We start from the raw sequence: 66,232 nt of genomic DNA, 5'->3' as shown, positions 1-66,232 counted from the left end.
TTCCTTTTAACTAACCAAGACATGCATTGAAGTAGTATTTAAATAACTAGTATATGTGGCAAACTCAAATGCTCGGCATAATAATTTTAAGTTTTAAACATTTATTATTACTTTGAAAATATATATATATATTAATTGGATTTAAAAATAGAAAAAGGTTGTGAGAAATATTGGGAAAAGAGAGAAAAAGGTGAAAAAAGGGAGATGTAGAAGTTGAAAAGAAAGAAAAACAAAGAGTAATAAAATAATGACAAAATAAAAAATGACGGATCAAAAAATTGAAAATATCAGAAGGTGCTCTTCAATTATATAGCTTAGTAATTTGTGGCACACGATGTGTGTAAAAATTTTAATATATTATTTAAAGTAAAACATTTATTATTAATGAAGTATATACAATGCAATATTAATATCAAATTAATAAAAAAATAATATAAAAAATGAAAAATAAATTACTAAAAGATAGTAGGAGAATGGGGAGTTAGAAGAGTGGGTGAGTGGAAAATTAATAAATAAGATAATATATTAATAAATAAAATTAATTATTAAAAATAAAAAATAATTGAGATACCAATCCACCCCTTTTCAATTATATATAATATAAATGTATAGGTATCAAGAACCAATCAAGAAGTTATGGGTCCAAGCCATATAAATGTGGGCATATAGTTTACTATTACAATAATTTCTGAACATATTTATTAATTTAAAAATTTTAATCTATTGAATTAATTATTAAATTTGAATATATTGAATTATGTAATAAATCGAATATTATAAAAAAAAAAATAAAGAAAAAGAGAGGGAGAACACCACGAAGGAATAGGCTATTCAATTTAGAGGGTTCCTATGAGAGAATCAACCCCGCATCAATATCATCTGATAACTTAGTTCTCTTCTTCTACTATTTCTATGTAGATAACAATAGTAATTAAAAGATGCGACAGTTCTATTCCAGTGTCGTTGGTGGATGGGTGATGCCCTAGAAAATTAGCCAACCAGGAGATGAAAGGTTTGGTAGAAAAAATAAAAGAGAGAAGTGAGGAGTAAAGTAAAAACGTTACTACTGCACTTTCCTTTAATCATGTATCAGTCCCGCCTTCTTGGAGGAAACTTCTCTATCACATGAACGGGTCAGGTAGGCTTCTGGACTTGTGCCTTCTTCTTGGTAGGTCTTCTGTCTAGTGCAGGTCTTCCCATTGGCTGGGCTTGTGGCACAATCTCTCTCCCTAGGTTTCTATCCTATTTTTAGTCAATTAGGTCTGGTCCAATTCCTAAGGTAATCCTTCTGCCTAATAAAGGTCATTGGTCCCAAGGCCAAATGCGCTTCTTCTTGTCTTGGGGCCTTATTCCCTGGGCTGCACGAGCCTATTTCTTTTTATGGGTATTATTCAATATACATATAAGAAATCAAAATTGAGATTAAATAGAATATAATTTCAAGATTTTGACAGATCAAACATTGAACTCTTTGACGAGTGAAGATGAATTGTGATCGGTGAATGCAGCAGAAACTCCACTTTGCCCAAGTAGAAAAACTCTCTATTTAGATAAGTTACACTTTGGATTTAAATCTAGTTTCAAGGAAGTAAGACAATAAATATTTTGTGAAGATTGCTTAGTTCTATTTTGATTTGTGTAGAGATTATAATATAAATCAATTAATATGATACGACATAGTTGATACGACATAGTTTTAGGGAAGTTGTTAGGTTGTTTACACTCATGATAAATCAAATTCTTCTCTAAAATTGTTAAGGGAGGCTGGAACTAAAACTTTTTCCCATATCAATTTTAATTTGAGTAACTTTTTCTTCTCACATTATACCCGTATAAATTCAGACGACTTATGTTTCTATTGTGATAAAAATATTATTTCTTCGTAATTGATACACACTATTGTGAGGAACGAAAGGTTGTCATGCACATCATTTACTTCATAGTGTGAGGAAAAAATATTTCATATCACATTTATTAATAGTACATGCGACAAAATTTAATATCCTTTCTTTTCATTTTGGTAGTTTTATCGAAGGTTGGATAAGTCCCCATCCAAACTCTAAGTACCAAAAGGTAGTACCATTTCACTAAATTTGATTTTTATTCAAAATATTTCAAATTTTAATAGTTTTATGTCGAGTGCCATCTTTTGTCTAATTTATAGCATCAACCTACTGCACAAAATGAAGATGTTGCATCAATTTCCACATCATCAGGTGAAAATCGTTAATAGCTTTGAGGTTTCTACCTAAGAATGTTAATCTATTTAGTGTTTTACTAAACTTAGGACCTGTTTACTAAATGTGATGAGAATATGATGTGATAAATAATGAGCGATAGTGTATGTGGTAAGTTTTGATAGATTTTATGTAATATCTTTCTTTACATGATTGGATATTTGTTGAAAAAATGTAGGATAATTTTATGCAGTGTTTATTAAGAATGTTATGAACTTGTGGTAGGATAGAAAAATATCCAAAATGCCCAAGAATAAGACAAAATTATTATCAATGAAGGAGTAATTTTTCACATAATTAGGGACAACAATGTAATTTGGTGCAAAAAACTTAGGACATTTTGCACCAACAAAACTTAATACCTACATTTGGGCCAAGCTTGATAATTATCCACTAGAGGAGGTGAGATAGTTCTCAGGCCACAATTTTTGTATCGGCTTTGAAAAGTTTGTATTGGGTTGGACTAAAACAAAGTAAACAAACCCTGAACAAGTCCTTAATAGGTTTAATATTTTTGTAGATGCCGCCACTAACCATATATTTTCTTACAAGGGCGATCCTAATAGTCTTTTGAATCAAGAAAATTTTTGTAAATCAACTTGTTTCAGGTGTATGTGATCCAGGATCGGATACGCGATCTCTTTTAATGTGGTAGCAGCAACTAGCGACAACCCTCTGATGTTTAAATCAGTTATTGTTCGAGATGCGAATAACGATCTCAAGTAGTAAATGATATCGTGAACAGTAAAAAATATCTTACCATGAATGTGGTAGCTTGAGGGTATTTATAGGACTATATGTCCATACATGCTTGGTCCATGTGGCGTTATCGTAAGGTCGAAATTGTCAAACATCCTGCGAGTCAAAATCTTGGGTTCTTGGCCGAGTTACTGAGCAAGTCGCCGGGTCAGATTGGGAAGATCTGTAGAGATATGGAACAACAACAAGCAACAGTACAAAGCAACAAAGCATCAAACTTTCTTCAGTCCTTAAGACGTTGTAGTCGTACTTTTTCTCTTTTGCGCTTTTATTAGTAATATGCGCTTTTATGCTACACGCTTTTGTATTAGGCGTTTTTTCCTTTTATGCTTTTAGTCATTCTTAAGCGCTTCTTCCTTTGGCTTCCAATTTAGTAAAGCAGACGTTAGGTTAGTTCTTGGAAGCAGCTGATTAACTGTCTTGAGTTCTTGTTGTAACTATTTGAGGGAACTTCTATTTAAAGGAGGTACCTTCTCTCTTGTTAGTATGATTGATGGTTAACAAACTTTTCTGTTGTTGAGTATTGATCTTTTACAAGAGCCACCGGACCCGGAGCCAGAGACACAGATCCTGTGGCTTGAATGTTAGCCCACTAAAAGGGGTATTTAGGTATTTTCATTAATGGGTGCGATACATCCATATCTGTATGTTATATATGTGGTCAATAATTTCATAAATAGAGGTATACTAGTATTGGATTTTATGTGAGTGTCGATACCTACTGATTTTTCACAAGCTAATAAAACTCACACATTTTTAAATTAACATCCTGAGGTAGACATTGAAATGGTGCTATTTTGTCAAATTAATAGCCTAAAAGAACTTAGCTAGTATCAATGATGTTGGAAATGTTTTGCCAATAACCATAGTTAATGAATTTCCCACGTTCTCCACAAATTTATCTAGTTTTGAGTTACCTAATGATGCACACAAAGGTTATAATATTTCATATGTTCTATAAATGTTATTATTTAAGAATGCATAGTGTTAAATAGTGATAATGTTTGTCATTTCTTGTCAGATGCCACATAGTTTACAGAACCTACAACATCTACTCAACCAGAGAGGTCTTTTCTGATGCCCCTACATCCTTTCAAGACCTTCACATTGTGCCTAATTAAGGATGTCAGATTCGTGATCTTCCATGAAGTGATGATCCACGATCCGTAATGAGTATTCCGAATGCTTGGTGGTCATTGAAAAGAGGAAAGCATATTAGGCTAACCGGGATGGTTTTCGATGAATACCCTCTAATGCCTAATTCAGCTCAAGTTTGAGATGATAAATGGCGAGCTCCAGTAGTAAATAAGGTAATGAGTAATAAATATGTCTTAGCATAAATGCCATTCGATGGGGATATTTATAAGGCTAAATGTGCCCACCTTATGATTCACGTGGCGTCATCTCAAATCATAAATTGTCAGATGATCTATGGTCTAGATCCCAGGTCATCGGAGGAGGTTGGATTGAGCGACTCGACTGGAGATAGAAAGACCCGACCGAATCCAAAATAAAAGGAGATGAATCTTGAGGCTCTAGTTGTATTTTAGTATTCTTGAAGGGTTACTTATATCTTTTTCAAGTAGGTATGATATAGCATGTCAGATGCATCTTTAGAGATTCATACATTAACACTTCTTTTGTTATTATTATTACAATGATGATGGTGGTGATATTTCCAACTTAATCATTGTTCTTTATGTAATGCAAATGCCTTCACAGCCTATTCAAAAAGCCCAATCCAACAACCACACAAAGATATATTTATAATCATTTGAAAAAGTTTTTATATTATGTGATGAATTTAAAGAATATTGATTCTACAGTTTTTATGTTGCAATTTATAAATGCCCCTCTTGTGTCTTATTAAAGAGCACCACAACATGGCTAAAGAGGAAGAACACAACAAAAGTAGTTTCAACATCAAGATTGACAAGATTATAATTAATTATAATCTTGTATATTAAATGGGATGGCGACCGTTGTTTTGTTAGTTAGGCACTGGAAATTTTGGTCATACAATTACGATTTTGTGACAATTTTAGGTATTTCCATCAGAAACCAAGCAAAATTCCATCAGAGCAATTAAGAATTTTACAAAAATTAGGCTTTTTTGGTCAATTGGACGCCAATTTTGGATGTGGAATCTTACGTGACATTAGGTGTGGACATTTTAGATGAAATTTTTGGACATTTTGTATGTAATCACTAATTTTGTTCATTCTATTGTGCACTAGAGAATGCAAATGGGCTATTAATCTCCCCCCCAAATGTCTAAACCTAATGCCACGTAACCTATCACATCCTAGATTGGTGTCCAATTGAAACAAATGCACCTTTTCCCCTCGAATCCTAATTGCTCTTGCTATTTATTTTGATTTTTGGAAGAACTAGATTTTTTATAAAAAAAAAAAAAAAAGAGTACGTAGAATTAAAATTTCCAATGCACATTATACCTATAGGACGACGATCGCCACTCCCCTTAACATATAGGACTAGATTGCAATTTTTCCAGTAAGATTCAAAAAAGAGAAGCCTCAACATCAATATTATCAAATTTTAAGATACCATGTTCTTGATCTACTAAGCTAACTCTCAAATCGATCATAACTAGGGAACATTTCTGCCTCACACAAGCTAGTAATGAGAGTTCAACATCCAAGCTAAACACTACCTTAGTTCTAATTGTTTGAGGGCATTAGATGCAACTCGTCATTGTTGAAGTATTATAACATTTATAGTTGTGATAAAGGAATTTAGTTGTTTTTATCTTGAATGGAATTCAATCATCATTATCTCTCTCTATTTTTTAGTTTAATGCACAAACTAAGCAATTATGGGGAAAGATTTTGCAGTTTTTGACACAGATCCCCTTATCTCTCCATTTTATTCTTTTTCTCTCAATCTCTCTTTTCTCTCACTGTTTAGTCATAGCTCTCTTGTCTCGCGCTGTCGCCACCTTGCATCTCCGCCACCTCACCCTTTATTGTTGTTTATCTCTTCTTTCATTTTCTTTATCCATTTAAAAAAAATCTGGGTCTATCGAGGCAAACCCGGCCCCACGGGATGGGGCAGGGTGGGAGAGGGCTGGACATAAGAAAATCTAGGACGGGGTGGTCTTGGGTCTATCTCGTCCGGTCAAACCCGCGTCGTACCTACTCCATTATCATCCTTAAATGATACCCATAGTAAATAAAATAGCATTTCCCATCATATAAGGTTAATATTTTGAAATCAAATAATAAAAATATTTTTATTTTCAGACAACAACATGGAATTATAAAGTCAGAAATGAATCTGAATTCAAACAGGCACATCATACCAAAGCAAGTAGCATTTAGACAAACGTAAGAGAGGGTATATATCATAATTACGACCCTTTCGGCTTGTACGACAGGATAGAAAACAACGTTTGAGTTACGGTGAAAATGAAGAGAAGAATGTTGTTGAGCACATCCCACCTCGCGTCATAGTAGTTCTGCACTAAGTACGCTCTCTGCGGACGCCAACCGGACCGGCAGTATCGATTAACCTTCTCTATAAGTGGCTCAAAATAGAAGTCTTTCTGACTGACAGTCGTTGACAAATCATTGAACAATGAAACCAGGCTCTTGATGTCATTTAGCCTGGACACCAAAATCTTGGAGTCTAAAAGCAGCTCGACATCCTTCTCTTTATTGATGAGGGTGTCCATTAGGACAACGTAAGACGTGAAGATTCGGGACTTGCAAGACGACATCTCAAAGATCAGGAAATTCCAGAACATTGCCTCTGTGGATTCTTGAATCACAAGTGGAGGAATTGTCAATACCCCGTTTTTGAATTCGACCTTCGTCAGGTTCTTACGGTCGCCAGGCTGGAACTGGATCCCGTACATTTCTAGCTCTGATGCACTTCTAGCCTCGGTCAGGGAGCTGTCATGGCTCACTTGGATCGAACGAGAATCTTGTTGGAGTGAAGAATCTTGGTTCTCATGGAATAAGGATTTCAAAGCAAGGTCCAACAGATGCCTGGGATTATCAATTGTGGTGTCTTTTAACTCCACGCCGAAAAAATCGAGAGCTAAACTGATTAATTTCTGTTTATTGCTTTTCGTGTTGCCTTGTGGTGGAGGCGGTTCCTGATGAGAATGCAACCAAGATTTGAGATTAGGTAGACAGAAAATTTTTGTCACAATAGGTGTGGCGAAATTAAATCAATCACAGAATAAGTATGGTACACTTGTTATATGATTGATCATTTTTTCTATACCGTACACTAATCACACGGCCAAGTATATCGAGTTTGTTATATAATTAATTCAAATTTAGCTGAATCAAGTCCGAACTAGAATTTAGACATAATTCCCTCCAAATTAAATATGTGACCTTAATTATTAGTTTTATTTTATTTTTTTACGTTCTATTATAAGGCTCTATTTTTCAAAAAGGTTATCTTTTCCCTAGAAAGTGCAATATGAAGTAGGGGCTATTTACAAGACCTGGTAATGGTAGATTGACTCTTCAATATACCCTTCTCTATGATTAGACGCTGAATAAGATTTGATAATTTATTCTTCACTATGAGTATCATATTATAACTCAGCCTTATCTATATTTTTGCTAATAGCGTAAATAGTTAAAGAAAAAAAAAATCTATGGGTCGACATCTTATTCAATTGGGCCCTAAAAGATCCCCAGAGGGGATTGTTGTGCTTGACTCCATATGAAATATATTAATAAGTGGGACAATGACACTTTTTGTTCATAACTTAGGTTTTTTTTTTCTTTTTTAATTTCATTGATTATGAAATTATCATTTTGGTTATGTAATTTTTTAAAAAAATAACACTTTTGTCCAATAATATATTTTTGTTAGATATTTAATGGAAAAAGCCACATGGTCGTTAAGTGTATAGGACCAAAAATACTATTTTTTTAAAGTTATAAGACCAAGAAAGTTATTTTTTAAAAGTTATTGAACCAAAAATGAAAATCTTGTAATATATTGGACCAAAAATATAAAAGCTCTAACAATCACCTGGTTAAAATATATAACGAAAATGTGACATGTGATCAAAAGTGCTATTTTTCAAAAGTTACTAAACCAAAAAGAAAAATCTCGTAATTAATAGAATAAGAAATAAAAAGACCTTAAATTACTGCAGAAAAATGACATTTTCCCTTAATAAGCAAATAATCCTCCTGATTAAAGAAAAGGATAATGTCATGACCCACGAACTTTTAGAAAGAAAACTAATTAATTACATATGGGACCTTGACCCCCCTCCAAATCAATTAGGTCCGACAGAACCACAAGACTTGATTTAAAAATTTTAAAATATTACTTAAAAATATATTTTTTTAATAAATAACACAATTATATAATTATAAATATGTTACAATAGTATTAATTACTAAAACATAAATACATCTTTTTTTAAAAAATTATATGTACATATCTTATTGCTCTAAGACTTTCCAGAAATATATTTTAGTTATATATACACCAAAGTTACAAACTACGCCTGGTCCAGATTTAAAACATTAAACCTAAGACTTGCTACAAAACTCAATTGTAGCATGAAAACCCACTCCAAATAAGGTGGGTTCAGGACCAATTGCCATACCTATTCTGAAATTATATTTTCCTTGTTGGAATTAGGTTTTTAATCGAATCAAATCAATCAATAGCAAGTGCAGCTGCACACCAATTATATAATAAGTGTATTATAAAATTTGACCGAATCGGATCCCAACTAGAATTTCCGACTTAACAAGAATGTAGCCTTCATAACTTAATTTCTTTTCTGAACTCTCACCTAAAACACCGATGTGATTAAAATGGGAGTCTTCCTCATGGGACACACAGAATATTAGCGAGAAAAGCAAACAAAGTTGTTCAAATATCCTTACCTGGTTAGTCCATGTCAAATCTGAAAGAGTTTCAAGAACGAAGAAAGGTATCTGGTTCTCAATTTTGAGGAGATCTTGCTGCAAAGTATGGACAGACACTTTCTCTGATCTTCCCACGAGACTGTCATTGGAGTCTTTAGACTCTTGGCTCAACAGCAGGTCCATGATGAAGCAGCCATCGAGCAGCATAATCTGCACTAACTTGTCCCTCGCCAGCTGTTCATCGATATCTCTGTAGCATTGGCGAATATGTGGTTCCAGGCTGCTCATCACTTCCGCAAGCTTATATTTATCGACACCAGCATCTTTGAGTCGATCCACGAAGTTTTTCAGGTACCATTTCTTGAATTCCTGGGCTGGACTCTTGTCGTCGTGGTGCAAAGGGCCTATGGAGATCGATATCGGCTCGAAGACTTTGGCGTGCCCTTGGCGAAGCTCTTTGGAAACTTTGTATATGTAGGGCGATGTGGTGGGAACATGCAGAGTTTCCACTTCTGATTCCATGAAGTTGATCAGCTTTTCCTTCACGTTTTCCTTCGCCTCCGAAGTTCCTCCTCCTTCCATTTTCTTGTACTTGCTATTTCTCAACGCTTCACTAAGTGTTTAGTACGTAGTTTCAGCTTACCCGGAGAGCAAATGGTTCCGTAACCCTACGCTAGCACAGTACATAAATATGATTTTTTGTTATGATTAAAACGTTCAAAATCGTATTAAATACTAATTAATTATGGTTAAACAATGGCTTATTAGTTATTGTTTTTAGAAGCAAGAATGGCCAAGATATTGTTCATAGTTAAATATCATAGCAAAATACTTTGGTCATAACTAAAATCAAGAGAAATATTAATTAATTATAGTCCAAACTTAAATATTTGCGTTTATTTTTTATGTTATGGTAATTTATAATATAAGAAAGAAACTATTATTATTTTTGTGCAGCACCATGTGATGAGCATTCGACAGACAAAAATCGGATGTTGATACAGAAAATATCTATTTATAATATTCTTTTTCCTTCTTTAACTTTATTTTTTATTAGTTTAGTTTTATAAATATATCTTTCATTTATTTAGTCACGAAAGTTATAAAAATGATGATAAATAATCCTCCGATTGCCGGAATTTTAGCTTTTTGCAGGAAAGATACATGGCAGTCGAGTTGGACGATTTTTGAGGTGTTCTTAAACTTATGTGGCTTTGCAGATGAGTTGAAAGATATGTTGGACTTGTTTTGTGGGAAGGAAAATTTAACAAATTTAAAATTATATTATGTATAATTATAACTTAAAAAAATATAGTATCGCCGCCACCGCCAACTCTCCCACAGCAAGAAAATAGTTTAATAGCAACAAAACAAATTAGCTTCGAGTTATTAGTAAGTATAATTTTCTTTGCTAGTCTATATTATTTAATACAAAAATTCATTTGCTAATGAATTTAACGAAGAAAATTTACTTGCTAACAAATGTAGTAACAAACCGTTTCAAGTATATATAAAATAATATAGATTGGCAACGGATATTTTTTCACTTTCTAATTAACTCGATACTTATTTTACCATCAAATTTTTTCATAGCTATTTGTAGCATCCTCGTGGCAACGATCGCCCCAAAAGGAGGGCGACATAGTCTCCTAGGGGTGAGGAGGGTGCGGTGCTGTCGCCTCCTCTATGCCGATGGCTGAGGGGCACCGCCTTCTTCACCCAATTTTAAAAAAAATGAAAAAAATAATTATATTCTAATTGAAAATTAATTTTTTTAAACTGAAAGTTAAAAAATATTTAAAAAATTTAAGAAAAGTTATTTACTTCTTTAAAATATATAAAATAATATTAAAAAGTATTTATCATTATTATTATAATAAATAATATGATTTATTAAAATATATTTGTCAATACATGTACCATAACACATGGACTTACAGGTGGATAAATTGTCGGACAAATCAGCAGCTGTCATCCATGCATGCAATTTTTGGCTCAAATTCAAAATGGTGCAAAAAAATTCAATACAAAATCTTAAATCAAACTTAATTTCATTCTTTTTCAAACTTACAAGACTAATTAAATAATTAATGACATACGTACAGGAGTAAAAATAATAAAGGGCAAAATTTCAGAACGAGAAAATAATTTTCCCTATGGTTTTATCATAAAAATATGTCTTACTAATGAAAAGGGCTCATATGCCCGACTACAAGAAATATGACCTTTAATTATAACAAACTGTCACGGTAAAAACTGAAAACTTATGTGAATAATAATTAATCACACCTACTCAATAATCATTATTGGCCATTAATCAACAAATGAGGCTACAATATTTATTATATTTAAAAGTCGTGACAAATATTTTAGTGATAACTAAATCACAATAAAATTGTTGTGAATAAGGTAAGTTCTCTCACATTCATTTTACTATAATTTATTGACATATATACTTATTACAATGTAAGAACTTATCCATCTTTCTGCAATGTATGGACTGATAATACAAACTTGTCAGAATTCGAACCCGATGCATACCTACTTACGCGGCCGTAACCAATCACGTAGTTCAACTAAATTTGAGATCGGGGTCGAGTGTGGCTACGTCTGGTACTGACAGCATTGCTGTCAAAAGAGACACAGAAGGAAACTGACATGTTACTCACAAAATCTTCAATAAGTTGAAGTAGATTAGATTCTTACAAGTGATAGTAAACTTTAATGATGCCTTGCTAAAATGGAAAGGTATAGAGACATGAATGTAATGCAACATTGCCCAAAAGAGAAATGTCTTGAAGAATACCTTAATGATGAGAGTGCAACAGTTGATATATACATCAACTATATTCTTGGAGCTGTCTGGCCATTATTATATATATAGAGAGACATGCGAATGCAAGGAATAAAATGGGTTGGAACCCCAATTGAAAAAAAGAAAAATAAAGATATTCCGTAAATCCGAGTGTGAGTGATGCTTAAGCAAAGTAGGATTCCGTAAACCGAGTGTTCTTTATTGTGATGAATAGTATTGACAAGTGAAATACAATTTTGGTGTACTAACTATATATACGATTAGTCGTGTTCGATTTGAAAGGTGAAATTGAGGATTTTAACTAAAAATAATGGTGAATTTAGCCCAAATTTCGCCAGAAATGCTGAATTAGTAAAAAATTATCATGTGTCTTGCATACAATCTAATTACTTTGTGATTTTTTAAAGTTTTCGACTGCTAATTTTGCGGACGATACACGTGGAAAGCAAGGAAAAAGGGAAAATTGCATAATATACCCTCTTGTAAAATCACTGGAAATTTTTTTTTGAAAAATATAGAAAGTTTCTTGACTATATTATTAAATAGGGTTTTTAGCTAAGGGGCTTTTACGCAACTTTACCAAGGGAAATAATATGATTTTTTAGGACAAAGTATTATTTTAGTCTGCTAAGTATGACTAATTTTAATTTTAGTTCGATAACTATGTCTATTTTTGTTTAGGTTCAGTAACTTATGAAATTGTTTACTTTTAGTCATCTGACAAATTTTCGAACAATTTTACCCCTATACAACTTTTGAAAGACAGTTTTAGTTTATATGCACTCATAGGGGTAAAATTGTCCGAAAATCTGCCAGATGACTAAAAGTAAGCAATTTCGTAAGTTACTGGACCTAAACAAAAATAGACATAGTTATCGGAATAAAATTAAAATTAGGAATACTTAACAGACTAAAATAATACTTTTCCCTAATTTTTATACTGTAACTTTATGAAGGTGGCACATTTAGTGAATATGTAATTAGAACATGCCGAAAAACTAAAACTCTGCAAATTAAAGGGGCACATGGCAAGCTATTTTTTCCTTAACGCATAGTTCTCAATAATCAATCGTAAATCCAAAATTGGAGACGTTAAAAAATGTCATTTCCTATAGCTATAAGATCAAAAATGATTTTTTTTCATAAAACTTAATTATTTTTTAATATATAAATGTCATTATAGAAGACATTAACTAAAAAAAATAGAAAAAAAATATCTTGACCGGGTCTTTTTAAATACTATAGACTATATAAATAGTAGGAAAAATATTCTTAATTCATAGCCATTTTAGTGTTTAGCTATATATAGTTATAGTTAAGTATCTAAATTATTCATTACTTTTAGAAAGTTGCATATTCCTATTTAATATTTTAAATTTCATCTCTTTTTCTAACTTTTGTTTTTTCTCTTGACGTGCTAATTTATGGGTTGACTCAACTGTAGATGGAAATAAATTTTCAATCAACTATACTAATTGATGATTTTGCTCTTATTATGGCGATGTTTTTCGACAAAAAATTTGATAAAAAATAGTTATTGTGCTAACTTATAAATTTTGCAAAGCGAAATAATAAATTGATAAAAAAAATTAAATAATAAAATATAAAATATGGCATAATTTATACAATAAAATATAACATACCCATTTAAGAGAGTTACGAAGGAGGGTTCGAGCTCATATTGGTCATGGGTATATGCACTTTCTTCTCCAGTTTAAAGCTACAGAGCTTCGCCACAGAATATCCGTCCTCGTAATTAATCATCATATGATCACTTAATTAATACTTCATTTTCATCTTCTCTCTCTCTATATATATATATATATACACTTAACATTAATCTTTTCCGCTTTTTGTGAATCACGTTGTCTACATTCTCTACATGTTTCATGCATTTGATTTTCGGACAGAACATATTGATCATGTTTCTCACTCAACCTGCAGATTCGATCAATTTCCTCAGTTGTAAGAAAGGTACTTGATTCATGCATGAATTCCCTTTACTCCACACATGAAAACGTGTAACAAGCCAACAGTCACCCTTATATAATTAAGACGACCACTGGGGAAAAAATAAAATAAATAACTCATATTCGAAGTAAACAAACATGCAGCCCGCTGCAAATGCAGTTGGCGTGGAAGATGATATCTTGTACTTGGACAAGCAGAAATTCATAAGCTTGGCGAATAAGACGTTGTCTCTGTCCGACAACGATGAGGCAGACTTGAAAGATCTTCTTAAGCTTGTTAGTGTTATCTTCGAACCTAATAAGGTATGACGATTTCTTCTCTACTACGTTGTTTTTAGGATTAGCTATTCGTCTGTTAGTAGTCATGGTTCAAAGTATCTGTCGATATATGCATCACGATTGAATCCTTTAACGATATGAGATGATCAGGAGATGCATATTACTCTCCGAGTTTATATACAAAAATAATCGCGAAAGGTGTGATTTGAGATTTTTTTTTGTTCCAAAACCACAATGGATACGACTTTTTGGAGTTAAAAATGCGTGATTATGATCATTATGAGATTAAAAGCAAACCAAAAATGAACTTATCCCCCTTATAACAATCACATCAATATTAAAATTGATAGTATGTAATAATAATGAATTATCTCCAAGTGTAGATAAAATCACACATCTTGCGTTATTTTATGTAGAATCCCTTTATTATATAGTATTTTCGAACAATGTATGATGCATTTTATTTAAGGATAAATTACATTGACACTCCTTGACACTAGCTCTAAATACACAAACAATTCCTACTTTTTGTAAAATTATAGGTACAGTCCCTCAAGATGTCACTGTAACGTACCTTAAGGGGTGTTTATATAAATTTTTGGCAAAAGGTGTACTGGTAACTACAACTGTATACAACACCCCCGGTCTAATTATAATTTGACAAAAATAAAAAGTATTTGTGTATTTAAATAAAATTTCAACGGGTGTCAATATAATTTAACCCGTTACTCGTGTCACCCAGAGTCTAATAAAGAAGTTGATATTTACAAAAACATGAAGTTGTTTATTTTGTGAAGTAAAAACGTGGAACTAATGGCTGAAAGCAGGAGGAAGCAAAGCTGGAAAGGACGACGCAGAGGACTGATTCTGCAAGTCGCGCTCGGGGGGCAATATTGCAACGTTATGCAAGTATCATAGGCCAAGAGGTATGTAAGAACTTAAAACTCTCCAACGTTAAATGTCTCGATCACTAAAAATCTTTCTTACATTTGCTTGCAAAATATGATCATTTTTTAACAGGATATAAATTATAGAAACCACTCATATCTTGTGTAATGATATTGATGTTTTTGAAAAATATATGCATAATTTTTCAAAAAAATAGGGGTGAGTTGCGTAGATGATGTTGACGTTTCTGATGGGTTTGGATATGATTATCCAAAGAATAGAGGTAGTTTGCGATAAATTGACCACATGTTAGCGGGCATAAATGTATTTATTTCTTGTTTAATTGGCCATAGCAATCTCTCACCACCTAATTCAATTTTTTGTTGCAACCCGATTCTATATTCTACTCAATTTTACATACATAAGCCACGTGTATAAGGATGTCGTCATGTATTTTATTTTAAATTTTTTTTATACACATGACGTATATATATTAAATAGAATAAAGATGAAAAAAACTTTATAACAGAAAATCTGATCCTCCACCAATACTCAATTTTTTTTTTATCTTTTTCAAGAACTGAGCTAGTTTCTTAAGGAACTAACAAATTTTCTTATAAGGATGATCTGATGTGTATATATTAAATGAAGGGAATTAATTGCATTTTTAATAATTTAGGCTATATATGTAAACTTATATATATATATATATATATATGAGATTAAAAATAGTCCAACAACTTTAAAAGCTCTCATTTTCAATTCTCCAACTTTTATTATCAAATTAGAGGAGAAAACTTTTATTACAACGTGAAAAGGATAAAAAATGTCAACAAATGACTAACTTTATTAAGAAAAAGACTAAATATGAAATATTCAGAACTAAAATCGTCAAAAAAAGACTAAATACATAAATAAAATAAATTACAAGGCCAAAATTACTAAAAATCTAAAGTTAGAGAACCAAATTAAAATGTAATTTTACCTTTTAACTTTTTGTGGTTAATATAGAAAAATACTCCATACAATATACTTGTTTGAGGTGTAATATTACATTTATGATGTGAAATGTGATAGATAGCAATTCAAGATGGGAAAAGTGACAGTGACAAGACGTTGAAAATACTAGACGCGCATCCAGAAATACCCTTGAAAACTAAGGCGATACTAGCCTTAGTTGCTTTTGGGACCATGTATGGCAAAGCGCGGCTTGCTGCCCTCTCTCGCAGCACAAATCAACTTGCGAGGTCGATTGCGCAGTTGAAACAACAGCCGGACGTACAAGGTGATGATCTTAAGAAATGGTTTGAGGCGCTCAGCAGAGTTATCAAGCTGACACTCGACATTGCTGGCCGGCTCATGGATTTGAAGGAGACACAGTCTCTCTCCGTAAACGACAGGTTGCTTTTATCCACAACGGTGTATAGAATCGTCAATATTGTTGTTATTTGTTGGTCACAAGTAATGACAATTTTGGTCAAGCATATCAGGTATGATCGCTTTCTTTGATCAATCCTATATATTTTATTGTCCGGTTAAATATATTTTTGGTCCCGTAATTTAGATTATTTGTGATTTTCATCGTTTAACTTTCTAGGTCAGCATTTTGATTTTATATCTTTTTAATTTTCACCATGATTGTAATCATTTTTCTTTTTTCACCTGAGTTCACCCTTCTTGCCGGTGGAGGTGAACTTTAGATGAAAAAGAGGACCAAAATCGTAAAGTTAAAAAAATGTAGGATCAAAATGCTACTTAAAAAGTTAAAGGATAAAACCGTCCAATAGCCTAAGTTTCGGGATAAAAAAAGTATTTAATCCTTTTATTGCATGTATTTACTTGATGGTTTGAATCCAATTTTTTTCATGTACCTTTTGCATTTTAGCATTTTATAGGACTTGTAACTTTTTAATTTTTTGATATATTTGTCCTTCAATTGTCATAATTGCAAATATTGTCAGAAAAAAGCATGTGCATAAGCGGACGTATCTTTTTTTAAGAAAATATGGGGCTTTTATTCCCATTGGTCAACTTAATGGACTAGAATAGCAAAATACTGAAAATTACAGCACCAAATTGTTACCCTAGAATGATAATGATTAAAATGCGAAACTGCAAAAAGTATTGGACAAGAATTGCATTTGAATCTTTACTTGATCATATAGAAAAAGATAAATTACATATGCTTTTTACAATATTATAAGTCAACTTTTAGAGGGTCTCAATGTAATTTACCTTAGGATGTGTATCTGTAAGTTCTTGTCCGTGAGGGTTTCTCGAGCATATTACAATTGCAATTCAAGAAGTATATATACTCGTTATTTTTCAATATATAAGGGTTATTTGTATAATTAGATCTAACTATAAGGATGCTTTTGTAATTTATCCTCTAAAAAAAATACAATGTAAATTTACTTTTGACGGGCAAGGATGGATAAAGAAAAGAGATTATTACATCTACACCCCTGATCTATGATTCTTTTATACAACGGCACATTGCTTTTGAAAACCTGCACATAAACGCATCAGACACACCAACATTATTTAACCAAACCATTTTTGTTTTTTTAAAAATTATACATACACCTTAAGAATCGTTAACATTATACAAACAACTCCTGCTTTTTGGCTGTTAAGAATAATTTCTATAATTATGCAAAAAATATAAATAATTTTGATAAATAAATCATAAATCAGGAAACGTAAATATAATTATTCTTTAAAAAATGTACGTGTTTGTTTTAAAGTAATTGTGTATCATTAGTGATTTAAAAGGTTGTACTAATTAAGACAGGAGCTTGTCTTTTGTTTCAGGAACGACATGTACTCATTTTTATGCCTCCTTGAAAGTTGGGAAAGGGAGCTAAGTAATAAACGTCATGAGATTGAAAGGAAATCATCCCGAAAAGATTTGTTAACTCAAGAAGGTACGAAGTGTTAATGATTTAATTTCTTGTTTATTAGTCAATATATTATAAGAAAATGACTCAATAGTAACAGAAATAAATTAGTATCGAGTTGATTAATAAGTAAATTTCTCGTTGCTAATTTATATTATTTAATACAAAAAAATTACTTTCTAATGAATTTAGGAACGATAATTTACTTGCAACGAATTGTTTAAAATATACATTAAAGAGTGTAGATTAGTAGCGAAAATATTACTTACTAATAACCTAAAAGCTGATTTCAGTATCAAATTTCGTTAGCCACTGACTCATTTTCTTGTAGTGATATTCTGATTGATGTACGTAGAGAGTATATTCAAGAGCTTTCTGGAAACAACTTTTACTTAAGTCAAGCTAAAAGAGACTAACGGATAATTTTGTCCTCCATAATCTTTAATAACCCTCGTCAAATTTAGTTTTGCCTTTCCATTAATTTTTAATCAGTAATTACATAATAAACACATATATGAAGTGTGCATATTCATTATATTGCTTGAAATATTTTCTAATTTGAATAGTACGTTCTAATAATTTGTTTTTAATACATGCATATATCAACTTGTGATATATTTGTGTATGCACGCTTGTAACGTTCATTTTTTACTTTGTAAACAAACTTTTACTTAAGTACATATACATGTAATTTCTAAACATACGAGAAAAAAGACAGGCAACTTTTATGTGGTATTGTAAATGAGCAAATTATCCCACTGTGAAAAAAACAATAACAATTTATTTTTCAGTGTTTTTTTAAAATGCAGTAATTTATTTTTCTGTGTTTTCTAAAAAATGAAATAATTTACCTCACTATTTAAGGAGGTAAGGTAAAATGCTTCATTTTAAAAACCACAGGAAAGTAAACTGCTATTTTTCATATGGGGTAATTTTTCATATGGGGTAAATTGCATTAAACCCTACAAATATATATATTAATTATATAGACATGCTAATTAGGCACATATATAGACATATATTTATATACATACATGGGGATGTATACGACACGATATATTTATGTATTATCCCTCTATTATAATTGTATTTGAAAGTGCCGTGCAAACACATATATATAAGTTAATATATATAGATTAAATTAAAAGAAGATATATTTATTTATGTGTTTTATTCACATATATATATTTCATAACACACTTACCTATATGATGTGTATATGAATGTATATAATACATATCCGGGTGCATTCATAATTTATATCTTCCTCATTTTTCACACATAAATATGCACATATCTTCATAAATTTATAAATATATATTGCATTTAAGTGCATAATACATACACACACAAATAAAAGCATATAGCTGTGTAGTATATCCTAATATGTGTGTGAATGTAGACTTCCTAAGATTTGACATTTAATATTTAATTTGTGATTGTATAGTCACTTGTGATTGAATTTATTCGACTAATTAAATCCTTCTTTCAATTTCTTATAGAAAATTTAAAAGCAAAATCGCCAAAATACAATATATATGTATAATAATTCTAAACTGATTTGTACATAAAATAAAACGGTTTAGGGAGATCAATTGTTTCATTTTAGAAAATCCTTATTTTTTTTATAGGAAAGTAATTTCCTCATTTATAATATTATATGGGGTTGCTTCCATTTTGTTCCAAGAAACAAATTATGTTAACGACGTAAGTGTCATTTCTTTGTCTCAGCAGTTTTACCTGAACAGTCCAGTCAGCTCATAAAACCGTCGAGCAGTACTAGTTGTTGGATGAAGCTGTGCCAATTGCTAACTCTCACATCTGTAAAATCAAACAATAAGTAACGATAAAATTCACCCCTTGTCTGATCATCGTCGTTCTGCCGAAGGTATGTTTGTCTGCACCTCAAAAGATTATCAACATTCGTGAATTAGGACTTACATAAAATCCTATAGATATTGTACTGCCGCAATTTGAGTAGAATTTGTTGAATTATATTATTATGGAGTTTGATATTGCAAATGAACAAATTACCACCCTATAAATTTTTCTAGCAATTTATCCCATGTAGTTTTTAAAATGCACCAATTTACTGCACTTCAAAAAATACATTGGATAAGTTGCTGAAGAAAAAAATTATATAATTTGTTCGTTTACAATATCAAAGGACGGTAAATTACATTAAACCCCTTGTATTTTTTAAAATAAAGCAATTTACATCCCTATTTAAGGAGGTAAATTGCTCTATTGTGAAAAATATAGGGAGGTAAATTTCTATTTTTTTTTCATAAGAGAATAATTTACTCGTTTGCAATATCACAAGGGGATTGTTTCCGTTGTTTCCCTTTCAATTTTCAACTTAAACTACCTGTAAATCAAAGTATGTTTGTATAAGTGGTTCTTGCACTTTGGCAGGTGCTTTACGAGGAGATGAAAAGCAATATTGGAGACAAAAGTCACGATGATAAACCAATTGTGAGATGATATTAAAATCTACTTATATTCTGTATTCTTTTAGCTTGATATACTGGAAATTGATGGATATACAATTTATTTTATATTATTTTGCAATAAAAATTAATTATTTTCAGCTTATGAGACACTACAAGAAAATAGGGTATCAGAAATGGAATTAAATCCATCGCTGATTCATTTGAGAGACGGAAATTATAGTTTTAGAGACGAAAATTTCCGTCTCTAATACCCAGTTTTCTTGTAGTGAGAAGTCATGGTACCAACAACAATTTCATTTATGTTGCTTTACATCAATCTCTATGTATCATGATCCTGTTTAGTCCAGCTTACAAAGCAAATAATGAATTATGTAAAATGCAGAAAAATTCAATTTTGTAATGGAATTGCAATGAATTGATGGCCCTGTCGGAATCACAAATTTTTGAGGAAAACAAAATTGGGTTTTTAGATTTCGGAGCACCAAGTGAGAGTTTTGCGGACTCCTACCTATATATTAAAGGCAAAAACAAAATTACAAGGAGTGCAGGTAATGTTCAATATGAAAAGTAAATCAGGAATACTACTCCCTCACACGTACAACAATAGAAAAAAAATAAATATAATCTGAATTCGTCGTTTTTGTCTTCATCATCTTTATTAGTTTGGTAATTCTTGAAACTATCTTCATCCTTGTATTTCTCATAATAATCAGATGCCACCTCTCGTGGTCGGGATGTCTCAGATCCCTTGTACATCACACAAGAAAAAGATTAATAAAAAGTTGGATATAATTATTTAGATCGTGTGGTGTCTGTGTATTGTCAATCACAATCACTTCCTAATTGATGACGGAAGGGAGGACAAAAAGGATTGAAAGAGAAGCGAGAAATTCACCAAACACTCTAAAGTCATGACCATCAAAATGGCTCCTGCAGAAATCTCTTCCAACGATAGAAAGAGCAAAAAGCCAAGAAGACCAACATGTACCGAATGACAAGTGTCGGCCTACATCAATTCATAAGAAAATTCCTTTTTTGTATTTTCAAAGTTTGAAAATATTCCCTACTATCATCATAACTTGAATTTTCGTTTGGTCTCGTACTTTGAAAAGTCTGCTCCGTTAATCATTAAAATATCTAGATGAAATATAAATACCTATTTTTTAAAATTGTCTGTGGGTCAAATCGCTGAAATTACGCATTTTTTTAAAGTTACAAGAGCAGAACTAAAAAAGATAAATTTAAAAAATTAAAATTACTAGCAGACAAATTTAACGGACTAAATAAATATTTTTTTCAAAGGAAAATAAAGTTAATTACTACTGCACTCTCGTATTTCCCACTAGTTTTTTTTGTTTCTTTTGTTTTTTTCCTTTTTCCCTTCTGTCCTTCTAACCTAGATTTGGTGCCAATGATACTTGAGCAAAATATCGACAATGTAGTCAAGCAAAAACGAGTTCTGTAGCTACTGGTAAAAATTGATGTGAAACAATGCAAATGATAGCTGAAAAACCAACTGAAAAGTGAAGAAGATAGGAAATGCGATTCCTCTAGACTAGGTAAATAAAAGGCTTAAAGGCAATTTTCGTCCTCTAACTTCAGACCATTCTTGTTTTAGTCTTCTAAGTTAATAGGGTTCTATTTCGGTCCCGTAAAACTGAAAAAAATTTCAATTTTGATACAAATTTTTTCCGAAAGTTGAGTCACTCGCTGGAAAAAGTCACATGCAAGGCATGTGACTTCTTAAATTGGGCTTGCACTGTGATTAAAGGCAATTTTCATCCTCTAACTTTAGGTCATTCTCGTTTTAGTCCCCTAACTTCAGGCCATATCTTCACCACATCATCTTTTTCAGCCAATCACAATGCAGGCCCCAATTTAAAAAGTCACATGCCTGGCATTTGACTTTTTCCGGCGAGTGACTCAACTTTCCGACCAAATTTGTAATAAAATTGAGATTTTTTCAGTTTTACGGGACGAAAATGGAACCCTAGTAACTTAGGGGACTAAAACGAGAATGACCTGAAGTTAGGAGACAAAAATTGCCTTTAATCCTAAATAAAATCATCAAACTGAATTTGATATAACGTATTTCCAAAAATATATTATTAATATAGTCCACAAGAATCTAAAAAAATATTCCTATAAATGCTTTCTTAACTTATTTCTCTACTATACATATGCGTGGACGTAGTTTTTACTAGTGGGAGCAAAAGGTTTCGATCTAAAATCATACAGATATTTTACCTATTTTATAATAATAATTGAGAAAAATATATTACTCGTCATATAATTTTGAAGGGGGCACTTTTGGTCCACTTTGATTTTAATTTTGCAATCAAGGACAATATTTTAAAAAATTGCAGCACATTTGGTCCAATTTTTACCTTGAAATGCCAATTTCACTGAAAATGGGGAATTATCACATGTCAAACATATGTTTTTTTCTTGCTGTTGGAAAACAATACAGAACAATAAATCTCGCATGAATAAATAATAGATCTATGGGCACACTAATTAATTAATTAACACGTAGGTACATAATCCTAGATTGGGTTAAATTGAAGCTGTGAAAGTATAGGATCCCACACGTTTGGATCAAGCTTGTCTAGAAGTTTATGTCTTAATTGGATCACGAACACTTCGTCTTTTTCATTGTATTGAAGATCACATTAAATATATTCAAGATCACTCCATATTTAATCGTGCTCCAAAGGTTGTGCAAACCACAAATACGCCTTGCTTATTTGCCTTGGTGCATTACTACTCGGTAACCCACTCGTCTACACATCTAAATTTAAGGAGTCTATGGTGATGCTCCAAAAAACAAATATAAAGAGAAATATATGGTGAGAGAGAGAGAGAGACTGTTTGGAGAGAGTACAAGAGTATTCAGTTGTGATCCACTCAATTGTATCACACTTGTGTTTATGACTTTTGATTACAACAGTGTACCCTATTATTTTATATAATGTTAAGGGAAAAATATTTTTTTCCTCTAATTTTACGCTCTATTAGTTTTTGTCCTATCAGTATGCATTTTGTCTATTTAGTCCTGTAAGTTTCAAAAATCATGAAAATAGTCCTTCGGTGATCGAAATTTTAATTTTTGGCCGAAAAAAATGACATTTGAGTTGGACAATTATTGAGCTTAATCTTAATTAATTTTGGATATGAGTTGGAAGATACGTTGGACATGCTTTAATTATACGTATAATTATAATATATAAAAATTATATTATTATTATTTTTTAAAAAAAATTAACTTCTTCCCCATCTTCCCCCCAACCCCCACTCCACCCCGTCCCCATCCCCGTCCCCATCTCCTCCGTCTTTCCTCCCCAATCCCCCTACATTCACATAGAGGGCGACGGCCCATAGCAGTGGCGACAGTGATTGTCCAAATTTAAAATAGATTTGGGCGATGTTGTCGCCCAGAGGTGAGGAGGGTACTCGCCCTCCTCTTCAGCCGCGGCAATCTAATCATCGTTGTTGCAAATTAAAAAAAATAAATATTAATTAAATTTATAAGTAATGTTAATATTAATTAAATTAAATATGAATTTATAAGTTTAGTTAATATTATTTATAGTAAATAATGCAATTATTCAAATAATTTATTTATATTATAATAATTTTTTTGTTTAAATTATAAAAATTCTAAATTTTTGCATAACTTGTTTGGAATTTTGGTATTTAAAATAATGCCCAATCAATGTTGATGGCCATGTGTCATGAGACATGACTGTACACGTGTTTAAATTACTGAAAATTCAACAAATTCCCTACTACGTGGCAATTTTCGGCTGATTTTCAAAATTTCGTCGGAAAATCGTGTAGAAAATCTTAATTCGAAATATTTGTCATCATTTCTTATAGCTTACAGGACTAAATAAAAGAAAGACATACTTATATGACTAAAACTAATAGAAAGTAAAATTAAAGGACCAAAAAAATAATTTTTGCTAATATTAAGATATATGAAAATTAGGTCACAAGCCTGTGGACTTTGTCCATGAGAAATGAATGCACGCATGAAAAATAAGCCAATAGTTTCATACATTATTTGATTTTTTTATCATAACCGTGCATTTTATTTATAAATGTAATTAATCATATCCGTAAGAGGAGTCCGTACTCGAATATACATTTGATAGACTACAAGCTCTATCCCAGATAAAGTTTATCACAGAAGACTAATTATCCTATATAGCATGTGTTAGAGAAACTATAACTCTATTAAATAGTATTTGTCGTAAAGGAGCCTTTATTCCGATATTATGGAAGACTTCAAACTCTATATCAAATATGGATGTATATTGAGTTGTGGGTCCAAACCAAACCCAACATCCAACACTTGCGAAATTAGCATTTTCACAAGAAATTAGACAAAATGTGCTATTTTTTCTTTGCTTTCAAAAACAAAAAGTTATTATCCATTATTATAAAATTAAAATCGATATGAACTAAAAAATCACCACCCCCACACCCACACACCCCATAACAAAAGACCTTCTTTAGGGTCCCGTGTTGTAGTTACATGGTATGGCTAACGCTTTTTAGAGGACAGATAAGCTTCCCTAGGCGGGAGCACCCAGGCTCTATGAATAGCTCCGGATCTTGGTCATAAAGGGAGTGAGTGCAAGCCCCCGTGGTTGTTAGTCCCATAGGTCTAGAGCACGATCACGCCAAGAAGAACATACCGTCGATTGATTCACTTGTCTGATTCAGTATGTAGGCACAGAGAAAGTGTTCCGGCTTGAGAAAAATGCATTTTTCCATTAGTTTTTATTAAACTCTTAAAGCATATTAAATGGATGAAAGGTTATGAAACCACTCGGTTTGTATCTTCATTTCCAATTTATCATCTACATCACAAACACACAATACATGTACAAATGTCTTCCCAAATGAAACGTCAATAAATTAGGCACTCCAAGCCACATACCCAAATACCAAAGATTATTGAATACTGCTGTACTCACAACTACTTGAACTACATTAGCCAAACCACGTCGCTCAAGTATGTCTAGCTACTACCACCCCCTAATCCCCGAAACAAACGAATCTAGTCGACATCTTCATCTGACCTCTGCATTCGAAGCAAATCATCTTCTCCGGAAGTCCTCTCGAAGTCTTCGACACCGCAAAGGTGTTGCAATATATACTAGTGCCGACATGAGTCATATACTCTCGCAGGGCTGGAACAAAGCCTCTACTCACCACAGACTCCTTCCACTTATCATACTCTAACAAAGCTTTCAACACTGTGTCCCCCATTCCAATAGCCATTTCCTTTGCGCCACTGCTTACTATTGCCCATCCCCTCCCACTCTGGTTTAAGCTAAACATCTTGAAGACGTTGCGTATGATCTCATCGCTCTCTGGGAACATTCCACTTTGCACTCGGGACTGCCAGATGCTGTGCAGCCTAGCCCAGAATGCCATAGTCTGCTTAAGGTCTAACGTTACATCATCGCTAGTTGCAATAGTGTTGTTCATCTTGACTCTCTGGTCCATGTGAATCATCTTCAGTTGGATTTGGGCATGTTGTGATACGCCTAAAAGTGTGCTTGTGAATTGCCGGATCCACTCAATATCCGTGCCTCCATACAAGCATATATGTTTCCCTTCCTTAACCTGTGATTACCCCCCACACAAACATGGGGTAAATTGTTAAATTACTCATTTGCAAATATCATACGGGGTAAATTGAATCAAATCCAATGCAAAATTACTCTTTAAGTCTAGTGCAAAAAATTAAAGGAAGCAAATCATACCCAGTCAATGGCTGAAGGTACAACGTAGTTCAACAGCAATTCAACTCCCCAAGTTTCGTTTGCCCAGAGCTCAGCTTCTCTTTTCGCAGTAAAGGGATCAGCTGAAGTCCCCCAGATGAAAAACATATGCACTGCATCATGGTTCCTCACGAGTCTTCCTTCTTTATCAAGCACCTTAATCATTGATAAGTGCCTCTTGAATTCCCATTCAACTTTTATGAACTCCAAGATTGCGGGATCAAGCAACGAAAGGTCGCGAATACACAACCATTTTATCTTGTTCCGAAGATCGTTGAACATCGACGTTTCCTTTTCGGTTACAGACGATCTTTCGACCATCGGAACCCACAATATTTCGTAGTTCTCGGGCTTCTTCTCCGTTGCAAGGTACATCTCCGATATAACTGAAAGTGCAGGAGACTTGTACATGTGCTTGAGTTCTGATAGGTATAGTAGCACTGTTTTTTTTCCCAACGACTCGATGGATACCTGTCCTTACAAAAATTAAGGTTCCTACTTCTGTAAGTAATACAAGATTTGCGACTGTACGTTCGACTCATGTAAAAATTCGTTCTGCTTGAATTGACCTTACCTATGATAAATGAGTTTGCTGTGGAAATTATAATTTTAGTTCTGTAAATTAGCAAGAGTGATATTTTGGGTCATGTATGAAGTGGTCTTTACAATTTGGCGGAAAGAATTGCATGTAAATTGTACATGATTCTATTTTAAATTGCAATTCTAGTCCTGTTCAATTTGTGTAGGATAAAAAATGCTAATTCTTCTAAATTGCAGGACTAAAATTACTAACGGCCTCTAAATTGCAGAACTAAAATCGCAATTTAATTCAGACATGTACAATAAGCTTACCAAGCTTTGGGTGCAACCATCATACAGTGGCTTATCCTCGTCTTCAGAAATCAATGCCTTGAGAACAATCACATTGTCTTTGTGACTGGTTGATTCTGTCAGCCTTTTTAACTTGTGAGAAACCTCATCTATCCTATTTTTCTCTGCAAATCATAGTCCAAAGTAGCGGTATCAACAATAGTATCTATAGACTATCTATAGATGCTGTTCGAAATTAAATTCAGCGTATTAAAATATTATCGAACGATACCAAAAATACTAAAAAATTCTTAAAATTCAGTAATATTACAAAATCAAATGAAATTAACATAAAATACAACTCATTGATATATTTTAAGAAGCTTTAGAATAAAATTTAATAAAACATTGTTTTCAAACTTAAAATTATATTAAAAAACAAAGTAGTGCATTAATTGGATTAAGAAAATATTTATTATATACATTAATTTAATATGTAGTGTACATTAAATTATTAGATTACACAAAATAACTCCAAAAAAAATCTAAAATGGATATAGCAATTGAAAAAATATGATGTTATCAGACACTATTACCCAAAAATTAATATCATGATACAACAATGAAGTCACACACACAAACAGATATATATATATATACATATATATATTCAAAGAATAACATATATCTATATGGATATTGGTTAATAATTTAAATTATGGAATAACAATAGTTTTGGTCTTCAAAAACAAATATTTATGTAATTTTGGTACTCAAATAGTTTGAGGTTGCAGCTTTGGTACTTAAACTATAAGTTTGTTGGTGTTTTTAGTCATTCCATTAATAAAATCGTTAAACGTAAGAGAGGTTTCACTGAAAGGGGAAAAATAGTCATTTTTCTCTTATTTTGTAGTATTTTTCAAATTTTGGTCCAATGCACCCATTTCTCTTTTAATGTTTAATTAACTGAAAAATGCCTATTTTTTAGTATGGATGTTTTTTTTTTTTTTACAATAAACATATGTTGCAGGTATTACATTATACACAACAAGTTATTGAAAAAGTTTTATTAAGATTATATAGAAAATTTGTTTCTTAAAAATTCATTTTTTTTCATGTTTTTTCTCTCTTGAAACTTGAAGAGAAATGGGATAAATGGGTCCATTGAACCAGAGCTTGAAAAATACATAAAAAATACGAGGAAAATTGTTATTTTTCTCGTTCAAATGAAACTTCGGATAACTTTTACGATTTTTTTATTAATGGGAGGCCGACTAAGAGGGTGTTTGGCTAACTTTATAAGCTTTTCAAAACATCTTATAAGATGTTTGAGAGTTTATAATCTCTAAATATTAGTTTGGCTAATTCTTTTTAAAGAGCTTAGAAGATGTCAAAATAAGATGTTTCGAATTTTATAAGTTCTTTAAAAAAATTAACTTTTCTAACTTTTTTTATAAAATCTTATGAGTTATATAAAATTAACATGCTATAAGACAAAACTATCCCTAATCATACACTTACACACACACTCTCTCTCTCTCACACACACCCACTCTCTCTCTCACACACACACCCACACACACTCTCCTCTCTCTCTCTCTCTCTCTCTATAGGATTTAAAACTTTTTTGCTATTTAATTTTTTAATATCAGAAAAAAAGAAAATACTTTATTATTTAATAATAAATTATTATAATTAAATAAAAATAAGACTGGTGTTGATATTATATTTACTGAAAAATATAAATTCAAGACTTATAAATTATATGACTAAAAACAATCATTGTATTAACAAAGAAAATATCAATTATATATCTATATAACATTCGACTAGCATGAATGTACATATATATTATTCTTATTCAAAAATTTAGGTAATAATTTATTATTTTTTTACTATTATTGTAAAAAAATTATCTATTAAATTTTTATTCAAAATTAAACTAATGTGTAATATTTATAAAGCATTTTAAAGATGTTTAAAACAAAATATGTCAAGAAAGAACAGCTTATTTGATTCTAAATTCCATTTTAATTATTTTATCAATTAAAGACGTTATTATGCCAAACACCCAAACATCTTACAAAATGTTTATACTATTTATGAGTTCTAATATTTTATTTTATCCAAACACTTTAGGAGCTTATTTTTAAAATAAAATCCAACAATATCTTATAAGCTCCTTAAACATTTTATAAGGTCTAGGAGCATGTAAGATGTTCTAAAAAAGCATCAAGCATCCTCTAAGAACAACAAAAAACTAATAGTTTGATGCTCGAAACAGAAATCTCAAATTGTCTAATGACAAAAACTACATGAATGTATATGTTCAAGGACCAAAATCACAATTCTCCGTTGGGGAAATTGGAAAATTATTCATGTAACTAGAGGGGGTGGCGTTTTTGGTCCTACAACTTATGGACTGGCAATTTTAGTCCCGTAAATTTAAAAAAAGGTAGCAATTTTAGTCCTCCACATGAATTTGGCCAATTTTTCAACAATTTTATCCTTTCCTAACTTGAAAATGAGCATTTTAGTCCATTTTCAGTTATTTAGCATTCTAATGCATTCTCTTGCACATGTCCAGCTAGAATGGTATCAAAGCCTAGGTTAGATATTTTTTCCACTAACAGATGAGACTCTTTAAGAGAATGAAACCGAACGAAAGTTCGAGTTACAAGAGGGAATACTTTCAGACTCTGAAAGATCGAAGATGGAATTTTTTTATGGAAATTCTAGGAAAGGGAGAAGATTATCTCCAAAATCCGAATGAGAGTTCGAGTGACAATCAAGAATATTTCCAGATCTTGAAAAAATAGAAAAAGAATTTCATCCTAGAAATTCTAAGGAAGGTCATAAAGTTGGATTCTGAACCTCTTACATAGGAGGAACAAGAATAATGGTGGAGAATTTCACTAAATCCAGAAGGTGCTACCAGAAAATATGGTGAAAACCATATACTCAATCGAAGTACATGGTAGATTACTAGCAAGGAGAAACGGAACGCGTAATTTCTTTCACTAATACAGTTTTACAAATAATAATTAAAGGAGCTGATTGGAAGGAACTTGAGCCGGATACCTTGAAGATCTAACAAGATCTGAGAGAAATTCAAAAGACAGTTGAAGACTATAGACATAGGTTATTTTATATACCTGTGAAAATAGAAACCTTGAGCTAAAAGGTGGACGAGATCCTTAAGATCCTTCTAGATCTATACAAGGATCTTACAAATCTAAAGTCAGAAATTGCGTATCTAAAGAGAAATCAAAGGGAGAGCCCTGAGACATCTAAACCCAAACAAGAGCGAATCAAGGATGTCCTTGGAACAAGAACCTCTTTGCATCAGAAGGGGAAGACCATGGAGATTCCAAATGCAAAGACCAGAGAAGATCTGACAATCGCATCTATCAAATCTATAAAGCAATGGAAGTAACAAGACAAGATCTATTAGATTCACAAGAATTGGCTAAATCCCTTTCCTATCTCGGGATTGTGGACATAGTTAATCCCAAAACAATGAGACCACTTTAGCACTACCACAATCGAAAGGAAGAACATGTTCCAATGATCCTCCACGGGATCATACAATGAGAGAGAGTGCGTTTTCCACACCAACGCCATTCCAACATTCGTGGGGACTAGGCTAAAAGAAAATTTAGGAAGAAATCCAAGAAAAGTGCCTAAAAATATAGCTTGGAAGAGAACCATGCTCCAACTCTTGCACCTATACGACACTATACTTAACATAGATGTTATTGATTTTATCGATAAAGATAGCAGCAACTACCTTAGAACTCGATAGAGAAAGCTTCATAAAATTAGTGGAGTTAAGTTTGGAAGGTTTTATGAAGATTGAAAGGGATAATACCCAGAAGATACCAAAGCGAGCATTCTTATCGGGGATTCAAAAGGCGCGAACAGATCGACTAGGAACGCTTATCAAGATACACTTCACCGAAATTGGTTACTTCAAAGGAAGTCAAGTAGAAAAGGCTAAAGAATATGCACAAGCTCTCTTTAGTCTTGCATTAAGGATTATTCTCATAGTAAATGAATATATCTATTGGTTTCACAAGTATTTCTTTCGGAGTTAGGTAGCAACAGAAGTAGCAGCTCCAATTCTTTGAAAAGATATGCAATTCATGGAGGAAAATGTTGATCTAATCAAACAAAGTATCTGAAGGACAATTAGATTTAGTTGCAAAAAGGATGCCTTTCCTTTAAGATAAACTGAAGGATTGGTGTTATTAAATATCCATCTAGAAAAAACATAAAGAGGCTGAGAGGTAAGATCAAACGAACCCCTCTCTATTGCGCTAATAATGAGTTTTCAAGTATTAGGAGAGTCATGCGAGCTAAGGAAGTGGAAGAAGCAAATAAATGACTCCTAACCAAGGAGTTCCAAAATAGCCTGTTTCAGGGGAAGATCATGGTGGTCCAAATCAAAGGCCAGGTCATACAAATTTGGACAGAAGACTGAACCAACAAGGGTTTCATCTGAAGGATCTAGACGAATAGATGCAAAATCCACAAGAAGAACCCCTACAAGGAGAACTTTTAAATGGACCCATACCCAAGCCAACGAAAGTTCGAAAGACTGCAATTGTTGGACCTGTGGAGCAAGAGGTCATATCTCTCTGGACTGCCTAAAGAAACGTGGTGAATTACAAAAATTTGAAGTCACGAATGACATCTTAGATGCAGTCTACTACGGCAATTTGATACCCATTTACCAATTCGAAGACCTTCCTTCAGACGAGCGCTTCTATGAGGAGAATATAGAGATTGATTTTGATGGATCTTCAACCGATTTAGAATAACTACAATGAGGGAGATAGGCTTCAAATCTCTGAAAGTCTGTCCGGATTCTTTTCTAGAATGACAATATCAAACAAAACTATGGAAAGAATCATGAGTCAAGATTCCGACCTCAACTCATACGATAGATTTAAGATTGGAGGAATCAGTAAAGTCCTCAACCAAATAGGGCTAAACCAGAGGAGATATCTCATAATTTGGAAATAAGTTTATGTGAGTTTGGTATACCTATGGAACTTATTGGTAATGTGACGGAGATGTAACTTTATTCCTAAAGAAGATATTCTTGAAGAATTGAGTAAGTTTAGGGAAGAAGTAGTTGTTACTAGAAATTGATCCACATAGAAACTATTGAAGCAGGAATAAAACCAACTTTTAAAGAAGGAATTGATTCAGAAATACATTTATCAATAATGGATACAAGAATCAATAATATGAGAGATGGTTGTCTCGGGACAACAATAGGTAATCTGTACGCAGAAAAAAGTTTGATATTCATCCTAGGATTGCAGACAACCTAACAGACCAGGATTTCAGCAAAGTCTTGACCCTTCATCAGGAATTTAAAAGAAAAGATCTAATGAAATAAGGTAATAGATCATATTCTATAACTTATAGAATAGCTTATGTCATTTTCAATACGCATCATTCAGATTTATTTATTACAAAATAGTATATTGATATTCCTAGTTTTCGAGGAATTTGTTAAGGTAATGACACCATAAGTGGTGTCAATATCGCCATAAAAGATCACCGATTTTAGACTGAACACTTAACTCTAGAACTGAGTTTGGTAGCAGAAAGTCTTTTTCATAAGATAGCATACAAAGGAAGGAGAAAAAATTATTAAAAGCTTTAGCTTAAGAGATTATGGTGGATAACGTAAAACTTAGATGCCTTATGGAAAGAAATACAAGTTATATATGACATCACTAAGAAAGAAATCTTTTTTCCTTATGACGACTTATATCATTTGCCACAATCTGTTGTTGGTGGATATGAAGGCATGCTAGAAATAGCAAACCATGAAATTCTAGTTGCAGGACGAGAAAATGGGAGTATGACATTGGGATTAAGTTTCCTCGAATATCATAAACTATGGGGAAGAAAAGGTAATTGAATTAAATTTAGTCTTGATGGAGATACCATAAGAATTAAATGATGAGTCCTTTTTCTATGGACACATCTATTGATGTGTTGTATGATCAATATAAGATATAATATTTTGCAGCTTATATTGATTCATGATTAGGAATTTGCAGAGCAAAGCCGGGGGTTTTCCATAAAGAAGCTATGGAAACCTACTTGTTATTGTAGGCAGAGATTTTTCATAGAAAATTCTAATACTCAATAAGGGTATACCAGAGGTAAAAATCATGATTGGAGCAATTGGAACACCTTGGTACAAGGTGAAAACACCTCCTATCTACTTTCATGATATAGGTGTCGATATCTTATTAGGTAATAATTTCCTTCAAACATTTGCAAGATATATGCAGGATATTCAAAGGAATCTATTAATCTTTACTACTGATTGTGGTAGTGAGATATAGGCTTTGTGAAGAGAAAAGGTTTTTAATAGAATAATGTCTTATAAATTTTCACAGCAAGCGTGATGAATTCGATGCCAGATTAACTCATCCAAAAATACAAGATAAGAAAAATTTTGGTAAAGTTTTTTTGTCTTTCAGTCAACAGGGACTCATCGATAATGATAGCTTCTACGAGGAACTTCAATGAAAATTCATTGGCATGGTGGAATAGGAACAAAACCGAAACTACTCTGAAAGTTAAAGAAGAATGCAAATAAGACTACGTTTGATACAAGCCTATCCAGATGAACTTCGAGGATCGAAATGATATGCAGGTAATTATCAAAGAGCATATAAATTTTGGACTCATCGAGCCTGGAGTTTCTACCTACAGTAGCCCTGGATTTCTGGTGAGAAACCATGGTGAGATAAAGAAAGATAAACCCAGGTTGGTAATTAACTATTAATGTATTAATAAAATATTAGAATTTGATGGTTAGTACATTCTCACTAGAGAGCATTTAATTGATTATATTAAAGGTGCAAAAGTATTTTCTAAATTCAATTACAAATCTGCTTTTTATCAGATTAAGATGGAGAGTGAATCAAAGAAATTTATTGCATTCTCCATACCACATGGACAATATATATGGAATGTGCTCCCAATGGGTTTAGCTAATGCACCCTAGATACTTCAAAGAAAAATGGATAATCTTTCTAGAGATTATTTTGAATTCATATTTGTCTAGATTGATGACATATTGATTGCATCTGAGAATATGAAAGTTTAGATTAAACATCTTGAAATATTTTCTGATGCATGCCATAAAGAAGGTTTACTGCTTTCTGAGAATAAAAGAAGCTACTATTGATGTCATTAATTTTGAATTTTCAAGAGTTCTTATTGACGAAGTAGGAATTGAGTTACAGGAACATATTGTGGAAAAAATTCGCAATTTTGAAAACGTACACAAAGATAAGAATCATTTGAAGAGCTTCTAAGGAGTTGTTAATTTTTCAGGTATCTTTATTAAGGATCTTGCAAGATACAGGAAGGATTTCCAACCACTTTTAAAGGAAAAAGAAAATTCAAAGTAGAAATGGGAAGAAATCCACATGAAAGTGGTTCGTTAGCTGAAACGGGTTTGCAGTAACCTACCAAAGCTTGCTATACCACAAGACGAGGACAAATTCGTGGTCTACATAGATGCCAATGACTACAGATGTGCATAATGCTCATGAAAAAGACAGCTACAGTGGAAGAACTTTATAGATATATCTTTGTGGTTTGGAAGGCTTTTAAGAAATGACCTTTATTTAACTAGCTAAAGAATTCATTTTAAAAGTTGATAATACAAATGTTAAGATTTTCTTAAGGAATAAATTAGAATCTAAAATAGAAAAAGCTCGTATTATCAGACGGGAAGCTGAGTGCTAATATTATTGTTATAATATTGTCGTTATAAAGTCTCAAGAGAATGTTGTTGCAGATTTTCTAACAAGAGATGGAGGCATCTGAAGAAAACTCCATCATGTTGAGGCTTAGGCACCCTAGAGAAAATCTTGAAGAGTTTGACAAGATGTTCGGACAGTTAACCGTGAATGCCATGTTGCCAGACAAATTCAAGGAGCTGATCTAAACACTGTCTAGATCGCAATAAGGAGTTCCTTATTAGCATTCACCTCTCTATGGAACAATCTATGAGAACCAATTTGGAAGGCATCACCTTTGGGGATGACTCACGAGTTGAGGGAGCATGACCCTGAACATTCCCTTTGAGTACAGGGCTCTAGGCCTGTAGTGTCGGATTCAAGTATCGATTGTACGAGACGATCACCAGACTCTGGTGAAACAACATTAATTGGATCACAGAAAGTGCGAACTCCTGATGATTCAAGTCAATCCAAAACCTTTAGGTAAAAGAGGGAGAGATTAGCCTTAGGCCGATGACAGGCACCTCTAAGGCTAATATTAATAAATTGACATCTTCTTTTTCTACTTGGCAGGAATACCAGCGCATGTGGGAAAAATTAATTTTTGCACAAAAGAGTAAATCCAAGCAAGACCATAATCAAAACATTCAAAAAATACAATAGGGTCTGGATGTTAGGAGGGTCCAAACCAGAAGATGTGTGAGAATGGTATGATTTTGGAGCCTTGGCTCCAGTTCATACTATGTTCCCAACAAGTCAAGTCCTCTATCATATGAGAGGCTAAATAATTGTCTCCTCCTACGGATATAATATCTATGTAATATTTATTGTATTTCTCCAATAAAAATAAGGCTTCTATTCAACTTGTTTGCCCAAAATCCATTAAGTCCCTATATCGGAGTGCTTTTTACGCCCTAAGGTAGAAAACAAAATAGAGTTGTGTTTTTGTTGTTGAAGGAGCCAAGTGCCGACGAACCATCTGTTACGGTACTGTGGTTAGAGTAAGTCCGTAAAATCGAGGACTTGGAATACCCGGAAACAAAATGGTCAGAACAAGGTATGAATATATGAGGGCTTAATTTATTTCGCAAGCATATTTGGCTTAACTTGGAGTATGTAGTGGACTAGGGTTAATTTTTCACTAGAAACGCAAAATGGTCATAAAATGGGTTGAATGACCAAAATCGCGAATATTTGAAACATATAGGACCAAAATTGCCATCGCGAAAGTTAGAGGACCAAATTTGCCAATACCTTGTACATAAAGGACGAAAATTGCAATATTGCCAAATTGTAAATACGTACTCACATAAATATGCATTGTTTTTTTTTTTAGTGAAACTAATTGTTTCTTTTTTGTTGTTTGTTCAGAAACAGAAAAAGAATTCATTATTTTTTCAAACATATTTGATGCATTCAGAAATGGTATAAGGGATTTCTCACCAGCTGTCCGGTAACATAAATCCAATTGGCTTCGCATGGCGGAATAAAGTTCGTTCACCTTCTCAACAAGCATAGAGAAATTTGATGCTTCAATATTGCTGGATGTTGTGTATCTACAATTGCTCAATTTCATTAGTTGTCTGAGTGAAGACATTGTCAAACACTACAAGAAAAGACAACATTAATGAAAAAGGAAATTAAGTGGCGGTATCAAAATTATGACTAAGTAATAGAATCGAGTGACAATTATATTTAACGTGAAATTATATTGAAACCCTGAAATTAGATTAAAATATAAAACATCTCTTGTCTTTAGTAACATTGTAGCTACACCTCTTAAAGGGTGGTAGTAGTTTACAGTGCAAAAAGTGCAACTTTTAACCATGACTAATTATCATGGTTAAAAACAAAACAGCTGTAGCAAGTAGTTACTGACTGTTGTCATACAACGGATAATAGCCGTGGCATCTGTGTGGGTAGTTAAAACATTTGCCATGACTCAAATATTTTTACCATGGCCATGGCAAAGAAGTTTTTCTTGATGAAAAATCTATGTTTTTGTATTGATTTTATTTAAGCGTGGTCAATAAAAATTATCTACTACGATTTTTAGTGCATAGCTATTAAAGTTGTAACCAATAGTCATTTTTTTTTCTAGTGCTAATATCTCTTAGAGGGTGCTCGTATAAGCTTGGCCTCGGAATAGAGTAAATAAGAACTATAATATCAAGGTATGTAGTTATAATTTTATAAAAGACAATGGATGCTTGTATATGCTAGCCTAAGTTAAAAACGTTGTCAATGTAATCTACCATAATAAATTTATTTTGTCATTAAAGTGACACTGTATATGTGGCATTAACTATTTACTAAGTGAAAATCTTCAAGTTGTAATTAAAATTAATTTATATTAAACGGCAATGATTTTAATAACATGAAAGAATTGTATTTATTATTTTCAATGTAAATAATTAGCGACGCTTTTACAATAATAGTATTCATACCCCTCCCATTACTCGTACATATCCAAAGTTTGAATCCAAAACCTCTTTTAAGAAGAAATTTTAAAGTCAAACCGACGGGTTGTCCCAATCTAACATGGTGATCATTATATTATTATTCGTATTCATTCTTTTCTCTAATATATATAATTTTTTTGCCGTAACCAGTAGCTACCATTTCTTGGGACTTCCAGCTAACCGTTATAAGTGCCGTCCGAAATAATTCCGTCATAAATCTGTCGCAAATAAGGTCTTTTTTTTGTAATGGGGTGAATAAACCGTCTCATTTTATAAAATGGAAATTGCAATTTTCGTAGAAAAAGCTTCAGTAAAAGAGGTGAAAAGCTACTAGAGTTGGATCAAAGTCTTTCAAAAGAGAAAATAGAACATACCCATACGCATTGAGGTTTGATTGACAAATCACAATGGTCCTGATGATCCAGTAGGTATACTCAGGGATCTGAGCCATCAACCTGATGTACATGGGCTCGTCGGGCCTAAAATACCTGTCTGATGGCAAGTTGTAGGACTCGCATATGCACTTTGCCAGCTTCAGAATCGCCTGGAACAATCGAGACATGTCTCGGAACATCGTTAGCTGCTCGTCTCTTGGCAGTGGCTCAAGAGATGCAAGTGATTGCGCTACCGGATTATTGCTGGAACGAAGCTGCTCCACGAGCCAGAACTCTCCATAATTCACAGCAAACGCCGCCAGGGCTATCACGCCCTTTCCTGCCCAGAAGAACGGCGAGAGCGCATTAAAAATGGCCAACACCGTCTCGTGCATATTTTCACCGCCCGAACAGTTGCCCAATATCTGAAAATATGGTTAGTCATGACTGGTTATTGTGTACAAGCGGATTCCGCACACTCCATGCGTATGGATATTTGTACTTATTTTTACACGAATTATTTAGTTATATCATCTTCTATATAGATATATTGAGTTTCTAATTATGGCTCTAAAACTTTTTCCGAAATTAAATTTCAAGCAATTATAAAATAGAAATATGTAAAATAAAAAAAAAAAGGGTAAAATGCAATTTCCAGCCGTGTTTAGTAAAAATATTGTAATACCCCATGTGAAATAATAAAAGGCAAAATTGCAAAATTAGTCCTGTAAGTATAGGGGGTGGCAAAATTAATCCTGCAACTACTGAACTGGCAATTTTAGTCCTATATGTTTTCATTTAGTGGCAATTTTGGTCCTTCCGGCCAAAATTAGCCGGAAAAATTGGGGCTTAGGGTTTCGGTTGCCAACTGGTCTCTACTTAAACACGTGACATCTTACATGGCTGCTGACTGGTAATTCTGGTCGGAAGGACCAAAATTGTTACTAAATTAAAACATATAGGACTAAAATTGCCACTAAAATAAAACATTAAGGAGAAGTCGTGGATGTAACGTTGACGGAAACTGATCGGAGGGATGTGTGCGCCATGGGGAGCGAACACAAAGGTGTTGGTCCGCCAACCAGATAATCGCTAGTGACGGAGATATGACGGAAAAATCAATGGTGGGCGCGGAGAAAAAGTGACGAAAATAAAAATGAAGAGAACCGACCGAATAGTTGATGAAAATGGATGGGCTTGGGTGCAATCAACTCGCCGGAGGATGGGGAGTTGATTGGTGGTGGTCTTGAACAGTGGGTAGGTCGGACGACAGTGAATCGAGAAGAGAAAGAAAATAAATCTAGGTTTTAGGATAAGACTATAATCAACAATTGGGGGCATGTTTGAACTCTGATTGAAACACATGCTATAGGGTTGGAATCAGCGTAGGATGGCGAGTTTAGTGGTGGTACGCGTGGCTGTAGTAATGTCCATTTGTCGCCGAAACCCTAATCCCCAATTTTATTTGTCAATTTCCGATCACTTTTGGCCAGAAGGACCAAAATTGCTACAAATTTTAAACATAAAGGACTAAAATTGCCAGTCTCATAGCTAGGGGATCAATTTTGCCACCCCCCATAATATACAGGACTAATTTTGCAATTTTGCCAAAATAAAATACTAAAAAATCCCTTGCGATATCCTTATTCATTATATATTTTAAACTATGAAATATTATTTATTATATGCATGGAATCGTCTGCACGCTTATAATAAAAATTATTTCATATTTTAAAATATATAATGAATAAGAAAATATATATAGAAATGATAACATTTTCAAATAAATAAATAAATTTAGGACTATTATCGACATAACAATAAAATTACTGTAACAGTATTATAACCACTATTTGTAAAAGTAAAAAGTCTTCTCCTATATATTAGTGTAGATGACATTTATATTACTTTGATTTATACACCATTAGATCTGATCTCATAGTTCAGATTTTGACAACATTGTTTAAAACTTTTTTTTTTAATACAATAAGATGATTTATATATTTACTTTTATTGAGGCAAAAAACAGAGTACCACGATGCTAATATTTTATATATATATATATATATATATATATACACGAGGCGGAGAGAATTAGTACCTCCCAAGAAATGGCGTTTATCTTAAGCACCAACCTTTTCTGCATGCTGTCATTGTCAAAATTTACATCTACCACAGATGTAACTCGAACGTCCTCAATTCCCTACATGAATATTATTAATTAAAACAAACATAGTCAACAACAACTTGCACCACTCACTTAGCATTCCGGCTCAATATTTTATTATAGAGATGTTGGATTCAAAACTTATTAATATTATATATAAACGGGTGCGTGCGTGAGTTTAAAAAAAAAATGTACATTAACATACACAATTAGTGACCGAAATACATTTGATATGTCTGCATAAATTATTTTTTTAATTAAATAAAATAGAAGAAAAGTTAAATAAACACTAATAAAAATTGACTAACCTATTAAGAGTTTTAAAATAAATTGGGAACTCATGAATTTTATCAAAGGAATTTGTAAGCAATTAACATCTTATCTTTAGCTCTTATAAGCTTTTTTTCTAAAAAAGAATTACCAAAACACTTCATATCATCTCATAAGTTTCAAAAATATTTTATAAAATTTATGAAAAATAGGAATAATTATATTTGCACCCTTAATCTATGGTTTATTTACACAAATCATCTATATCTTTTGCATAATTACAGAGACCACACACTCCTGGAAGCAAGAAATAGGATTAGTTTATGTGATGATGCTCACGTTTTTAAGGAGTAGATGTGTAAATTTTCAAAAACAGAGATACTATAGATTAAGAATGTTGAAGTTGGTGGATGTATGTGTAATTTTTAAAAGATAGAAACAATTTATATAAATTGACCTTAGAACAAGGAGTATACATGTAATTATAGAGGAAATAATATTTTTTGTCTTATAAGTTAGACCCATTTCACTTTTGGTCTCATTCATTATGATATTAGCACTTTTAATCCCGTAACTTATAAAAATTAGCAATTTTGGTCCTCATCCACTATTTTATCTATAATTTAACAGTGTAGAGCATGTGCCTAGAATGTGATTGTTAAGTATTTTATGGAAGCAACACAAATAATCATGTTTCTACAAGTGAATCAATTAGGCCAAATAAATCACTCAAATGCTATTATTAAAAAGGGCCAATTTTCCTCTAACAAAAGTACATAACAGAAACGTGTTAGGCACGTACTTATATCGTTAAATTGTAGATGAAAAAGCACATGTGGATTAAAAGTGCTAATTTTTGTAAATTATGGGACTCAAAGTGCTAGTCCCATAATGAATGGACCAAAAGTGATATTAACCTAACTTATGAGACTAAAAATGCTATTTTTCATAATTATGCCAATAAAACATCTAAATAAGTTAAGCCAAACAATGTAGAACCTGAGCATCTCTGTGGTGGTCGGCCGAAAGGCTCAAGATAGCTTGAATGACTGAGAGAAGAGGCCCTGTGGAGAACAAAAAGTTATCCATGCCATGAGTGGCTTCAATCTTTCTGATAACTGCCTCAGCCATTAAGAAGAGTTAGCTTGCGCGCGGCTGTTGTATGTATTTGTGTTAATTTGGGCAGATCGAGGGCTGTTTTCCAGTGTTGTTGATTGCTTGTGGATCGTCCACAGCTATATAATGAGAGTCGTTGCTAAGATGGAATAGGAACCAAGTACCATGCTTCAAGCCTGGTTTATCTCCAAAGTGAAAATTCTTCCACTTTCATCTTTTCATGATGCCAAAACAATAAGGTCATGAGAATTTCGTTTCTTGATTAAAATGTGTGTTGTGTGGGTCTCATTTACTCGCCTTTCAAGGCATCCATAGTTGCAGTAAATTAATAAAGGATGTGGAACAAGAGGTGACTGCAGTTTGGGTGCTTTAGGACAAACATAAATCCAAGTCATATTGCGTGAAGTGACTGGTTTGACCGTCGATCTTTAAATGCCTGTCACTTTTGATTATCTACTTATATATGGTATTCCAATGTTCGAAAATATAAAATTAAAAAAGGATACAGTAACCTGTTGCGTGTCCTACATGTTTTGAAGGTGTGTTTGGTATATTTTGGACACCTGTAAGAGTTGTATTTTTAGTAATTTTAAAAATTTTTTGGACTGTCTATACAAAAAGAGAGTTATTGTGCTTAATAACAAAGAAAAAGAATTAATTTACTCCGATGAGACTATAAGTCTTGGGGTGAGATTATTAAAAATTCGATAGATGGTCACCATGATTTAACTAATTGGAACAATTAGAATTTTTCACTACAAAAAAATTATTTTATTAGAACAACTTTTGTAACTATTTTTTTATTATTTTTTTGTATAAGCCTTTTTATTTGTAACGACTTTTCCAATGGAAAGGCCTGTTGGGGTTAAATGAGGCGTTACAAAATATTTGTAACTGCTTTACAAAAAGCTGTTACAATTTGTAACGGCCTCTAGTGGTCGTTACACACCTAGTGACATGGGAAAAGATAAATTTGAAATTGCTTTTGTAACTGCTCTGTTGAATTTGATTTAATTTTATTGTAACGCCTTTTGTCCACTACTTCTATAACGATTTTTGGAACAACTTTTTGCGAAATTTGTAATTATTTCTGGCATAATCTTTATAACGGTCTAACGATTTTATATGTTCTTGGTGTATTACAAAGTTGTTAAAAATGCAATTACAAAACTTATTATTTATTTAATATATTTTAATATTTATTTAATTTTATTTTATTTAATATTTATTTTTTTAAAATTAACGAAATGAATTTATACAAAACACATAATATAACAAAAAAATAATGATTTTTTACAAAAATAAAAATCTAATTACAAAATTGTATTTTTTGTAAAAATACAACAACAAAAAATCCTAATTTAAATTATTATCCCTAGCGGCAACATATTCATCGTTGTCGTCGTCGCCGTCAGGTGCGGGAGGATCAACTGCAGGTTGGTGTGCTAGATGATCAGGCTAGTTTGGACCAATGCTTCTAATGTACTGTTCGATCATTTGCACCCGATCACAAATGATTCACAGTCCCACCAGTACGACATCTGCAAATTCTATATATAAAAGATATAATTATTTGATAAAAAAATATTTTCATTCAGTTTTTGAAACCAGAATAGCTGGTGCTCTTGTGATATCTGCGAGATGGTGGCAGAGCACCAATAATTATTATCGACAATTTCAAAAAAAGTGAACATTAAAAACACATAATGCTAATTATTGATAAAATGATATTTTTTTTATAATTTATTAAAATTCTTATTTTCCTAAAATTACATTAAAGTCCTCTAATTTCCCAACAATTTCATTTAGGTGCATGATTTCCCTAAAAAGTGCATTGTAGTCCTTAATTTTATAATATTTTCATAAAATTTCTATTTTCCTAATATTACATTAGAGTCCTCTAATTTTCTAAAAGTTTCATTTAGGTGCATAATTTCCGTAAAATTGCATGAATACAGAAATTAAAAAAAATCAGAAATTATTGAAAATTTCTAAAAAAAATTAAAATTACAAAAATTAATTTTTTTTTTGGAAATTATGAAAAATTTCTAAATTAATTTAAAATCAATCTTTGTGGATCTGACCTTACTTACTATTTTCACAAGTTTTAATAAAAAAATATTTTTAATGGATTCGACGCTCATTAATGAATTACTTATGTGCCTTTAACAATTATTTGCGGTTAGTCTTATCTTGCCTAACACTCCAGCTACAGAGAATATTGATGGAAACAAAGAAAATCTGAAGAAATTACATGAACAAACAAAGGGGTAAAATTCATTTCCATGTCCAACTTTCCAAATCAATTTCAAAGTTATTCCTACCTTTTTGATTAATTCTAAATTAGTCCCTTCAATAATTTTTTAAACGATTTTTTCAACATTAATTTCAAGCCAAATTATATATATGATTTTTCGGAACTACCTTTTATGAGGTTTTACCTTATTGATAGAACTTATTTTTACCTTATTTTTTAGTAGAGACTTTTGTAGTGACATTTGGAACTCTTAAAATAGCCGTTGAAAACTAGCCATTAAAAAATAAAGCTGTTATTTTGTAACGGCCATTAGGGAAAAAAAAGCATCTCTAATGTTACGGTTTTTGTAGCATAGTCTTTCTGTATGTTTTCCCGAGGTTTTTCCACTATTATTGTAATGGCTCCTTATTTTATTAAATCGTTACAAAAGTATTGTGCCGTTACTAAACCATAACAAATTTGTAACGGCCTATAAATTGTAACGGTTTTAAGGACACATAAATTTTGTAATGGCTATTATAACGGCTCTCAACAATACAAACTAAATTCATTTGTACTACCCCTCGATGGCGTCAGCACGTCCAATCTGTTACAAAAATGTACAAAGGCCGAGGCCATTATAAAAAAGTCGTTATAAATCCAACTTTTCTTTGTAGTGATCTATTTGTATATGGCAAGTGTTGCCATGCATGGCCTACTCTCAGCGTGTATATATATATATATATATGTGTGTGTGTAAAAAAAAAAGAAAAAAATATATCTTTGAGCCAACAATTTCAGTTTAATAGGTACGACTTCACTCAAGCTAACATTTATATATGTTTCTTTGGCCTAATAAATGTTGTTTTTTTATAAATACCAGTTACTTAGTCCCACGTCGATATACAAATTTTAATGTCCTAATGCCTAATTTATCATAGTTAGATGGTTGACTACACCAAAGTAGGGCTAGCATGGATTTTTGTCCTATAATTTTGATACTTTTATTCTTTATCCTTTTTAGATTTAAAAAACAGTTCAGTAATATTTTGATGTTTTGTAATTTTGATACTTCCGATATTAAAATTTATATAAGTTGTCGAAGAATAAATTATGCACCCCTCACAATTTTAGCATTTTTGTTTTTTATCTTTCTAAGGGTTGCAACAGAGTCCTCTAACTTTCTGATATTTCACAATTTGATCCTTCTGGTGTCGAATTCTGCACAAGTGAACCAATAAAAACAAAAGGCCCAATTCAAATGAACCATATGAGGCGTACGTGATTTATTCAAACGACTTTTGCAAAATTCGGCATCGAAAGAATTAAAATTGAAAATTATTAAAAAATTATAAAACTCTTTTACAATCCTAAAAAAAATAGAGGACAAAAATACTAAAATATCTAAATTACAATACCAAAAAAGTCCTAATTCACATGTTTGACATCTACATGAATTAATTTCTTCTCACCAACTTTTTAAGCTATTCAAGTTCTATAAAGTCACTCACCAAAATCAAGACGATGACTAACTGCAATTCATCAAGAAAAGAATTCACCACAGAATGGCATTCGTCTTGCCCGTTCCACCCATGCAAGACCTTAAGCTCAAATTACAGCAATCAACCCTAGTTTCCCCAGCAAAACAAACTGAGAACCAAGCCTTTTTCTTGTCTAACATCGACCAATTTCTCAACTACGATATTCTCACTGTCCATTTCTTCAAAGCCAACCCTGATTTTCCTCCAGAAACTGTGGCCAAAAGGCTCAAAATGGCACTAGAAAGAGTTCTGGTGCCCTATGATTTCTTGGCTGGAAGATTAAAACTGAATCTGCACTCGGGCCGCCTCGAGATCGACTGCAATTCGGCGGGAGTTGGTTTCGTGGTGGCTTCTTCAGAGTGTTCGCTTGATGAGTTGGGTGACCTTGTTTGTCCCAACCTCGGATTCCGGCAGCTTTCGGTTCAAACCTTGGATAATCTGGGACCAGAAGTTGATCAGCTACTGTGTGTTTTCAAGGTTATAAAACTACTTTCTTGATCACTTAGGGAAAATTGCAATTTTAGTCCTCTAATTTAAGAGTGCCATATTTTATTCGGTACAAATTGATTTTTCCAACTTCATCGTGTAATTTTATGATTTTGACAGTTTTGCTCCTTTTTCGATCAATTTGATTGAAAAATTACATATGACTTGCATATAACCAATTAAATTACAATTTTAATCTTGTAACTCAATTCATGTAGGATCAAAACTGCCAACACCCTAAGTTATAAACTAAAAATACCAACATCCCCCAAGTTACAAGACTAAAATTACTATTTACTTGGAAATATTTTGACCAAATTCGTCCGAAAAGAATAAAAAATTGCCGAACTAAATTATGAAAATCAATTCATGCAAGATAAAAAAATGTCACCTTATAAATTATAATACTAAAATTGGATTTTTCCCTCACTCGTAAATCGTCCAACCAAATTTTATTCTATATATCGTGTTGGTGTTTGGCAGTAATGTTTTAATGTTTGTCGTTCACAGGTAACATCGTTCAAGTGTGGTGGTTTCTCCATCGGTATGTCTACGAATCACGTCTTGTTTGACGGCGTAAGCGCCCAAATCTTCATCGAAAATCTAGCCACCCAAGCATTCGACGACAAGCCTTTGGCCATTATCCCATGCAACGACCGCCACCTTCTTGCCGCCAGAGCTCCGCCCCACGTGGAGTTCCCACACCCCGAGTTTTTCAAACCCGATCTCCCTGCAGGTTTGGGGCCTCCAGTGTTCGACTGCGAAAGGGAGGAATTGGATTATACAGTCTTCAGCCTAACCTTAAACGCTGTCAATTATTTAAAGGACAAAGCAAGGGAGAGTATCAGTTCTACCAGCACGAAGATCACCAGCTTTATCGTCGTGGCAGCGCTCATATGGCGGTGCAAAGCGTTGTCAAATTATACCGAGTACAACAAAGATAGAGTTTCCACTCTGTTTAATATTGTGGACCTAAGATCAAGGCTGAATCCGTCGTTGCCAAATTCATACTGCGGCAACGCAGTGCTAGGTGCTTATTCGTCGGCAACATGTGACGATATTAAAAAATGGCCATTTTCAAAGCTGGTGGAGTTGGTGGCAGAAGAGCCAAAACGGATGACTGATGAGTACGCAAAATCTACAATAGATTGGTTGGAGATAAACAAAGGGCTGCCTCGTGGGGAGTATACGGTGAGCTCATGGCTGAGAATGAGGTTTGGTGAAGTGGTGTATCCATGGGGCAAGCCTATGCACAGTGGCCCAGTGGTGAGCTATAGGAAAGACATTTGCTGGATCTTTCCCGGTGTTGATAGAGTTAACGCCTTGGTTTCTCTGCCTGCTAAAGAGATGGAAAGATTTGTGGCCTGTTGTCGTGAGTTCTTCCCACAATCCATCATTAATTAGCTTAATCCATGTCATGGGAACTATTGCCTATCTATATATGTGGGTGTGCGTTTGTAGATGGTTATGGTTGGGAGCAGTAATTAATAATTGGGTTAATGCAATTTATTTATTTGATATTGCAATAAGAAAATTATCTTTCTATGAACAAAAAAATTAGCAAATTTATTCCACTATGTTTTTTAAAATGAACAGGAAAGTAAAATTGCTTCATCTTAAAAGGAAAAATTTCAAAATTAGTCCCGTAAGTATAAGGGTGGCAAAATTAATAGGACTAGCAATTTTAGTCCTATAAATTACCCAAAAAGACAAATTGGGGCTTAGGGTTCCGGTGGTCACGTCGTCCCAACTTAAACACCTGGAATCTCACGTGGCTGATGACATGGCGTAGGCGGAAAAAGATGCTCTCTTCCCTTTTTTTTCATCCCAACATAGGTGAAAACAGCTCTCTCTCTCTCTCTCTCTCTCTCTCTCCTCATCTCTGCAAATGAAGCTGAAGTGAAGAAAAAAAGCTGAAAACGTCTTCAATATTGTCGGACAATAACTCCACTATAGTAAACTTCTTTCGTGGCATTAGGACTCCATTGAGAACCTCTTGGACCAATGACAATCCTGAAAGTTATTCCTGTATTATAAGATAAGAATGTGAAGTTTTGTAGATATAGCTTTCTGAAAAAGTGAATTCTTGACTTATTTCTCGTTCGATTACAGAGTGGAGGATGTCGTTTTTTTACTTGGGATGACATTATATGTGTGCTATAGCTATGTGTGTCACTCCCGATTTACGACGCAAGCTCCAAGCAATGGAAACCAAAACAAATATGTTGAAGAAGAAGATTCTTTGACTTAAAGTCTGTTTCGAGGTATCATGATTTATGTTGGTCGCTTTTTGAATAAGTAAACGGATGGTGGTTGTTGGATGAATAATTCGAGGTTGTTAGATTAGTAGACACTTCTATTGTGTTGTTTAAATATAGGATAGGCGAATGTGTATGTTAGATATGCATATGCATATTATGTAAATTGTATTTTGTGGCTTTGTTAACGAAATTAAAAGCTTCAATTTTCAACTTTTGTGACTTGTGGTCTATTTTTAATTATGGAATTAAAATCTTGAATTAAGCAATTAACGGCTTGAATTTTCAGCTTTCGTATCATGTGGCAAGTTTTGTTTTTGTTTACAATTGATGCAAAACAAAAAGGTCAGACAAGGTAGCAATATGATGAAAATGAGAATATTCATTTCATCAAAACGTAGATTGTTTCAACAAAATTTGAATTTATCTCCACCACCCCCCCCCCCCCCCCCCGCAATTCATAGGATAAGCAATAAAAACTACTTCCTCAAGCTTCTAAAGTATGTTGCTAAAGTATGTTGAGATTACAAACAAAAATATTTCCATTCCAACACATTTTTCTTAAACAAATGGTGTTTTCCTCACATCTTTCTTCTTGTCCCTTCCACCTTGTCCTTGGATTGTGTGACATATCATTCAACCTTGATAATGCGACATAGTTTGTGTCATCCTTCTCCAAAAGAGTACATATTGACAGAAGAGATTTAGTCTCTAAATGCAAAGTTTGTTTTGGGGAAACCTCCTGGCTCTCATCCCATCTTGGTGGGGCTCTAATATTCACCTTTGGTGCTGGTCGTTGCAGATGGGTTAGTGAAAGAACCCTGAAAGTTAGACGTGTAGATTGTTGTTGGAGTGTGGAAGTCCTATATGAAGGCAACCATGGTTGCTCGTATGCAGGTTTTTTTATAACAAAGTAGTTTAAATGGGGTTGTTTTAGTGGTTTCAAGTTTGGGTCCTATTTATGTTAAAGCTGGGTTGTCGCAGCTTACCTATAAAAAAATGTATATGTTTGATAAAGTTGTATGACTATTTTGTTTAGGCAAAAATTACTTACTGAAGCTATACTTTCTTGGCTTGCATAGGGACTGCAGATGTTGAGAAGTGTCCTTGTATCCTCTGAAAAACAGTCATAAAGGATTAGTGAAGTTATAATTAAAATAAATACACTACAAAAAAATTATTTTATTGGAACGCCTTTTGTAATGATTTTTTTATTTTTTTTGTAACGGCTTGTGTAACGGAAAGACCTATTGCGGCTAAACGAGGCGTTACAAAATATTTGCAATGGCTATACAAAAAGCCGTTACAATTTATAATGGTCTATGGAATGGCCTCAGGTGGTCGTTACAAACCTGGTGCATGAAAAAAAATAAATTTGAAATTACTTTTGTGATGACTCTATTGAATTTGATTTAATTGTTATTATAACGACCTTTGCCACTGTTTTTGTAACCGCCTTTTTTCACTACTTTTGTAATGGTTTTTAGAACGGCTTTTTACAAAATTTGTGACTTTATTGAAGCAGTCTTTGTAACTTCCTGATGATTTTATATTTTCTTGGTGTATTACAAAAGCCGTTAAAAATTCATTTACAAAAACTATTATTTATTTAATATATTTTAATATTTATTTTATTTAATATATTTTAATATATTTTAATATTTATTTTTCTAAAATTATCTAAATGAATTTATATAAAAAACACATAATATAACAAATTTAATTACAAAAATAAAAATATTATCACAAAATTATATTTTTACAAAATAAAAAAAATTAATCTAAATTATTATCTCTAGAGGCCGCATGTCCATTGTTTTCATCAGGTGCGGGGAATCAGCTATAGGTTGGGCCGCTAGATAATCGGGCCAATTCGAATCAATCCTTCTGATGTACCGCTCGATCATCTGCATCCAACCATAAATGGAGTCACAATCCCACAAGTACATCTGCAAAACCAACAAATAAAAAATATATAATTATTTGATAAGAAAAAATATAAATTTCAATTAAAATTAAATAATATTATACTAACCTTCAGCTTCTTGAACTAGAATAGCTGGTGCCCTTGTGGGATCTACGAGATGATGGCGGATCACCAATAGTCATTATTAACAATTTCAAAAAAATTTAACATTAAAAACACATTATGTTAATTATTTATAAAATGATATTTTTTATAATTTCTTAAAATTCTTATTTTTCTAAAATTGCATTAAAATCCCCTAATTTCCTAAAAATTCATTTAGGTGCATAATTTTCCTAAAATATTGCATTGTAGTCCTTAATTTTATAATAATATCATAAAATTTCTATTTTCTAAAATTACATTTAAGTCCTCTATTTTCCTAAAAATTGCATTTAGGTGCATAATTTTTCTAAAAGTGCAGAAATTACAAAAATTAAAAAAATCAGAAATTATTGAAAGTTTCTAAAAAACGTTTAAAATTATAGAAATTAAAAATAATTTCAGAAATTATGAAAAAGTTCTTAATTTTTTTAAAATAATAGAAATAAAAAATTTCAAGAAATAATTAAAGTTTCTGAAATTCTTTTAAAATTACAGAAATTCTAAAAAAAATTTAAAAATTTTGAAAAATTCTGAATTTTTTTTCAAATTACAGAAAATCCCAAAAATAATTCAGAAATTTCCGAGCATCATCATCATCATAAATTACAGAATTTAAAAAAATTGGCAAATGTTTTTAAAATTTTCAGAAATTCAAAAAAAAATTAATTATGCAGAATTTTTTTTAATATTACTAAAATATAAATCTGTTTAAAATTTTTTGTAAAATTTCTCACATTTAACAAAAACAATTACACCTTTGTAATATAAGAGAGATTGCTTGCATTTTTTTCCATAAATGACAGTGGGTCATGTGTAACAGTGCAAGCAATTTCATGCATTTGCATCGTGTTCTAATTTGTTGCACCAGCAGGATTCCCCCTCCGCCCATCTATGAATGTGTGTATGTATGTTTTCAATATCATCAAAGTATGTGAATTTGTCATGACCATATATAATCAAATTTGGGAAAAAAATAATTTTAGTCTTGTAATTTAATTAAGAGGATGGTATTATTGGTCCTGCACAAATTGATTTTGTAATTTAATCCTATAACTTTAAAATTTTTATAATTTTAGTTATTTTTCTGAATTTTCAATTTAATCGAATAATGTGAAAATAACATGCAATTTTCCGACCAAATTGGGGATTTCGGCCAAAAAAAGGACTAAAAATGAGTTTACTGCGAAAATTATAATTTTAGTTGTGTAAATTAGCAAGAGTGATATTTTTGGTCATGTAGGAATTGGTCATTAAGATTTAGTCATGCAACTTTATAATTTAGATAATTTTAGTTATTACATGTAAGTTGCACATGACTCTATTAAATTACAATTCTACTCCTGCTCAACTTGTGCAGGATAAAAAATGGTAACTCTCTTAAATTGTAGGACTGAAAAAGCTAACGGCCTCTAAATTGCAGAACTAAAGTCGCAATTTAATTCAATCATGTACAATAAGCTTACCAAGCTTTGGGTGTAACCATCATACAATGGCTTATCCTCGTCTTCAGAAAATCAATGCCTTGAGAACAATCACATATTTTAAGAGGCTTTAGAATAAAATTTAATAAAACATTGTTTTCAAACATAAAATTATAGTAAAAAACAAAGTAGTGCATTAATTGGAAAGCTATTAAGAAAATATTTTTTATATACATTAATTTAATATATAGTACATTAAATAATTATATTATACAAAATAACTCTAAAAAAAATATCTAAATGGATATAGCAATTGCGAAAATATGATGTTATCAGACACTATCGCCCAAAAATTAAATATGAAGTCACACACATACATAAATATATATATATATATATATATATATTCAAAGAATAATATATATCTATATGGATATTGGTTAATAATTTAAATTATGGAATAACAATAGTTTTCGTCCTCAAATTCAACTATTTATGTAATTTTGGTACTCAAAAAATTTGAGGTTGCAGTTTTGGTACTTAAACTTATAAGTTTGTTGGTGTTTTTAGTCATTCCATTAATAAAATTGTTAAATGTAAGAGAGGTTTCACTGAAAGCCGAAAAATAGTCATTTTCCTCTTATTTGTAGTATTTTCAAATTTTGGTCCAATGCACCCATTTCTTTTTTTCATGTTTAATTAACTGAAGGATGTCTATTTTTTAGTACGGATTTTTTTTTTTACTACATACATATGTTGCAGGTATTGCATTATACAAAAAACAAGTTATTGGAAAAGTTGCCACAAAAATACGAGGAAGATTGCTATTTTTTCTCGTTCAAATGAAACTTCAGATAACTTTTACGATTTTTTTTATTAATGGGAGGTCGACTAAGAGGGTGTTTGGCTAAGCTTATAAGTTTTTCAAAATATTTTATAAGATGTTTGAGAGTTTATAACTTCTAAATATTTGTTTGGTTAATTCTTTTTAAAGAGCTTAGATGTCAAAATAAGATGTTTCGGATTTTATAAGTTCTTTAATAAAAATTAACTTTTCTAATTTTTTTTTTATAAAATCTTATAAGTTATGTAAAATTAACATGCCATAACACAAAACTATCCATAATCATACACTTACACACACTCTCTCTCTCACACACACCCACACGCACTCTCCTCACTCTCTCTCTTTCTCTATAGGATTAAATTTTTTTTTTGCTATTTAATTTTTCAATATTAAAAAAAACTTCATTATTTAATAATAAATTACTATAGTTAAATAAAAATAAGACTGGTGTTGATATTATATTTAATGAAAAATATAAATTCAATACTTATAAATTATATGACTAAAAATAATCATTGCATTAACAAAGAAAATATCAATTATATATCTATATAATATTTGACTAGCATGAGTGCACATATATACTATTCTTATTCAAAAAATTATGTAATAATCATTATTTTTTTTACTATTATTGTAAAAAGAATACCTATTAAATTTTTATTCAAAATTAAACTAATGTGTAATATTTATAAAAGTATTTTAAAAATATTTAAAATAAAATATGTCAGGAAATAAGGGTAAATTATATTTTTGGTCCCATAAGTGGACCTATTTTAGATTTTAGCCCCACACACAGGTCAATTCGCACATTTAGTCTCATATGTGCTTTTTTTTTTTTTTTTCTATTTGAGGACCAAAGAGAGGATTCCGTCCAAAACTTAATGCCATATTGAAGTTTTAAACATTTTGTTTTTGTTGTAATTTATAGTATAATTCTTGATCTTTGGAAAAATTAGAATAAGTTTTGGATAAAAAAACAAAGACCGAATTTAAAAATAATTGCCGAAAATAATATCATTGAATGAAAATAAGTTGAATTGTAAGTACATAAATCAAAGTCCAGAGTTGAACCAAAAATAGGGTTAATTATATTTTGTCATCCAAATTATGACAGTTTTTACACTTTGACATTTAAAATTTTCTTTGTGTCAACTTATCATCTCAACTTTATATAGAATTTTCAAAACTAATAACGGGTAAATTAAATTTTTGGTCACATAAGTGGACCTGTTTCTAGTTTTAGTCCCACACTCAGGCCAAATCACACATTTAGTCCCATATGTGGTTTTTTTTTTTTTTTTTCCAATTTGAGGACCAAAGAGGGGATTCCGTCCAAAACTTCAAGCTGGTGCATGTGGCAATATTATACTATTTTCTTAAGGAATAAATTAGAAACCATATTGTCGGACAAATTCAAGAAGCTAATCTAGACACTGTCTAGGTAGCAATAAGAAGTTCCTTATTAGTATCCACTTCTCTATGGAACGACCTACGAGAACCAACTTGGAAAGCATCACCTTCGAGGATGACTCACGAGTTGAGGGAGTATGACCCTAAACATGCCCTAGAGTACAGGGCTGTAGATCTGTAGCATCGGATTCAAGTATCGATTGCACGAGACCATCACTAAACTCTGGTGAAACGGCATTAATTGGATCACAGAAAGTGCAAACTCCTGATGATTCAAGTCAATCCAACACCTTTAGATAAAAGAGGGAGAGATTAGCCTTAGGCCGATGACAGACACCTCTAAGGCTAATACTAATGAATTGACATCTTCTTCTTTTGCTTGGCAGGAATACTAGCGCTTGTGGAAAAAATTAATTTTTGCACAAAAGAGTAATTCAAGCAAGACCATCATCGAAACATCCAAAAAATACAACAGAGCCTGGATGTTAGAATGGTCCAAACCAGAAGATGTGCGAAAATGGTATGATTTTGGAGCCTTGGCTCTAGTTCATACTATGTTCCCAACAAGTCAAGTCCTCTATTATATGAGAGGCTAAATAATACTATGTAATATTTATTATATTTATCCAATAAAAATAATATTTTTATTCAACTTGTTTGTCCAAAATTCTATTAAGTCCTTATATCAGAGTGTTTTTTACGTCCTAAAGTAGGAAACAAACTAGGATTGTTGTTTGTTGTTGAAGGAGCCAAGCGCCTACGAACCATCTGTTGCGGCACTGTGGTTGGAGGAAGTCCATAAAATCAAGGACTTGAAATACCTGAAAACAAAGCTGTCAGAACAAGGTATAAATATATGACGACTTAATTTATTTCGCAAGCATGTTGGCCTAACTTGGAGTATGTAGTGGACTAGGGTTAATTTTTCGTTAGAAGCGCAAAATGGTCATAAAATGGGTTGAAAGACCAAAATCGCAAATATTTGAAAGATATAGGACCAAAATTGCCGCCGCGAAAGTTAGAGGACCAAATTTGTCAATGCCTTGTACATAAAGGACGAAAATTGCAATATTGCCAAATTGTAAATACGTACTCACATAAACATGCATTGTTTTTTTTTTAGTTAAACTAATTATTTCTTTTTTGTTGTTTGTTCACAAAACAGAAAAAGAGTTAATTTTTTTTTCAAACATATTTGATGCATTCAGAAATGGTATAAGGGATTTCTCACCAGCTGTCTGGTAACATAAATCCAATTGGCTTCGCATGGGGGAAAAAAGTTCGTCCACCTTCTCAACAATCATAGAGAAATTTGATGCTTCAATATTGCCGGATGTTGTGTATCTACAATGGCTCCATTTCATTAGTTGTCTGAGTGAAGACATTGTCAAACACTACAACAAAAGATAATATTAATGAAAAAGGAAATTAAGTGGCGGTATCAAAATTATTACTGAGTAATAGAATCGAGTGACAATAATATTTAATGTAACATTATATTGAAACCCTGAAATTAGATTAAAATATAAAACATCTCTTGTCTTTAGTAACATTATAGCTACACCTTCTAAAGGGTGGTAGTAGTTTACACTCCAAAAAGTGCAACATTTAAACATGACTAATTATCATGGTTAAAAACAAAACAGCTATAGCAAGTAGTTACTGTCCGCGGTCATACAACGGATATTAGCCGTGGTATTTATGTGGGTGACTAAAACATTTGTCATGGCTCAAATATTTTTACCATGACTCTTAGCAATGGCAAATAAGTTTTTCTTGATGGAAAATCTATGTTTTTGTATTGGTTTTATTTAAGCGTGGTCAATAAAAATTATTTACTATGGTTTTCAGTGCATAGCTATTAAAATTGTAACCAATAGTCATTTTTTTTCTAGTGGTAATATTAGAGGGTGCTCGTGTAAGCTTTGCCTCTAAATAGAGTAAATAACAACTATAATATCAAGGTATGTAGTTGTAATTTTATAAAAGCAATGGATGCTTTTGTATGTTGGCCTAAGTTAAAAAAGTTATCAATTTAATCTACCATAATAAATTTATTTTGTCAATAAAAGTGACTATGCATATGTGGCATTAACTATTTACCAAGTGAAAATCTTCAATTTGTAATTAAAATTAATTTATGTTAAACGCAATGATTTTAATAACATGAAAGAATTGTATATATAATAGTTAATGAAAACAATCAGTGACATTTTTATAGTGATAGTATTCATACCCCCAAACAGTCGTACAGACGCAAAGTTTGAATCCAAAACCTCCTCTAAAAAAAAAATCTTAAAGCTAAAATCGAGGTTGTCCCTATCTAACATAGTGATCATTATATTATTATTCGTATTCATTCTTTTTTCTAATATATATATATCTTTTTTGTTGTGACCATTACGAAAAAATTTATCTGCGATGAATATTTTAGACAGAAAACTCAGTAGCTACGATCTCTTGGGACTTCCTGCTAGCCGTTATAAGTGCCGTCCAAAATAATTCTGTCATAAAACTGTCGCAAATAGGGTCTTCTTTTTGTAATGGGGTGAATAAACCGTCTCATTTTATAAAATGGAAATTGCAATTTTCGTAGAAAAAGCGTCAGTAAAAGAGGTGAAAGCTACTAGAGTTGGATCACAGTTTTTCAAAGGAGCAAAGAGAACATACCCATACGCATTGAGGTTTGATTGACAAATCACAATGGTCCTGATGATCCAGTAGGTATACTCAGGGATCTGAGCCATCAACCTGTTGTACATGGGCTCGTCGCTTGAAGTGACTTGAAGTGCAGTTTGGGTGACTGCAGTTTGGGTGCTTTAGGACAAACATAAATCCGAATCATACTGCTTGAAGTGACTTGTTTGACAGTGGAACTTTAAATGTTTGTCGTTTTTTATTATTTACCTATATACAGTATTTGTATGTTTGAAAATATAAAATAAAAAAAGGGTATAATAACCTGTTGCGTGTCAGACGCATTCTGAAGATGTGTCTGATATATTTTGGATACCTGTAAAGATTATTTTTTCTGTTTATACAAAAAACAGAGTTGTTTTGCTTAATAACAAAGAAAAAGAATCAATTTACTCCTATGAGACTATAAGTCTTGGGGTGAGATTATTAAAAATTCCATAGATGGTCACCATGATTTAACTAATTGGAACAATTAGAATTTTACAAAAAAATTATTTTATTGGAACGACTTTTGTAATATATATATATTTTTTTTTGTATAGGTTTTTTATTTGTAACGACTTTTTCAATGAAAAGGCCTACCGCGGCTAAATAAGGCATTGTAAAATATTTGTAACTGTTTTACAAAAAGCCGTTACAATTTGTAACGGCCATTTGGACAGCCTCTAGTGGCCGTTACAAACCTGGTGACATGGGAAAAGATAAATTTGGAATTGCTTTTGTAGTGGCTCTGTTCAATTTGATTTAATTTTATTGTAACGCCCTAATGCCACTGCTTTTGTAACGATTTTTGGAACGGCTTTTTGCGAAATTTATAGCTATTTTTGGCATCGTCTTTATAATGGTCTAACGATTTTATATGTTCTTGGTGTATTACAAAGCTGTTACAAATGCAATTACAAAAATTATTATTTATTTAATATATTTTAATATTTATTTTATTTAATGTATTTTAATATTTATTTTTTTAAAACTAACTAAATGAATTTATACAAAAAACACATAATAGAATAAAAAATAATAATTTATTTACAAAAATAAAAATCTTATTACAAAATTGTATTTTTTGTAAAAATACAATAACAAAAAATCCTAATTTAAATTATTATCCCTAGCGGCAGCATGTTCGTCGTTGTCGTCGTCGCCGTCAGGTGTGGGAGGATCAACTACAGGTTGGGGTGCTAGATGATCAGGCCAGTTTGGACCAATGATTCTCATGTACCGCTCGATCATCTGCACCCGATCGTAAATGACTCACAGTCCCACCGTACGACATTTGCAAATTCTACAAATAAGAAAAATTAATTATTTGATAAAAAATATTTTCATTAATATTAAATAACAATACTCACCTTCAGTTTTTGAAACCAAAATAGTTGGTGCTCTTGTGGGATCTGCGAGATGGTGGCAGAGCACCAAGAGTCATTATCAACAATTTCAACGAAAATTAATATTAAAAACACATAATGCTAATTATTAATAAAATGATATTTTTTTATAATTTATTAAAATTCTTATTTTCCTAAAATTACATTAAAGTCCTCTAATTTCCCAACAATTCCATTTTGCTTAATTTCCCTAAAAAGTGCATTGTAGTCTTTAATTTTCTAATATTTTCATAAAATTCCTATTTTTTCTGAAATTACATTAGAGTCCTCTTATTTTCTAAAGATTTCATTTAGGTGCAAAATTTCCCTAAAATTGCATGAATTACAGAAATTAAAAAAAATAAAAAATTATTGAAATTTTCTAACATAAAATTAAAATTAAAAAAATTATTTTTTTTTTAGAAATTATGAAAAATTTCTGAATTAATTTAAAACCAATCTTTATGGATCTGGCCTTACTACTTTCACAAGTTTAGTAGAAAAGTATTTTTAGTGGATTTGACACTCATTAATAGTTTCAGTAATTCTTTTCGTTGGAGTTCATCTTTCTCACCGAGGGAGGTAAACTCCAATGAAATAAGAAATTGAAATCACAAAAATTAATAAATACAAAATCAAAATATTATTCTAAAAAATTAAGAAAAAAAAATACTAAGTGACCTTGGTTATGGACCATGATTCCTAATTAAACTTAACCCTTTAATTTGGATAAAGAAATCATTTTATCGATGAATAGTGGTCAAAGTGACGTATTACTAAATCATGCTTCTATTGTTGTAGTTGTAGGTATAGGGGTTTTGGAAATATGGCTTATAGATCAATGGGCAACGATGGCTTTGATGGGTGATTTTTCTATAATAGACAATAATGAGATCACTGTTTTAGTAAATGATACAGAAAAAGGTAGTGAAATTGATGCACAAAAAGCTCGGCAAACTCTTAAAATAGCATAAGCTAATTTGAGAAAAGTTGAAAGAAAAAAACAAACAATTGAGGCAAATTTAGCTCTCCGAATAGAACAAGAGTATCTAGAGGGTGTCAATGAGATGTCATAACTAGTTGATGTGTTAGAATAATTGAAAGAAGTTGTGTTTTCAAACCCTATTTTGATTGAATTCTGTTGAGTGAATCCAATTTTGATACAATGCAATTTTTACCACATTGGGGTAGGTTATGTTTATCGTTTAGCAAATAGATTTAGCATTTTGAGATAAGTCAATTAATGAATTACTTGCGGCTAGTCTTATCTTGCCTAACACTCCAGCTACAGAGCATATTGATGGAAACAAGGAAAATCTGAAGAAATTACATGAACAAACAAAGGGGTATAATTCATTTCCATGTCCGACTTTCCAAATCAATTTTTCAAAGTTATTCCTACCTTTATCATTAATTCTAAATCAGTCCCTTCAATAATCTTTTAAGCGATTTTTTCAACATTAATTTCAAGCCAAATTATATATATGATTTTTCGGAACTACCTTTTATGAGGTTTTACCTTATTGATAGAAAGGCAAAATTGCAAAATTAGTCCTGTATATTAGGGGGGTGGCAAAATTGGTCCCCTAGCTATGAGACTGGCAATTTTAGTCCTTTATGTTTAAAATTTGTAGCAATTTTGGTCCTTCTGGCCAAAAGTGATCGAAAATTGACAAATCAAATTGGGGATTAGGGTTTCGGCGACAAATGGACATTACTACACAGGTAGCATCCTACGTGGATGCTGACGTGATAAAAAAAAAGGTTAACCATCACCCACCACCACCAAGCCGATCGCCGGAATTTTTTTTCCGGTGCGTCTTCGGCCACGCGTACCACCACTAAACTCACCATCCTACGCTGATTCCAACCCTATAGCATGTGTTTCAATCAGAGTTCAAACATGCCCTCAATTGTTGATTATAGTCTTATCCTAAAACCTAGATTTATTTTCTTTCTCTTCTCGATTCACTGCCGTCCGACCTACCCACCGTTCGAGACCACCACCAATCAACTCCCCATCCTCCGACGAGTTGATTGCACCCAAGCCCATCCATTGTCATCAACTATTCGGTCGGTTCTCTTCATTTTTATTTTCGTCACTTTTTCTTCGCGCCCACCATTGATTTCTCCGTCATATCTCCGTCACCAGCGATTATCTGGTTGGCGGACCAACACCTTTGTGTTCGCTCCCCATGGCGCACACATCCCTCCGATCAGTTTTCGTCAACGTTACATCCACGACTTCTTCTTAATGTTTTATTTTAGTGGCAATTTTAGTCCTATATGTTTTAATTTAGTAGCAATTTTGGTCCTTCCGACCAGAATTACCAGTCAGCAGCCATGTAAGATGTCACGTGTTTAAGTAGAGACCAGTTGGCAACCGAAACCCTAAACCCCAATTTTTCCGGCTAATTTTTGGGTAATTTTGGCCGGAAGGACCAAAATTGCCACTAAATAAAAACATATAGGACTAAAATTGCCAGTTCAGTAGTTGCAGGATTAATTTTGCCACCCCCCTATACTTACAGGACTAATTTTGCAATTTTGCCTTGATAGAAATTATTTTTAAACCTTATTTTTTAGTAGCGAATTTTATAGCGACATTTGGAACTTCTAAGATAGCCGTCGAAAACTAACCATTAGAAAATAAAGCCATTATTTTGTAACAGCCATTACAAAAAAAAAAAAAAAAATGTCTCTAGTGTCACGATTTTTGTAGCATAGTCTTTCTGTATGTTATCCCGAGATTTTTTCCACTACCATTGTAACGGCTCCTTATTTCACCAAAAAACTGTTACAAAATTATTGTGTCGATACTAAACCATAGCAAATTAGTAACGGCCTATAAATTTTAACGGTTTTAGGCACACATAAATTTTATAATAGCTATTGTAACGGGTCTGGACATTACAAACTAAATACATTTCTACTATTCCTCAATGACGTCTGTACGTCCAATCTGTTACAAAAATGTTACAAAGACTGAGGCCGTTATAAAAAAGTTGTTTATAAATCCGGTCTTTTTTTTGTAGTGATCTATTTATATATGCCAAGTGCTGGCGTGCATGGCCTACTCTCGATGAATATATATATATATATATATGTGTGTGTGTAACTCCAAAAAAAAAATATATATATCTTTGAGCCAACAATTTCAGTTTAATAGGTTCGACTTCACTCAAGCTAACATTTATATATATGTTTCTTTGGCCTAACAAATGTTGTTCTTTTAATAAATACCAGTTACTTAGTCCCACGTTGATATACAAATTTTAATGTCCTAATGCCTAATTTATCATAGTTAGATGGTTGACTACACCAAAGTATAGTGCTAGCACATTTATGGATTTTAATCCTATAATTTTGATACTTTTATTCTTTATCCTTTTAGAATTACAAAACAGTTTAGTAATATTTTGATGTTTCGTAATTTTGATTCTTCCGGTATTAAAATTTGTCTAAGTTGTTGACATAAATCATGCACCCCTCACAATTTTAGTATTTTTATTTTTTATCTTTTTAAGAATTACAAAAAAGTTCTCTAACTTTATGATATTTCACAATTTGGTCATTTAGGTGTTGAATTTCGCTAAAGGGAACCAATAAAAACAAAAGCCCGAATTCAAATGAACCATGTGAGGCGTAAGTGATTCATTCAAACGACTTTTGCAAAATTCAAAATCGAAAGGATTAAAATTAGAAAATATTAAAAAGTTATAGAACTCTTTTAGGATCTTTAAAAAAGGTAGAGGATAAAAATACTAAAATGTCTAAATTATAAGACCAAAAAAGTCCTAATTTCACATGTTTGACATCTACGTGAATTAATTTCTTCTCACCAGCTTTTTAAGCTATTCAAGTTCTATAAATTAACTCAACAAAATCAAGACGATGACTAACTACATTTCATCAAGAAAAGAATTCACCACAAAATGGCCTTCGTCTTGCCCGTTCCATCCATGCAAGACCTTAAGCTCAAATTACAGCAATCAACCCTAGTTTCCCCAGCAAAACAAACTGAGAACAAAGTCTTTTTCTTGTCTAACATCGACCAGTTTCTCAACTTCGATGTTGTCACTGTCCATTTCTTCAAAGCCAACCCTGATTTTCCTCCAGAAACTGTGGCCAAAAGGCTCAAGATGGCACTAGAAAGAGTTCTGGTGCCCTATGATTTCTTGGCTGGAAGGTTAAAACTGAATCTGCACTCGGGCCGCCTCGAGATCGACTGCAATTCGGCTGGAGTTGGTTTCGTGGTGGCTTCTTCAGAGTGTTCGCTTGCTGAGGTGGGTGACCTTGTTTCTCCCAACCTCGGATTCCGGCAGCTTGCGATTCAAACCTTGGATAATTTGGGACCAGAAGTTGATCAGCTACTGTGTGTTTTCCAGGTTATAGAACTACTTTCTTGACCACTTTGGGAAATCGCAATTTTAGTCGTCTAACTTAAGCGTGTTATTTTTTATCCTGTACAAATTGATTTTCTCAATTGAATAATGTAATTTTATGATTTTGGCAGTTTTGCACCTTTTCTGATCAATTTGATTGAAAAAATAAATGTAACTTATGCCCAATTAAATTACAAATTTAATCCTATAAATCGATTTTTTTAGGATCAAAACTGCCAACATCTTAAGTTATAAAATTAAAAATTCCAACACCCCCTAAGTTACAAGACTAAAATTACTATTTACTTGGCAATTTTTGACCAAATTCGTTCAAAAAGGATGAAAAATTGCCAAACTAAATTATGAAAATCAATTCATGTAAGATAAAAAATGTCACCTCATAAATTATAACACTAAAATTGGATTTTTCCCTCACTCGTAAATCGTCCAACCAAATTTTATTCTATATATCGTGTTGGTATTTGGCAGTAATGTTTTAATGTTTGTCGTTCACAGGTAACATCGTTCAAGTGTGGTGGTTTCTCCATTGGTATGTCTACGAATCATGTCTTGTTTGACGGTGCAAGCGCCCAAATCTTCATTGAAAATCTAGCCACCCAAGCATTCGACGACAAGCCTTTGGCCATTATCCCATGCAACGACCGCCACATTCTAGCCGCCAGATCTCCGCCCCACGCGGAGTTCCCACACCCTGAATTTTTCAAACCCGATCTCCCTGCAGGTTTGGGGCCTCCAGCGTTCGACTGCGAAAGGGAGGAATTGGATTATACAGTCTTCAGCCTAACCTTAAACGCTATCAATTATTTAAAGGACAAAGCAAGGGAGAGTATCAGTTCTACCAGCACGAAGATCACCAGCTTTATCGTCGTGGCAGCGCTCATATGGCGGTGCAAAGCGTTGTCAAATTATACCGAGTACAACAAAGATACAGTTTCCACTCTGTTTAATATTGTGGACATAAGATCAAGGCTGAATCCGCCGTTGCCAAATTCATACTGCGGCAACGCAGTGCTAGCTGCTTATTCGTCGGCAACATGTGACGATATTGAAAAATGGCCATTTTCAAAGCTGGTGGAGTTGGTGGCAGAAGGGCCAAAACGGATGACTGATGAGTACGTAAAATCTACGATAGACTGGTTGGAGATAAACAAAGGGCGGCCTCGTGGGGAGTATACGGTGAGCTCATGGCTGAGAATGAGGTTTGGTGAAGTGGTGTATCCATGGGGCAAGCCTATGCACAGTGGCCCAGTGGTGAGCTATAGGAAAGACATTTGCTGGATCTTTCCCGGTTTTGATAGAGTTAACGCCTTGGTTTCTCTGCCTGCTAAAGAGATGGAAAGATTTGTGGCCTGTTTTCGTGAGTTCTTCCCACAATCCATCATTAATTAGCTTAATCCATGTCATGGGAACTATTGCCTATCTATATATGTGGGTGTGCGTTTGTAGATGGTTATGGTTGGGAGTAGTAATTAATAATTGGGTTTAATGCAATTTATTTATTTGATATTACAATAAGCAAATTATCTTACTATGAAAAAAAAAATTAGCAATTTATTTCACTATGTTTTTTAAAATGAACAGGAAGGTAAAATTGCATCATCTTAAAAGGAAAAATTACAAAATTAGTCCCGTAAGTATAGGGTGGCAAATTAACAGGACTAGCAATTTTAGTCCTATAAATTATCCAAAAAGACAAATTGGGGCTTAGGGTTCCGATTCTCACGTCGTCCCAACTTAAATACCTGGCACCTCGCGTGGCTGATGACATGGCGTAGGCGGAAAAAGATGCTCTCTTCCCATTTTTTTCATCCCAACACAAGTGAAAACACCTCTCTCTCTCTCTCTCTCTCTCTCTCTCTCTCCTCATCTCTGCAAATGAAGCTGAAGTGAAGAAAAAAAGTTGAAAATGTCTTCAATATTGTCAGACAATAACTCAACTATAGTAAACTGCTTTTGTGGCATTAGGACTTCATTGAAAACCTCTTGGACCAATGACAATCCTGAAAGTTATTCCTTCCAAAATTATAAGGTTAAATATGAGGTTTTGTAGATATAACTTTCTGAAAAAGTGAATTCTTGACTTATTTCTCGTTTGATTACTGAGTGGGGGATGTCGTTTTTTTACCTGGGATGACATCATATGTGTGCTAGAGCTATGTGTGTCACACCCGATTTACGATGCAAGCTCCAAGCAATGGAAACCAAAGCAATATGTTGAAGATGAAAATTCTTTGGCATAAAGTCTATTTGGGGTATCATAATTTGTGTTGGTCGCTTTTTGAATAGGTAAATGGATGGTGGTTGTTGGATGAACAATTCGAGGTTGTTTATTAGTAGACACTTCCATTGTGCTTTTTATATGTAGGATAGGCGAATGTGTATGTTAGATATGCATATGCATATTATGTAAAGTTGGTGACATAGTATGAACTGAAGCAAGAGCTCCAAAATCATACCATTAACGAACATCTTCGGGTTTATAGTCCTCTAACATCCAGATTCTGTTATATTTTTCGGATGTTTCGATGATGGTTTTGCCTGGATTTACTCCATTGTGAGAAATTAATTTTTCCCACATACGCTGGTAATCCTGCCAAGCAAAATAACATATTAACTCGTTCGTATTAACCTTAGAGGTGCCTGTCATCGGCCTAATGCTAATCTCTCCCGCTTTAACCTCGGAGGTGTTGGGTTGACTTGAATCAAGAGGAGTTTGCACTTTCTTTGACTCAATTGTTGCCGTTTCACTAGAGTCTGGTGATGGCCTTGTGCAATTCGGTACTTGAATCCGACGCTACAGGTCTAGAGCCCTGTACTCTAAAGGCATGTCTTGGGTCATGCTCTCTCAACTCATGAGTCATCCCCGAAGGTGACGCCTTTCGAATTGGTTCTTTTAAGTCGTTCCATAGCGAAATGGATGCTAATAAGGAACTCCTTATCACGACCTGGACAGTATCTAGATCAGTTCTTTGAATTTGTCTAGCAACTTGAGCGTTAACCGCTAGCTGTCCGAACTTTCTGTCAAGCTCCTCGAGGTTTTTCAGAAGGTGCCTGAGTCTCAACATGATGGAGTTTGCTTCAGATGCCTCCATCTCTCGTCAGGAAATCTGCAAGAACATTCTCATGAGATTTTATAACGATAATATTATAACAATAATATTGGCATTCTGCTTGTCATCTGATAATACGAGCTTTCTCTATTTTTTATTCTAATTTATTTTTTAAGAAAGCTTTGACATTAGTATTGTCAACCTTTAAAGTAAATTCTTTAGTAAGTAAAAATAAAGGCCATCTTTTAAAAGCCTTCCTAACCGCAAAAAATTCTTTCTCGTTGACGTGCCAAAATTTGACTTGTTGTTCAGAGAACAACCCTCCTGTATATCTACAAGGTTCTTTCCCTGTAGTTGTCTTCTTCATGAGCACTGCTGCCCATCTATAATCATTGGCGTCTGTATGAACCACCAATTCATCCTCGCCTTGTGGTATAGCAAGCTTTGGTAGGTTACTGCTACTATTGCTTTGTGTCTGTTCTTGGTGAACTGATAAACTGCATTTGAACCAATCTTTTGGATAATTGTGGATTGTGATATATATATATATATATTATCTCTAACTTGTTGATATACTCCTTGTGACCTACTATATTTCATCTCTGTTAAAATCTGTCATTTGGAATATTTTTTTAACCGCATTGAATCCGAGACTTAAACTACTTTTAAAAATTGTTTTGATTATCTATTACTGTGATCTGTGTGATCTATTTTTGATTCTGTGATTTTCTTTTGTTCTTAAGACCTGTGATTGCCTGTTTGCCTAATTCCGCTGCAAAATCGTTTTTCTTAAAAACTATTTTAATCCTTCTTCTTAAAGAAAATTTTTTAATGGCCGCATACAATTTGTTACCTTTTGATGGTAAGGGTGATTTTTCAATTTGGCAGCAAAAGATGAAAGGTATTTTAATTCAGCAAAAAGTTTTTAAAGCAATCGATGGTAGATACACTAATACTATTTCTGAAGAAAAACTTTTGGAAAACGATGAATATGCCTATTCCTCCATTATTCTTAATTTATCTGATATTGTTTTAAGAAAGGGCGGTAAACAAAACTTTGCCAGAGATTTATGGAAAAAATTAGAGGAGCTTTATACTGAAACTTCTTTGCCGACTAAATTGTTTTTGCTTGAAAAATTCTTTAGATACAAGCTTGATTTGTCTAAGAACATTGATGAGAATTTGGATGATTTCACTAAATTGGTTCAAGATATAAAATTTACTGGTGACAAGAATATTGATGAGTATTCCCCTATTGTGCTTTTGAATGCTATACCTGATACTTATTCTGATGTGAAAGTTGCTATTAAATACGGTAGAGATAGTGTAAATCCTGATACTGTTATGAATGGATTACAAAACAAAGAGATTGACCTAAAAATAGACCTAGTAATAATCAACATGAGGTGAACTCTGTCGAGGAATGTCTAAATTTAGGAATTCTAGTTATAGACAGAACAGTAGAAGCAAAAGCCGTA

General features: G+C 32.6%; 5 protein-coding genes across 9 annotated transcripts; 3 read left to right on the top strand and 2 right to left on the bottom strand.

The window, feature by feature from the left end:
• LOC105178498 (UPF0481 protein At3g47200) lies at positions 6,333-13,434 on the bottom strand. Of its 4 annotated transcripts, none has more exons than XM_020699359.1 (4): positions 13,331-13,434; positions 11,414-11,500; positions 8,891-9,540; positions 6,333-7,116 (listed from the first exon to the last, which is right to left on the bottom strand). In XM_020699359.1, the coding sequence occupies exons 3-4, from the start codon at positions 9,452-9,454 to the stop codon at positions 6,367-6,369; spliced, it is 1,314 nt and encodes a 437-aa protein (XP_020555018.1). In that variant the 5' UTR covers positions 9,455-9,540; positions 11,414-11,500; positions 13,331-13,434; the 3' UTR covers positions 6,333-6,366. The 4 variants fall into 4 exon arrangements, with proteins under 4 accessions (XP_020555018.1, XP_020555017.1, XP_011100286.1 ...); XM_020699358.1 differs by lacking the exon at positions 13,331-13,434 and adding an exon at positions 11,679-11,758 and having other exon boundaries at positions 8,891-9,545; XM_011101984.2 differs by lacking the exon at positions 13,331-13,434 and adding an exon at positions 11,679-11,758.
• Positions 13,765-20,287, top strand: LOC105178497. Of its 2 annotated transcripts, none has more exons than XM_011101983.2 (6): positions 13,765-13,960; positions 14,764-14,862; positions 15,902-16,314; positions 17,639-17,751; positions 19,459-19,612; positions 20,140-20,287. In XM_011101983.2, the coding sequence occupies exons 1-5, from the start codon at positions 13,796-13,798 to the stop codon at positions 19,566-19,568; spliced, it is 900 nt and encodes a 299-aa protein (XP_011100285.1). In that variant the 5' UTR covers positions 13,765-13,795; the 3' UTR covers positions 19,569-19,612; positions 20,140-20,287. The 2 variants fall into 2 exon arrangements, with proteins under 2 accessions (XP_011100285.1, XP_011100284.1); XM_011101982.2 differs by having other exon boundaries at positions 19,456-19,612.
• On the bottom strand, positions 25,003-41,113 carry LOC105178604 (protein SIEVE ELEMENT OCCLUSION B). Its single transcript, XM_011102115.2, has 7 exons — positions 40,845-41,113; positions 39,510-39,611; positions 37,409-37,833; positions 36,016-36,128; positions 26,828-26,970; positions 25,958-26,446; positions 25,003-25,817 (listed from the first exon to the last, which is right to left on the bottom strand). The coding sequence occupies exons 1-7, from the start codon at positions 40,974-40,976 to the stop codon at positions 25,224-25,226; spliced, it is 1,998 nt and encodes a 665-aa protein (XP_011100417.1). The 5' UTR covers positions 40,977-41,113; the 3' UTR covers positions 25,003-25,223.
• On the top strand, positions 44,748-46,707 carry LOC105178603 (omega-hydroxypalmitate O-feruloyl transferase-like). The gene is made up of 2 exons (XM_011102114.2): positions 44,748-45,215; positions 45,735-46,707. Exons 1-2 carry the CDS (start codon positions 44,763-44,765, stop codon positions 46,626-46,628), a joined length of 1,347 nt encoding a protein of 448 aa, XP_011100416.1. The 5' UTR covers positions 44,748-44,762; the 3' UTR covers positions 46,629-46,707.
• On the top strand, positions 61,215-63,161 carry LOC105178602 (omega-hydroxypalmitate O-feruloyl transferase-like). The gene is made up of 2 exons (XM_011102113.2): positions 61,215-61,686; positions 62,200-63,161. Exons 1-2 carry the CDS (start codon positions 61,234-61,236, stop codon positions 63,091-63,093), a joined length of 1,347 nt encoding a protein of 448 aa, XP_011100415.1. The 5' UTR covers positions 61,215-61,233; the 3' UTR covers positions 63,094-63,161.

Source organism: Sesamum indicum, linkage group LG16 (genome assembly GCF_000512975.1).
Source record: "Sesamum indicum cultivar Zhongzhi No. 13 linkage group LG16, S_indicum_v1.0, whole genome shotgun sequence".
Classification (NCBI taxonomy): domain Eukaryota; kingdom Viridiplantae; phylum Streptophyta; class Magnoliopsida; order Lamiales; family Pedaliaceae; genus Sesamum; species Sesamum indicum.
The sequence above is the reverse complement of the archived record's forward strand: the minus strand, read 5'-3'. Positions and strand labels throughout refer to the sequence as shown.

Bases quoted from the DNA above. Each gene is read 5' to 3' on its own strand.
- LOC105178604 (XM_011102115.2), bottom strand. From the start codon at position 40,976: ATGGCTGAGGCAGTTATCAGAAAGATTGAAGCCACTCATGGCATGGAT. The intron at 36,129-37,408 runs GTATGTTCTATT...GAGCAATTGTAG, and splicing joins TCAAACCTCAATGCGTATGG to ATACACAACATCCAGCAATA. The intron at 26,971-36,015 runs GTGAGAAATCCC...TATGATTTGCAG, and splicing joins TTTATGTTACCGGACAGCTG to AGAAAAATAGGATAGATGAG.
- LOC105178602 (XM_011102113.2), top strand. From the start codon at position 61,234: ATGGCCTTCGTCTTGCCCGTTCCATCCATGCAAGACCTTAAGCTCAAA. The intron at 61,687-62,199 runs GTTATAGAACTA...TGTCGTTCACAG, and splicing joins AGCTACTGTGTGTTTTCCAG to GTAACATCGTTCAAGTGTGG.
- LOC105178497 (XM_011101982.2), top strand. From the start codon at position 13,796: ATGCAGCCCGCTGCAAATGCAGTTGGCGTGGAAGATGATATCTTGTAC. The intron at 14,863-15,901 runs GTATGTAAGAAC...GAAATGTGATAG, and splicing joins CAAGTATCATAGGCCAAGAG to ATAGCAATTCAAGATGGGAA. The intron at 17,752-19,455 runs GTACGAAGTGTT...TCTTTGTCTCAG, and splicing joins AGATTTGTTAACTCAAGAAG to CAGTTTTACCTGAACAGTCC.
- LOC105178498 (XM_020699359.1), bottom strand. From the start codon at position 9,454: ATGGAAGGAGGAGGAACTTCGGAGGCGAAGGAAAACGTGAAGGAAAAG. The intron at 7,117-8,890 runs GTAAGGATATTT...CATTCTCATCAG, and splicing joins ATTTGACATGGACTAACCAG to GAACCGCCTCCACCACAAGG.
- LOC105178603 (XM_011102114.2), top strand. From the start codon at position 44,763: ATGGCATTCGTCTTGCCCGTTCCACCCATGCAAGACCTTAAGCTCAAA. The intron at 45,216-45,734 runs GTTATAAAACTA...TGTCGTTCACAG, and splicing joins AGCTACTGTGTGTTTTCAAG to GTAACATCGTTCAAGTGTGG.